Raw genomic sequence first — 72,089 nt, 5'->3', positions numbered from 1 at the left:
ACTGATGCGATGGATCGATAGCATTACCCCAATTATGGATGGTATGGCGAGACCATGGTGATGTGACCGGTGAATGAAACAACCCAACCCGATTGTGGTACGGAGGAAAAGTGTCATGTTCAAGAGCGACTTGCTACCATCAAAGTTTTCTTTAGTTTCTCCCAATTTTCCCCAGTCATTGCTGACCAGTACCTCTTTATTTTTGTCAATCTTGAGGAGGATAACATATGCTTGTTCTATAACCTGCCCTTCGGGCAAGCCCATCGCTATGTTTTAACGAGCCTAGCGATAGTGAAACTCGTTCTCGTCTAAAGACAAGTTTGTCGCTATTTAGTGATTTTAACGAGTCTAACGACAAAGATAACTCGGTCCTTTTCATTTTTAGAGAGTTTGAAAAGGTACATAAAGTTAACTCCAAAAGTCCTTTTTCGTCATCTAATCCCTTAAGTCCAAAAAAGTATAAAACAATACAGAAAGGATGAGTTTTCGATAGTTTTAACGAGCCGAACACACAAGCGCTCGATCTTTTTGTGCAATAATCCCTCAGGTCCAAAAAGATTAAAATCTAGAGGAGGGATAGCACTTCCTGTCCCTTTAACGAGCTGGAAGGCCAAGGACTCGGCAATCTTTTCATATTTTACGAGTCAACTGAAAAGAGCTTAAAGAAGACTCGTCTTTTGAGGAACGAGTGATAAACAGGGTTAGCAGCTGATTCCAGGTACAGGTTGGAATTTTCCAATCACGGCAGTGTCACAAGGATGGCTAGGTGAAATCACTCTTCGCAGCTGTTCCTCAAAATGGGTAAACAATCATATGGAGGTGAACGATCGGCCAAATGGAAAAGTGGAGGTGACGGTGCAAACACGACCAAGGCTTTAATGGCTGATAAATTACATTCACAGTGGTTATTTACCGGAATAGTTCATTTTTTAACGAGCTTAAACGCGGGTTGAAACATTTCCTCGAATCTGTTTATTTTTTAACGAGCATGAAATATGGACTAAAACTGCTCGGATCTGTTTATTTTTTAACGAGCATGAACTATGGACTAAAACTGCTCGAATCTTGCGTTTATTTTTTAACGAGCATGAACTTTATGCTAAAACTGCTTGAAATATACCAGTCATATGATAAGAGTGTCTCATTGAAGATGTTATTTTTTATGGAGCTTCATCTCACGTAAGCTTTGCTCCGGATCCTTTCGTTATGCAAGTTCGGAAACGACTAATCCTACGAGTTTAAAGGGTTAGACCTACAGGTTTAAAGGGAGGACCTAAAAATTTAAAAAATAAATAGCCGCCCCTTGCTTGCACTCCAAACGTTTTGCATGCCCCCAGGCATAAAGTACGATTTCAAGGTTACCTCTACTTCATTTCCGTCAAAACATTTGTTTCACCGAGAGAGGCCTACCTCTTTCAGGTTACCCAAAGATTGTCTCGTTAATCTTTCAAACAAAACACTTCCTCGGCAATGTCTACCGAAATAGACAGAGGTGAGTGACGATGCCCGCCAACTCACATAACTTTGACAAAAGAATCTTATTCTAGAACAACCCCTCTTCCATGCCGGACGGTGTACGGACTAGTCATATTCTCCCGCGGAAACCTACCCTATACCCAAAGTTTTCCTACCGAAGCAGACCAGGACGCATGCCCCCTGGGTTCCAGTCATATCCTCCCGGATTACTCGCGCTCATCAGGAGGACGGACTGTGGGTTGAGACAGTTCTTGCGTGAACAGACCATTTAGGGATGGTATATGACTATTTGTGATGCGTGATCCGAGAAATGAAAGTTGGTCCACGAGCTTGACCACTCTTCCTTCATGCGGAAAACACATTACTCTAAAGAGTGAGGAGACGAGGGCCTCCATGCAATATATATAGTCTCGTCCAAGGAGTAGGTTATAATCCAAGGGTCCTTGAACGACCATCACGTTCATTTGAACGGTCTTCCCTTTCAATGTGATTGGCACATTGGGGAGGATCCCTAAAGGGTGACTGGTTCCTTTATCAAAGCCTGATAGATTTCTCATTTCAGGCAAAAGCGCAGGCGAACCAAGCGCTTTCCAAGCAATAGAGGAAAGGATACTCACAGATGCCCCTTCATCAATGATAGTGCCAGCCATTACCATTCCGTATATTTGGACAATAATTCTGAATGGTGTACTAGCTGGCAACCGGGGTCTGCCTAGTTGGTTCCAGTCGAACGAGACAACTAGGTTGCTTGGTGGTGGGCCCGAATAGACGGCTGGATATCTCTCTGACGAACTTCCTTCCTGCGATAAAGGAATGGTGGCATTGCCCCCTTGTTCATCAGATTCAGTGTTGATGAAGAGAATTTGGACGGTGTCATCTTTATTCTCCTCTGTGATGGTATCATTCGAAGATAGAGCCTCTGAAGGAAAAACCGGGTCAACTGCCATTTCAACCTTTAGACTTTCGTCAGGTATGGATTCAGACGGTTCATCTTCAATGACAGGTGCTTTGGCTGACCACCTGGGCGGGTCAGCCGGGTTCTCAACTAGCGAAGGACTTGGCAGGAGTCTTTGATATCCAGGAGGAAGTTGCGCTCGTAAAATCGGGTGATCTTCCAGGACTCTTTTTGCCTCGTCTAAGAAGGGACAACAGTGGATGGCATGATCGCCTTCACACAGTCCGCAGGGAAATTTAGCTTTCCCCCTCTGTCCTGGGGCTTCACTCCCACTAGTTGACGGTGAGCAGTCAACATGGCTATCAGAGGTCGACGCTACCGAATTGTGCAAATGGGGAGACCAGTCCCTTAGTATCTGAGGGATCCAGGGACAATCTCTGTGTTAGTGGTCTCCCTTGCATATGACACATGGCGATTTAGGCCTAGTGAGTGCTGTGTGTGCATTTTTGTCAGATGACACTTGTTTGCCCCCAGTCGCCTTTGGCTCCTTCTTCTTCTTCTCTTTCTTCTTCTTCTCCTTCTTCTCCTTAGGAACTCAGTTTTTTGTTCTACCAGTTCTGTCAAGCGAAGAGGAAGGAGGAGAGGAAGAATTATATGAACTCGAAGGCTAGTGGGCAACTCTTTTCTGGTCTAACTGTTGACTCGACTGTTCAGGAACCGTGGTGTTCTGAATGACATTGGTTGAAAAGAGCCAGACTGGTAGGCTAATTGTCAGTCCTGGAAGCGACAATGTGGCCATGTGGGGCGCACCAACATCTCCCCAAGAGGAGAAGGGACTAGGATTTCCACCAAGGGGAATTCCTTGGTTGGTGTGCTCCATCTTTTCAACCTAAAGATCAACGCGGGAATAAAGGGTGATTGTTCCGTTTAAAATAAATTTTTAACGACGCTTTAGACACAACTTGCTTTTTCACTTTTAAAGAGTCGAGAAAAAGCTAAAGATGACTCTAGTCTCCTTCGATGTTTTAACGAGCCCGAAGTGACAAATGGTCGGATGGACTTTTTCTATTATAGAGTCTGAAAAAGGCCAAAAGAAACTGCTCTGGAGTTCTAGGCAGAGGGTGTGCCAAACTTTTCGCAAAACCACAGAATACTTTTTAAGGTACGGGCAGTCGATCTTCCTGAATGCTGTGTTCAGTGCATTGCGATCAGTAGGGCGGCCGACACGGCTTCCTAAGGATAAATGTTATATTCCTATAGGGGTCTCCCAATATATACGTGATGGTACGTGGGAGCACAATCCGTACTGGCGCTCTCGTCCCTCAGGACGAATCACCCACCTTCCACGAGATCGACAGTCACCAGGCTTAACGACGCCGGAACACGTCTCTAGCCTAGACCTCTATGTTGTGTGTTATGTTGCAAAGCGTTGTTAGGTTCATTCAGTTTATTTTAAGTTGATCTTTTTAGAAGTTTTCCTTTCTGGATCACCACGAGATGTATGGTACAATTCCTAAATGCAGTCTAAGATGATAAGCAAGCTTTATATCTTTTCAACTTTGAAAATCCTAGCTACTAAGGGAAAAGAAAGACACCATCTTTTCTCAAAGAGCAATCAGCACACTCTAATGCACTTCTTCCTAAATCAAGCATGCAAACTTATCAAAATGCAAATGCACAATGCAGGTGTTTGTTTTCCTCTTTCTTAGTATTGATGCCTACAAAGAAAGATTTTTGTACAACTTTGAATTTGCTTTTAAATGACAAGTGCAAACAAGTTTGCTTTTTCGAAATCAACAAGGGTAGAAGAGATTACAACACTTTGCAACTTTCGAAATGAACACTTGTTTCGACATTTAAAAGAGACAAACTCAAACCAATAAGAAAAAGCAAATGTATAATCAACTGTAAACAGCCAATGAACTCTCTCCTAAGATCACAGTCAACAGATCTGAATCAAGGGCTACAGGATGATTATTTCACTCATGCAAAGGAAAATTGTAAATGACACCACAAACACATAAAAACACTCACAGTCTTTTTATACAAAAGGAGGTAGAATTTAAGCAGAGAAAAGGAGTTATCAGACTGGTACCTATGCTGGTTACAGGCTACAAAAAACAGAGATCAAAACAGGGCAACAGAGAGCAGATAGCCCCAGTTGCACAAGGCCAAACTGGTTCAGCGCAACCTTAACACTGTGGTTTTTACATTCAGTGTAGGTAGCCTTCACGGGACCTGCGTTGAAATGCAAAATGCCTTCACAGCAGTTGCGTTGAAGGAGAAACTCTCGTTTCTCACTGGGTTCTGGGTCACAGATTGCTCAATAATCAACGGTTTCAGGCCAAATCAAAGACACAAGCAAGGTACAATCAAAGGGATGCTTTGAGGGGGTACTAAGATCTATCACAAAGGATCATCAAATCATTTGTGAGTCCATTTTTCAGATCATAGATAAAATCCAGTGAAGGATCAAGGCAGCAACTCTCTACTTTGCAACTGAGAATAGCAGAAGCAGTTCAATTGTTGCTGTTGAGTCTATGAAAGAAACAATGATAGAAACACAAATAAAATTACTAAAACAAATCTCCCCAGCAGAGTCGCCAATTTATTGTGGGGAAAAATTATTATGCAGGACGATCCTATCCACCTAAGGTGTGACAGTGCCTTAGCAACAAACAGAGACAACTATTCTAGTATTCTTCCTTTATGAATTAAGAATGAAGAGAGATAGATGGACTAACCGATGTCTTTCGTTTGTCCCTCGATCAAGTCTCTCTTCTCTTTGGGTGTTCACAGCTACTTGCCTTCTCGCTCGCCCAGCTTCAACAGGTTCCTGCAAGATCACAAAAGAACAGTTACTTGCGACAAGAGAACAGCTACTTGCGACAAGAGAAGAACACTACACAAAGACAGATATTCACATTCATAACTAATTCAGTATTAGAAATAAATCAAATACACTAATGCAATCATACATCAAAGATACATCAGTATATAGGAGAAAACCAAGATAGCTTTATTGATAAATAACAAGGTTCAGGAAGAGATACAACCCAGAGGGCTCCAATCCAGCATCTCCTTCCCAGCAGAATGGAATTCCTATCTTCACCTCCCTTCAAAGCATTAAGCACCCAATGATTCCAATCTCAAACCAATAGCAATTCTTTGCAATAACAAAATTCCAGCCTCTAGATCTCATGGAGGAGAGATCCATATATAGATGTTTTGGAGAGAGGATGAGTCAGCTTGAGATCTGACTAGTGTCCTCTCCCTCTGTCAGTTCTTGATTCCACTTGGAGGTTCTTGCTTCCACTTGGAGATTTGGAACCTCTTACTCATCACCAGTCGAATTCCCTGAGGCAAGTGTCATTTTGGAAGCTTCCTGGGTTTTGACACCTTGAGAAAGGAGCCTGCCACATGTCCACTCTCGCTCAACGCAGGTAGCCAGTGTTGGCTTTGACATTTAGCGCAGGTAGCCAGTGTTGCCATTGACATTCAGCGCAGATGGTCAGTGGAGCCATTGACATGATCCTGAATTGACTTGTTTTGAGCAGTTTCTGGTGGAGAACTTCTGTGAATTGTTGTGGTTTGTTAGCCTTGTTCCTCTAGGTGTAGGAAAAACATGTTTAGGGACTTTGGATCCCTTAGATTATGGACATTTCATGCTCAATGCTGTAAGGCACAAAAATGTCTATAACACCTATGGAGAGGAACCTCAGCCAGAACGGGTGCACTTATTCTATCACACCCTGTATGTCATTCCCAAAAATTGGTATACTGAAGCAGAGGTCTGACACGACACAAGCAAGTGGGACATCTTGCCTAAAAGGTTATTAGCAACATTCCTCTTTGAAGATCAATGGATGGACCCTGTAGATAAAGCACTCCAGCTGGTACAGGCTGCCATGTTCAAGATGCCAATAGAACCAGAAGAAACTTCACAGCCCAACTAGTCATGGCAGCTAAGGCAAGTCCTTGCACGCTATAATATCGAGGTACAAGATGATGAGGATGATCCACGAAACGTCAATATTTTGGAATCAGAGGGAAACGCGAGGTGTGCAGACCCAAAATCGAAGATCCTGATATGATGGTGTCGTTGAAAACAAAACAAGTCAATATAGGGACTGAAGAAGAGCCGAAGTATGCAACACTCAGGGACTATTAGGACGTCGCTACAGTGGAAAAGGTCCTCGAATTACTCCATGAATATCAAGACTTGTTTCCAACAAAGATCACAGAGCTAAAAGAGATCCTAGGGGACTTGGGAATGATGAAGATAACATTGAAGCCAGATGCAAAACCAGTTAAGCAATGGCCCTACCAATTGAACAGAAAATATAAAGCAAAGGTCTGTGAAGAGCTGGACAAGATGTTGTCAGAAGGAATCATTGAGCCTGTCGAGGAATCTGATTGGGTAAGTTCAATGGTTGTGCAGGAAAAGAAACAGAAGGGCAAGATTTGAATCTGCGTGGACCTCAGGAAGCTCAATGATGCCTGCGTAAACGATACTTTTCCAACACCGTTTATAGATGAGGTACTAGAAAATGTGGGGGGGGGGGCAAGAAGCCTACTCATTCACGGATGGGTTCTCGGGATATCACCAATTCAAGATTGCACTAGAAGATAGGAGTAAAATAATGTTCGCTACCGAATGGGGTTGTTTTAGTACACAATGATGCCCTTTGGTCTGAATAGTGCGTCGATGATATTTTCACAAATAGTGGTAGCAACATTCAAAGAATTTATACACAAGTTTTTATAGGTCTATTTGGATGACTAGACTGTGTTTAGACTGGTTAAGAAGCATGTAGTGAGCTTACGGTTAATGCTGGATACTTGTCACCGACATTAGATTGCGTTGAATATCAAGAAGTGCACTTTCCTTGTCCTATTCTGGAACCTGCTGCGCCATGTGGTTTGCAAGCAAGGCTTGATGGTGGACCAGGCAAAGATCATCTTCAAACTCACTCTGCAAGTGTCGCGGAGTGTCAAACAATTACGCGCCACTCTGGGTCACACAGGGTACTAACGGAAGTTCATCAAAAGTTACGCCCAGATCACGGCTCCAATGGAACTGAAGAAGGATGCTACTTATTTTTGGAATGAGGAATGAAACAAAAGCCTAGAGATGCTTAAAGAGAAAATGGTTTCAGCCCCTATATTTTTCTTTCCAAAATGGGATGTCGAGTTACATGTTCATGTTGATGCGTCATGTATCGCACTGGGGGCGGTACTTACTCAACCGAGAGTGGAGGGACTGTACCATCCAATTGAATTCGAAAGTCACCAGTTGTCAAAAGCTGAAAAAAATTACTTCGCCACTGAGCGCAAGGGATTAGCGATGGTATACACGCTTTAAAAATTCCGCCATTATCTGCTAGGAGGTCACTTTAAGATGTATGTTGATCACTCGGCGTTAAAATACCTAGTGAATAAGCCTATGTCGGGAGGCCTAATCTATTGTTGGTTATTGTTATTCCAGGAGTATGAATTTGAGGTCATCGTCAAGCTAGGACATTTGAATGCAGGCGCTGATCACCTATCCCGAATTGAGACCGACAAAGAACCCACAAATCTAGAAGATGGACTTCCGAATGCTCAGCTCTATGCGGTGCGCATAACAGATGGTCATTTTGAATATATAATCCATTTATTAACTACAGGGACTACATCGTAGGTATAATTTGCTCAACAGAAGAAGGAATTGGTGATACGTGTAACAGACTTTACCGTGATTGCAAGACATCTCTACAAAATGGGCAACGATGAGATCCTGTGTCGGTATGTCCTGGAGTTTGAGCGAGGACAGAACCTAGCCGAAACCCATGGGGGGCTGCTAGCAGACACTATGCAAGTCGTGGCACAGCCAAAAAGATACTTCGCGCAGGATTATGGTGGCTCACTCTACATCAGGATTCAAAATCTCACTACCGAGCTTGTGACATCTGTTAACGGACAGGGAAACCATCATGGAGAGATGAAATGCCACAATAACTATAGATGACAGTACAACACTTTGAGAAGTGGGAAATTGACTTCGTAGGACCTATTGAGTGATGAGGAAAAATGGGGGCACGCTATATCATCATCGCAACATATTATTTAACTCGATGGGTCGAGGCAAAACTGGTTAAAGATTGCATGGCTGCAACAACTGCAAAGTTTTTGTTTGAGAATGTACTGACAAGGTTTGGCTGTCCCAAAATCCTCATGAGTGATCGGGGAATGCATTTTCTAAATGAAACCATCAGCACACTCACTGAGGAATTCCAAATATATCATCAATAGAGTACGTCGTACCACCCAAAAGCAAATGGGACTGTGGAGGCATTCAACAAAATCTTAGAGACTGCATTGACCAAGGTTTGTAATACATGACGAAATGATTGGGACTGGTGCATCCATGTTGTGCTATGGGCATCTCGAACCACGTGCAAGAAATTAACAGGCCAGACACTTTTTCAGTTAGTCTATGGCAAGGAGGCCGTCATGCCTATGGAATATATTGTACCTAGTCTACAGATCACGGTAATCATAGGTATGGCAGATCATGGGGCTTTGGAGGAAAGGCTCGCACAGCTCGACGAAATGGAGGAGTAATGACTATTTGCTTTATTCCATCAGCAATTGCAGAAACAACGGGAAAAAGTGTGGCATGATTGCCATATCAAGGCATGCAAGTTCAAGGAGAATGATCTAGTATTGCTATACGACAGTAAATTTGAGAAGTTCCCTAGCAAACTCCAAATGCATTGGTTGGGACCCTATGTCGTCAAAGAATGTATCGATGGGGGCACAGTTCACCTGGCTAAAATTAATGGAGACCCCTTCCTGGGTCGAGTGAATGGCAGTTGCCAAAAGCTCTACACGGGAGGGTTCCTAACTAACCGTTCAAGGAGCAGTCTCACCACTCCAATCAATTAAAAGAGAGTGCAAGACGGTAAAGTAGTCTGGAGGAAGGTGCGCATACTAGGCTACATGTCAAGCTAGATCAGTGATAAGTTCGGGGTCGTGTGACCAGAAGTGTACCACTATGTGGCTACAAAGAAAGGTGACCATATCTGTCACTATTCATGACATGATGTTTGCATTATGGAAAAATGGAGTGGGCGGGAAGCAATTAAGAATAGAAGTACAAGTCAGATATGGTACGAGCTACCACAGATTTTACATGAAGACGCTAGAACAGGTGGGAATAAATGAATTTGAAATTCGCATGACTTATAAATCACCGAGGGGCATCCACCGGGTGACATTCACTACTGGAAAATATATGCTGGGTGTCGATATGGGGCTGCTAATTCTTTCTAAATGAGGAGTATGCTCGAGGGTGGTGATATGGCCACTGAAGAAGTGGGACTCTCTAAGGCGCATAGTGGTGACAACTGTTTTTATCCTGCAGATGGCATCATCAACAGTGGGGGATGTACTGGAAAAAGGGAGACACGAAGCAGAATTGGTCTGAATATCACTTCTCTGCCTAAGGGTTGGCTAGTGAACTAAACCAGAAAAGTGAAAGGATCAACCAATGGAGACCACAAGTAGATATGTAGATACTAATTCGGCTCTCCTGTCTCTTCAAAATTCGGATCTTACGGACAGTAGCAAGGGTCTTGAAAAATTGCAACACAAGCTGCAACAGATAGTGCTAAGAGAAGATACAAAGGTTAGAAGCGACTGCGGTGGTACCAAGGGGTCCCATAGGTGGCTTCTCCACTCATGCTAAAATCTTGTCTGGGCATGTTCTGTGTTAACCGAGTAGAGCAGAATGAACATTATCGGTTGTAGGAAGTAGGAGAAACAGCGAAGCCAGAGTCAGACGAAGCATTGCAGTAGACAATAAAGGAGCAGCGGGACGACAAGCATCACTCAAAGGGAGGCGAACCGTGAAGCCAAAGTAGAGCATCTCGCTGCGCTAGTGAGTGACTCTGGATGATTCATGATGATTGTGTTGGGGGAATGTTGGGTAGCGGAGGTCCTGCATAATGGTTTTGAGACAGAAAGCCTAGAAATTAGGAGTAAATTATTGTAAAAACTCTTAAGTATGCGGAGCGCGAAATGTAAAAGGTCAAGTCAAAGGGTTGTCCGCCCAAGAAATAATGTAAACTAATAGGGAGTAAGTCGGTCTGCGGAGCATAGTTAGTTATAAATAGAGCGCGGCTCTATGGGGGGAAAGGTAGTTCTTGGTGGAGTAGGATTTTGGGGATCTGAAATGTAATGGGTGTCTGAGAAGAGCATTGGATAGCGTCTATAAGTCCAAGTCGGGGGTTTGGGTAGAGGATAGAGGCTTTGCAGTTATGTGTGCAAGGGCCTAGAAGAGTCCGCGGTTGTGTGCACGGACCCCTATGGCTGAGTGCGTAGGGTGCATCTGGATGTAAGGGTGACAAGTGGAGATAAAGATAAGTTCTTCTGAGTTTTGTATTAATTCTATCACAGCTCTATCCCATTATGGTGAATGAAACTGTTTTGATCTACGCACATATGCTTATTGAATACTTGTGAATTGGGTTTAATCTTAATGTACGAACCGAATGAAAGTAATAAATGTTTTCTTAAAGGCATCTCTAAGTAGATCTGAGTAATAATACTTAATCAAATAAATAAGATCTGTAATCAACACGGTAAAGGGAAGCTAAGGTTATCTAGATCTAAGTGGATACAGTGCAGCATGATGTTATAGGATGGTGTGCAAACCTCTCGAACCACATCTAGACATCACAACGGTGTGGAAACCTGGCTCCAGCATCCTCCCTTGCTACCTCGGGTGAGACCTCAGTTTGCACTTTGCAGACTGTTACCAAAAGGGCTAGTAGGTGTAGGATTTGCTTGGCTAAATAATTCTTTTTAACCTGGGTCAGGCCCATATAAGCCAACAACTCCCTCGAAGCCGACTTCAAATCAGTTCCTGCTAAAAGAAGAGGCAAACACAATCACTATATACAACCTTGAAAACCAATATATGTATATATAAAGAACAGATAATTATATACATCTAAGCTACTCATATAAACAGGTATCGAATAAACAACCTAATGAACTATAGTATTGACACCATATAGTAGGGAACACAATCGTAGTTCTGTATTAATAATGGAAGAGTGATTACAACCATCTATTATATCAGTGTTCCTTTGCCCCTTCCAGTTCTCTCTCTCTCCCCATTCTTGCCAACTTCTTAAGATATGAGATAGTTCTCAATAGCTAAGTATGCTATCCTTTCAAATGTTATGACCCCTTTCACAATGACCCTCTCATTTCTTATGTAGCAATCAAGTTAGGGTTGCCAAGCTCCTCAGAGAGTTCACTAGGGAAAAAGAAATGAACTTGCCTTGCTTTTCAACTCTTTCCCATTTACCTCCTTCGTTCAGATTAAAATTTTTCCAAATAGGTCGATTTTGGATGTTTCCTTACTTTTCTTGAGCATTTCTAGGAACAAATATCTAGATATTTGTGATTCAATTCATTCCTTTGACCTTTGTAATTGCATCTAGTTTCACTAACGATGTCCCCTACCTAACAACTTGAGTTAGTGGGGTCACTAATGCACCCTTAGGCTTGGTAACAAGATTTATAAAGCAGGTTTTCAGTGTGCAACCAACGTTATTGTGGAATCAAGGCCTGTAATTGTGGTCTTTGCTTCAGTCATCATGTCTTTACCCTCTGAGTCGATGAGGAGGTCATTTTGTTGTATAACAGTTTTCATTTACCATCTTCACAAATTGCTCATTCAAGGTAAGCTGATTGGCCATCTCTTCCTCCCTTTTTGTTTCCTACTCCAAGGCTTTTTTTATGCCTCTAGTCCTTGGCCTTCTTCTTAGAATGTGTTCATCAAGTGGATCACCATACTTTCCATATGCTTGATCAAGTAAGGCCTTTTCCTTTTCAGCCTCTCTCTTTGCCTTTCTAAGCTGAATCTCTAGGACCTCATTTTTGACCTCAAATTGCCTATTTTCCTGCTCATAGTAGGAAATGATACATTTGGCCCTTTACAAGTTGAACTCAAGCTCTCTTATGAGTGAATTCTTCTCCTTAATGACAATAGGTGTGCTTTTACTGTCATCATGTTCATCGAATTCAACTAATTAAAAATCATGCTCTCTCTCATGGAGGTCTTCCTCTTGCTGTTGGACCTTTGCCTCTACAACTTTTTTCTTACCCTTATGTACCTGCTTTGTCGATGAAGAAGGAAAGGCCCCTCCAAAAATTAATTGGGAAAACACTTTCCTATGCTCTCTTTGATAGGTATGTGCCAAGGTATGTAAACCAGCCCTTTTGGGCTTGTGTTATAGCTCCAAATCTCACTCTTATGGTTTGTGATGCTGCACTTATGGCCTAGGGCAACCCCTCCTTCCAGACCTGGTCCAAAAATTTAAAAAACAGTGTTTTATTCCCTATACGCGACTTTGCCCTGTGTTAAACGCGTGTACACGCGGGTATGTCATACCCAACCCGCGTGTATCTATTAAAACACTTAAAAAATATATAATTTCCTCTTTTTCGGGCGGTGATCGCGGGTTTACCTGCTGGATCACCTGTTAGTGCCCGTGGCCCAACTGTTCCCAACCAACTCCTAACTAAAAAACTACTTTGGAGAGGGTATAAAAAGACATCAAAGGGAAGGCCAAAGGGGAGAGAGAAAGAAGAAGGGAACTCCAAGAAGGGTTTGCACCCTAACGGTCTTCTCGGACGTAGGACCTTAGGTATGTACCCTAAACATTAGGATTTGCTTAAAAGTAAAAAAGATGGCTGTGTGTGTGTGTTTCTTTGTATAAGCAATTTTCAGTCTGGTAGAGTCTCAGCCCAAAGGACTCTAGGGGTACTTTCCCTTCAACCAGCTTGCTGCTCTCACCATGCTCAATATGCTGCTACTCAGTTCCTTTATCTCTATGAGGTAAATGAATAGGCTGATGAAAAGGTGATGATGGAGGTGATTGTGTGGCTAACTCATGAGATGAAGATGAATGATGTATAGGCTGAGGTGGAGGAATGGAGGTGTCTGGATGAGAGGATGAAGGGGCTTCTTGTTCATCCTGACTAAGTGGGACTGTGAAAATCTCATTGGATATGAAAGTGTCCCATGCAATGTTAAGCTAATCAAGGCAGTGTAGGACTATCATCTTGATGAGAGAATGGTGAAATATTCTATGCATTTTATGATCACAATCTTTCCTTCACAAAATGTATGACATATTATCAATATCCCAGTAAATATAGTAGGGCAGATTGAGCATTCTGACTCTTGTGAAATGCATGAGTAGCGGAATATGATAGGAGTAGAGCCTAGAAAACCTGCCCTCACATGTGAAGTACTTCATGATGATTTTCATCATAGGAACATATATGTCCAATAGGTAAGAGAAAGTAAAAATCCTCCTTCTTTCATTCTTGTGTCTGGGTTTAAGATATGGCTCATAGTAGTAGTAATCCAAATCTACCTATTTAAACCATTTTTCCCCAACATCTGGGATCCAAGTAGCAGCTAATATGATATCAGAAGATATGGGAAAGGTGACACTGACAAGGGTTGTGTGGTTGTCATGGAGGTTGATGATGAACTGTCTGGTCAATTCATAATGATATTGTGTGCTTTCCACCTTCTCACAAAACTCAAAACAGCCCATATGTTTGAAGCTTGTGACAATGATGGGAGATGCCATGAGTTCTCTGGTGTTTGTTGGATCATACCTGACAATTCTTCCTCCTTTCTTATATTTCCTCCTCTGTTGTGTTTCTTCTTCACTCTAACTTTGGTGTTATTCTTCTGCCATGATTTGTTGCTATCAAAACCCTAGGGAAATGCTAGAATGGAATATGGGTATGGGAAAAGTGGAATGATGTGAGGAGAGGTGATGAGGAGGAGATGGGGATGTGTGGAATGATGGAGGTGATAGGGGAGAGTTGCTAAGTGAAGGGGGAATAATGATGAAAGCTAGGAAATGTGTTTTGAGATGGTGGGAATGTATGACTAGGGTTTGATATTAGGAATAACAACAAACAACATAAAACCTATGTAGGTTAATAATGGAGAGAAGAAGTGAGTAAATTTTCCACCAACCAGATTTGTTGAAGTATATGATGACTAGCTTGGAAATTTGGTGAGGATGGAGGGTTTCTAGCACGTTTTAGCTCCTTCAAGGTGAATGCACAGTGACCTGGTCAAACACGCAATGACCTCTATAGGAGTGTAGCACCATCTTAAATAACACTGGGGTCTCTGGAAAACACGCAACGACCTTTACAGGAGCATAGCGACCAGGCTAAACTTGCAGCGACCCTGCTAAACACGTCCACTTGCTCTGTTTTACCCAACCTCACCTTAAAATCACTAATTTTCTTTTGCTAAGGAGTTGTGAGAGTGCTAGAGTGAAAATGAGGCTTTCATGAGTGTATTGAGAGGCTTTATACTTGAATTGACTTTAAATTATGATTTTTCATACCCACTTTCTAAAGTTCTTTGTCATTTTCCAAATTCTCACTTTAATACCTTTTTTTGACTTTCTGACCCTTTTTTGCTCTTGACAGGTGGATGATGCTTTCATTGAACTGATTTCTTCAATGGTTTCATTTCTTGCAGCAATGAGACATGCTTGGGTAGCATTGGGAACAATTATTACATATAATGACTTAAATTACATCAAAAAATATAATAAAACTAAAATACTCTCATTACATCAGTGACAAAATATATTTATAAAATCATTATGACTTACTGACAATCACTCTTATTTATTGGTCATCCTCATACCATTGCTGCCCTTTATTTACATCTAAAATCATGCTTTTGACCTTGGAAATGAACCCTAAGACCTAATGGAAATACCTTGGAAATGAACCCTAAAATCTAATGGAAAGGCAACTATCTTGACACTTATAGTAACATATTTGAAACCTCAACTGAATGAGAAGAAGAATATTTCCAAATCGCAATTAAACAACAATTGAACAACAAATGATGCAAGAGGTCAATTAAACAACAGTTGAATAGAAATTGAACAACAATTGAATAGTTATTGAAAAAAAATGAACAACATCAATGGACCATTTTAACATGACCTAATCGAATCATTAAAAATTCAGTATGAAACTCCTAAAATGAAAATTCAAGGAGCAGATTTGATCGCTGATGGAAGTATGCATATACTGACACTAGCATGCCTACTGAAGAAAGGAGTACCATACTTGTGGGATGATTAAGCCCAATGATTATTTGATGCCTTGAAAGAGACACTTATATCCGCTCCACTCCTTAGTGCTCCCAACTATTCATGTGAATTTCTCCTATACCTGGAAGCCTAACCATCCTCCATTATCATGGTGTTAGTTCACACCCACGATGATCTTCGTGAGCATGTGATCTATTATCTCTTGAAAGGCATCGCTCGGCCCAAACTTCTATATTGACATGTGGAAAAGTTGTCCTTGATAGTTATCTTTGTTGTCAATTGTTTTTGATACTATATACTATTGCGATAGACTATCTTCACTGTGTTGGAGAACCCCATGAGACAAATTTTCTCTCGTCAAGTCATCGGAGTAAAATAATCCAAATGGATTGTTATCCTCCATCAATTTGATTTGGTTATCGCCACTGCCAAGGCGAAAAAATCCTTAGTCTTCATAGAACTATTGTCAGATGTCGATAGTCGATCCAAATGAGATATCCCATGATACTCTTCCAGATGAATTTGTCTATCTAATTGACTGAACTAACCCTTGGTATGATGAAATTCTTGTTTACCTCCAAGCACAACGATTCCACCCTGAACTATAGCCAGGTGACCATCGTTGCGTCCACCACCAAGCTTGACACTATTTAGTGTTGAACGATACTTTATATTGTTGTGGCACTGATACAATTATTCGATGTTTCCTCACTCATGAAGAAGCTGAACACATTTTAAATGATCGCCATGTTGGAGCCTGTGGCAGTCATATTTTTGCCATGGCTACTTCCCAGAAAATTCGATGCACATGATACTACTCGCTGAACTTGTTTAAATATTATATCAAGGCAATCCAATGGTGTCACCCTTGTCAAATATTTACAAAGAAAATGCGAGCATCGCCAACCCTCTACACCTAGTTATCTCTATTGTCCCCTTTTCCAAATGGGGCATTGACTTTGTAACATGCAACCCCACTTCCTCTGATGGAAATACCTACATTATTGTCACTGTGAGGTACTTTACGAAATGGGCCAAAGCCATTCCCACTTTCTGGGCTGATGGAGAAACCACGACATTATTCCTATTCAATCAAGTGATAAGTCATTTTGGCATGCCTCGCACGATTGTGATAAACCATGGTTCTCACTTTTAGAACCACATGATGTATGAATTAACATCATTGCTCAGTTTTAGGCAAGAGCATTCTTCCTCCTGCTATGTCCCCCAGGCTAATGGCCAAGTGGAAGCCATTAACAATGTCCTAAAAACTATGATCTGTCAGTTAGTAGGAAATCACAAAACCCATTGGTACCATATGTTATATCCAACATTTTGGGAATACCAAAATTTAGTCAATACTGCAACAGGATTTACCCCATTCCAACTCGTGTATGGCCTGGAATAAGTGCTACCTATCGAGTGCCAAATTCCTTCACTAGAACTCGTTGTTGAAATCTTATCTCACACCAATACTAAAGAAGAGCACTAACTATCTCTCAATTAGCTGTATGAGACTCATGAAGATGTTACAATAGCCCTTGAAGCCCACAAGAAACAAGTCAAAGCCCAATATGACAAAAATTTCAAGCCTCATTTGTACCAAGAGGGTGATCTTGTTCTACTCTATTATCAAAATCACAACTTCTTGGGGGCAGGCATGATTCAACCATTGTGGATCGGTCAATATGTAGTCACCAATTACCTCTCAAAAGGTACCTATGAACTACAAAAGTGTGAAATAATCCTGCTCAAGGAGCCCCGAAATGGGCTCTATCTGAAAAAGTATTATGCCTAGTATTACACTAGGCATGTGCTTTGTAATTTTGTGTGTTTATAAGTTTTGATTCTTTTGTCTTGATTGGATTTTTTGTCTTTTTACAAGTATTTGTATGATACATGTCTCTTGTTGCACAGATGTCTTCATCACCCTTATGATACATAGGATATGCGGATGGTGCCTATTGTCACACATGACACATTGCATCAGCTACTTAGGTCATTTAGACACCCGAGTCAGAACTACTTTATTTTGGGGGAGTTTTTCTTAGCACTTCCACCAACAATATTGCTGAGTATATGTATGTAATTACACTCCTCACTGAAGCATCATCTCGGGACATCTCGAATCTAGTGGTCAAGTTAGACTCTCAGCTAGTCATATGCAATTGACAAATCATTATCACATTCACAATCCAATCTTGTTACATCATTATTTAAGGGTATGACTCTTGGAGCGTTAATTTTAATTTATTAGATATGAACACATTCCTCGAGAATTTAATACAATCATTGAATCATTAGAAAATTATGTATTAGATTGGCAGTTGTCTCATTTATTATACATACATGCTGTTATCCACCTAATTTTGTCTCTTTTTTCCATTTTTCCCTTTCTAAATCATAACCATTTACCATTGTTTTACCTCTTTTATACACCCTCATCTTGCACCAGTCCAAGCACGGTGACATATTTCGTATAAAATTTATTTTTCATACATTTAATTTAACTTAGCATTTATTAATCATTTATTACATTATTTGTTACTTTTAATCACACTTTGTAACTTATCGATATCTCCAATGTTTATTTTGTAGTTAGAGTACTTACTGTGATCGCTGATCCTAGTGCAGGATTAGGTCTTGCACCATTGCCAGCACAACAAATCCTTGCAGTAGATCTGAACCTCCTTGATCACTGCCTCATTTTGAGCAGCTTCAACCATGATAGCAAGATCGATCCAAAGGCAGCCGAGATCGAATCTGTGAAGGACGAAAGCTGGAGATTGGCTACGACCAGTTTTGCTAACTATCTAATTTTGAAGGCTGAAAAGCTAAATTCTGCGTTTGGTTATGTAATTGGTTGAATGATCTATTTTGTCCTTTGGCCAAAGATCTATATAATGTAGAATGTAAATAGGACAAGGGGAAGTTTTTGATAGTAGAAGAGAACAGAGACATAACCAGAGAGGTAGTAACAGGTTGTTGTATTTTGTTATCACCAGAATCTAGGTTGGACGATGCATTAATGTATGTACTTGCCTCAGTGAATTAATAAATGGGAGCTCTGCCACATGTTTCACAAATTAAATTTCTGTATTTGAGTTGATGAACTGATTAAGGTAATGAGAAGCATTTTTATTTAAAGGGGAAACACGATGGTTGGCTAGGGCCCATCCAACCCAGCACGTTTAACCCAATTCCCATTTTCCTGTAATTTGTGTTTACATTGTCAACTGTGATTTAATTTTAAGTACATGCATTCCTGTCTGAGTGAAAGTGGATCCATTGTGTGAAGTAGATAAATTCCCTTTCCTGCACTTGATTTCAGATTAGTTTTCCTCCGCCTGGTCCAAGCAGGAGAAACAACCCTGCACCAGTGTATGTTGTTGTGATATCTCATTTTATGCAATTTTGTTTGATTGGGTTTCCCTGCCCGGTCCAAGTAGGAGAAATGAACATGCACCAGTGCATGTTGGTGTGATGCAGCAAGCCTTCTTAGTCTTCTTCTCACAATTTTGTTTCTTTCATTAAATGTTCATGATAGGATGAATGTATATTGATTGTTTCTTTATTCTTGCACTTTGTTAAGATCAGAAAAATTCACTTTTTATGTCTGCAATTTGATTTAACAGTATAATAGAACTTGCAATAATTAAGCACTCATTTTAAGAATTAAATGCTAAGTGCAAGAAGCTCTAATCCGGTGCAAGAACTAGTTTCTTGCCATGTGATATGATTGCTTTGAACCTGGAAAAGTTCAAGCCCTTGCAGGAAGTAAAAATCCTTTAGTAAAGACACCATTTATATCTTCTACATAAATCTTTGTTCCTGCACTAGTTGAAGCAGACTATGATAGTACAGGATAGATTAGTGCAAGAAGGAAATCTCTAAAGGAGCAGGTTTAAGGGCCCATCTGATGAGACTGCTATGTATCTCTACTAAAGAAAAACACACACTCAATAGTTAAACAATAATTAGCTAGAGTGATTTCCCTTTATGTAATTCCCTCTTCCAAATGCATTCTTCCTTGCTCCAGTCTTAGATTAGTTTGATGGTTCAAGTCTCCTTTTTCTCCTTTTAATTTGATTATGTAATCTTTCCTTTAAAGAAAGTAGATTTATATTAGGAAGATTCATACCATCTTTGGCATTGTCAGTGCTTCGTCTCTAAGTTTACGGATCCCCTGGGTTGACAAATTAAGGGTTGAAGAGTTTTCTTAAGTTTAATTCATGTACCCAACACAAGCATGAAAGTAAAATTTCACACTATTAAAAATTTGCAAAAACATGAAAAAATACATTTACATCATAAAGTGCAAATCTCTCTCTCTCTCTCTCTCTCTCTCTCTCTCTCTCTCTCTCTCTATATATATATATATATATATATATATATATATATATATATATATATATATATATATATAAATAGAATCCAATCTTTTACATCAAAAATACCCAAAACATTGGCGTTTTAAGCACAAAATGGCTTTACTAAGCCTCACTATGACACCCACTGGCTATATCATGTGTGGTGCAGGTAAATTCTTAGTGCGGACAAAAACAATTCCTCTAGCCTGAGAGAGCAGGTCTAGCCACAAACAAAAACTCTATGGAAAATCTCCTGAAGCTAGAATCAATTAAGAGGGCCTACCTCTTAGAACACTATTCCACTTGGTGATGATCCTACTTCGTCACTACAACTATCTTTCATTTCCTTCCTTCAAATACCTGAAACAAGCAAAAATATAACAACAAGAAACATGATAGCATACAATATTGTATTCAACCTACTTAATAGGTCAACGAAAATTAATCCATAAAGATGTAAAATAACACTTCATGTAGGAAATCAATCAATAATTGTATTCATATAAATCAGAAAGAGATTACAACCAATGCCTTGATGTTGCTAGTGTCCTCTGACGTATATGGGTTCCCACACTTCATCTAGCATCTCATGGATAGCCCCAACAATGGAATTTTTAAGGCCTCTTCCCTTTAGTCTCAAACTAAATGAAAACACACTATTCTCCCTCAAACATACACTAGAAAGCTACAAGCTATAGATGTCTTGCTGATCATTCAAACTCAATTCAAAATTAGTTTAGATTGGGAAAATAGAGGTTTATATAGCTTGGATGGATGGGAGATGGTTCCTCTCATCATGAGAGAAGGTCTTATCTCTTGATTTTATTCCATCCCAATAGGGGAAAGGATCCCAAACTGACTTCTTCGGCTCCATCCAACTCAACCATCTACAAGACTTCCGTTACAAAGCTTCTAGAGCTGGAAGCTTTGACTCCATATTTAAAAAACTTGCCAAAAGAAGATCAACGTGATTGGAAAAGGGCTTAGTCACTCCCTATGGCACTGGTGCTAGTGTTAGTCTCTACAAATCAGCGTGAGGAGGAAACTCGTTAGTAGTGATGGTCTTGTAGATGTAGGTTTTAACCTGTACAAAAATTACCTGCATACGAATTCTAAAACATAGAAAATAAACAATGTGAGAGCATAACACATAAAACACATATACACAGATATTTTCCCCTGGATCCCAAAACCAGGACTACCAACTTGATTTTTCATTATGTTCCTTTCAATGTTACAATACATATTTATACATGTCGAAGCATCCAATACCATGGACCGAAAACCATCGCGTCCAAAACCATGGACCAAAAACCATCATCCAATATCATGTGAGAAAATCATGCAGAAAACCATAGGTGGGTCCACCCAAACCCCCTATGACCTCCTAGCTACACAATCAGCGCAATGAAGTAGGGGCTCTGCCCCCCCTCTAACCCCCTGGTTAACTATGTGTGCTAGTCTTTGAAACAATATAAGAAAACCCAAAATTCTCTGACTTGTTGTTTTCTTTCCACAGGGGGCCACAAGAGAGCTTAGTCATTTATCCATCCCTACAACACCCATTATTTCTCTACACCAAGAGAACTTCTCAGAGCTCACAGATTTTGTTAATGAATATATAGTATTCTTCAAAGTGTCCACCTTTAGCAGTAACACCTTTTTGTCTTCCATGATATCCCTCACAAAGTGATACTTAAAATCAATGTGCTTTGTATTTGAATCATATGCAGGGTTCTTTGCCAAGAAAATTGCACTTTTGCTATCACAGTATATCCTTATAGCTCCTTGTCCTAACCCCATACTTGAACACAATATTTGCAACCAAACTGCTTCCTTTCTTGCATGAGTGTATGCCATGTATTCTACCTTTGTATTTGATAGTGCCACTACAGGTTTTTTCTTACTCATCCAACGGACTGTACCTCCAAATATGTTAAACACATACCCACTTGTAGATATTCTGTAATCCAGATCTCTAGCCCAATCTGCGTCAACAAAGACATGAATATCCAAAACTCTGTCTAATCCTACTCTTCCTTGGTAGCACAAACCATAATCACTAGTGCCATGCAAATACTTGAAAACCTGTTTCACTATTTTCCAATGGTCCTTTCATGGTTTTTGACATAAACCTGCTCAATGCTCCCACTTCATGTGCAATGTTTGGTCTAGTATAGACCATTGCATACATCAGGCTACCAACTACACTTGCATATGGAACACGGGACATGTTCTCTTCCTCTTCTTGTGTCTTGGGACACTATTCAGCATATAACTTTACACCTACATGAATAGGAACCTTCATCGATTTACTATCCTGCATATTAAACCTCTGCAGTATTGTCTCAACATACTTCCTCTGGTTTAACCAGAGCTTCCTCTTTCCTTGGTGATTGTTTTAACCCATACAAAGACTTCTTTAACTTGCATACCAGTTCTTTCTTACCTTTAACAACAAAACCTTTAGGTTGCTTCACGTAGATCTCCTCCTCCAGATCCCTGTGAAGAAATGTTGTCTTCACATCCATCTGTTCTACCTCAAAATCAAAAGAAGTAGCAACATATAAGAGTAATCTAATAGAAGTTACCTTGGCAATATGAGAAAATATATCACCAAAATCAGTTCCCGGCACCTAGGAATAACCTTTTGCTAGCAATCGAGCATTGTATTTCTCCACCTTTCCTTCTGCATTTGTCTTCTTCTTGAACACCCATTTTCTGTGAATGGGTTTCCTTCCAGCTGGCAACTGCACCAGATCCCAAGCCTCATTTTTGTACAAAGATGTCATTTCATCAACCATGGCTTTTTTCGAGAGTTTTCCATCCTCTAAATCTATTGCTTTTTTCATGGTTATGGGATCATTATCAGTAATAGATAAAGAAAAATTTGAACATAAATCAGATGGAATATACCTTTCTCACTACCTTATTTCTCGAACTGATCTTCTCACACCCAGTGTTTGTATCTCTTCATCTTCTGATTCCTCATCTATTGTAGAGTATGAGTCTTCCTCCTTTAGCTCAAACTCTATCTTCTCAAGTTCCTTTGGTTGGACTTCATGTTTAATAACATCTTTCACCTCTCTGAACACCACATCTTGGCTGTACACAACCTTCCTTATTACTGGGTTCCAAAGCTTATAACCCTTTAAACCATACTTATACCCAATAAACATGCACATTTCAAATTTACTATCCAAATTTGTTCTCTTCTCCTTTGGAACATGTACATATGCATAACATCCAAATACCCTCAAATGTGAAAGAGAGGGTTTCTTACCAGTCCATACCTCTTGTCGAGTCTGGTCCTCTAAATTATGCTGATGAAGGTGACCTGTTGACCAGGTAGCATGCAGTCTCGACCGCCTCTACCTAGAATTCGTGTCCTAACCCAACACCACTATGAATGCTTCTTGCCCTTTCCATCAACATCTTGTTCATTCTTTCCGCAACTCCATTTTGCTGAGGTGTATATGGAGTAGTATTCTACAGTGCTATACCACACTTCTTACAGAATTATTCAAATCCCTTAGTGCAAAACTCTCCACCGTTATATGTCCTCGGCACCTTTATCTTCTTCTCTGTCTAGTTTTCTCCCAGAGCCTTAAATTTTCTAAATCTATCAAAGACTTCAGATTTCTTCTTAAGGAAATATATCCATGTATTCCTTGAGAATTCATCTATAAATTATAAATAGTACACAAACTAACCGAGTGATGGAACCTTCACAGGTCTAAACACATCATTGTGCACAAGCTCTAATATTTGTTTTGCCCTCTTACCACCAGAGGGGAAACTCACCTGATTCTGCTTACCATATACACAATTTTCACAAAAATCAAAATCCAAAGAGCTAGTACTCATACCTTCTACCATACCTTTACCATGAAGTATTCGAAGGTCCTTCTCTCTAATATGTCCAAGCCTTTGATACCACAACATGGTCTTCTCTCCATAGACCACTAGATTTTCTGCTCCACTTTCAAGAACCACATAAATGTTGCACCCATCAACAATTGTGCTACCCTGCACCTTCTACAGAGTTCCAATCCAAAATCCCCACATCAGTACCAGTTCTCCCTGAACCATCTTGCAGGTATCCTTCTCGAACACTATTTTTACACCTGCATCATCCAACTTGCTTACATAAATCATATTTCTAGCCATTGTAGGAATATGAAAATCACCTGGAAGTGTTCTAACCCTTCCACCTTGTAACTTCAACTTTAATTTTCCATGAACAATGATTCTAGCCTTCCTATCATCCCCTAAGAAGACATCACCACCATCATATTTCTCATACTCGCATAACCACTCTTTATGGGGAGTGAAGTGAAAGGATGCCCCTGAGTCAATCAACCATGCCTCATGATCTACATGTGTACTTGAAGAAGCCAAGTACACATCTGTTATAGACATTTTTGTGCCTCGCATCATGGAGCATGAAATGTCAATAATCACAGGGATCCTCAGTCCCTAAACATGTTGTTCTTACCCCTACAAGAACAAGGTCATCAAACAACAGCACTTCCAATCAGTTCTCCACCTGAAAACACTTCAAAACAGGCTTATTTTGGATCATGTCAGCTGCTTAATTGAGCTTCTGCGCTGTAATGCAACTATCCCACTCTGTACCTGCGTTGGAAGTCAAAAGTAATGAAGGCTACCTGCGCTGGGCGAGATTGGCCAAGTGGCACAGTCATCCTGCAAGGTGTCAACTGCCCAGGAAGCTTCCAAACTGACACTTGGTTCATCAGATTCGCCTTGTGATGAGTAAGAGGTACTGGATCACCATGTGTAACCAAGGATCTCCAAGTGGACTCAAGAACTGAAGATTAACTGAAGAGGGAGAGGACACTAGTCAGCTCTATGCCAGCCTCAAGCTGACTCATCCTCTCTTCTTCTCTCCTATATATAGAGCTCTTCTATGAGGTCTAAGGAGGCTGGAATTTTGTGTAAAGCAAGGAGGTGCTGTTGGATTACAGTTAGAGCTATTGGGTGATTGTTTTACTAGAGGTGAAGAGGAGAGTTCTTGCTGCTGGGGAGGTGCTGTTGGATTGGAGCCATCATTGGTTGTAACCTTCTCAGAACCCTGTTACTTCTATCAATAAAGTTTTGCATGTTCTCCTATATACTTGTATTGCATTGATGTATTGTATTTACATGTATATTTGATTCACTCTAATCCATGCATCAGTTATGAGTACATGTATCTTGTAGTTTCCTCTCTTGTTTTGTGCAGGGCTTGTGTGTAGCTGGACTGGCAAAGAGAGCAAGGAGCTGGGAACAAGAGACAAAGAGAGAGGATCAAGATCGACTAAGCGAAGGATACCAGGTTGGTTGATCATTTCTTCCCTCTCTCTGTACTTTCATAAAGGAAAACATCAAAGCTTTACTTTCAGTTGTTGCTAAAGACTGTCACCTTTAGAGTAGGGATAGGGTCATCCGCATCGGATACTTTTCCCCACAACAAACTGGCGACTCCACTGGGGAACCTAGTATCTTGTTGGTTTTTGTAGTATTTTGCTATTCATTTCTTGAAGAAAAGAGTACCAAATCGAAAAGCTTTTGACTATATCAAAAGCGAAGTAGAGGGACTGTTACTCTTGCTCATTTGCTGAGCAAATTCAAGATTTGAAGAGCCTATCTACAAAAGACTCTTTACTCTTTGTGATAGATCTTCATACTCTTGATCATCCCTTAGCCTGTACTTGACCTATAGCTTTTTATTTCATCAAAAACAGTGCATTTTTGAGCTTTTTATGACCCGGAAAACTTTGTAGACGAAACTCTCGTGAGTCAGTGCAGGCTGTCCACAGGCAGTCTGCATTACAGCGCAGGTACTCCCTTCGGGAACTGCGCTGAGAGTGAAATTGGCAGACTAGAACCTGCGCTGGTCCAGTTAGCCCTTGTCTTGCTCAGTTTTCCTATTGTGTCTTGGCCCTGTTTGCACTTGTTTTTGGCTGATTGCTTGCTGGTTATTGTACTTACTGTAAACCACTTCTCCTTGACATTATTCTGCCTCAGTTGTGTGATGAAACTGTGAATGTTCTTTCAGTATTTCTTGTTTCAGTTACAGTTTCCCATTGTGAAAAGCGAACCAGTATAGCTTTGGCCTCTTAGATCCTGAACTGTAAAAGTGTCTTTGTGATCTTAAGAGCTAGTTTTATTACTGTTCATGGCTGTTTGAGTTTGTTTGTTTTTCACTTTATGGTTTGAATTCATATATTTTTAGTGTTGAAACAAGTACCTGTAAAGCGTTTTTCATTTTAGAAAAATTGGTTTGTTTACACTTCAAATTGAATTCGAAAGTCATACAACAGTTTCCCTTTTGTCTACATCAACATTAAAGGGAAAGAAAAGAAATACATGCATCTTGCATTTGCATTTTGATAATTTTGGGTGTCTGATCTAGGAGAAAGTGCATTAGTTTGTGCTTGATGCTCTGTGTGGAAAGATATTGTTTTTCTCTCCCCTCGGTAGTTAGGATTTTCAAAGCTAAAAGGATTGTGAAAGCTTGCTTATCATTTTAGCTGCATTTAGGAATTTGTACCAATACATCTCGTGGTGATCCTGAAAGACAAACTGATAAACAAGATCAACTTAAAATATATTGAATGAATCTAAAAACGCATTGTAACATAACGCTCACAGTAGAGGTCTAGGTAGAGACGTGTTCCGGCGTCGTTAAACGTAGTGACTGTCGATCTCTACGAAGGTGGGTGATTCCTCCTGAGAGTCGGTGGCACTAATACGGACTTGAGCTCCCGCGTACCGTCGCGTATATTGGGAGACCCCTATAGGCTTTTATCCTTTATCCTTAGGAAGCCGTGTCGACCGCCCTACTGATCGCGATGCAGTGAACACAGCATTCACGAAGATCGACCACCCGTACCGTAAAACGTATTCTGTGGTTTCGCGAAAGGTTTGGCACACCCTCTGCCTAGATCTCCAGAGCAGTTTCTTTTGGCCCTTTTCAAACTCTATAACTGAAAAGGTCCAACCGAGCATTTGTCACTTCGGGCTCGTTAATACATCGAAGGCGACTAGAGTCATCTTTAGCTTTTTCTTGACTCTTAAAACATGAAAAAGCAAAGTTGTGTCTAAAAGCGTCTAATAAAATTCATTCAATACGGAAACATAATTCCCCTTTTTGTATTTTAGTTGATCAAGTAATCCGCAACCGTGGAGGAAAGTCAATTAAAACCCCGTCGTTCAGGGAGGCTTGCGAGTCAACCGCCTTTGTCTCCGGAACCGAGAGTAGTACGGACGAAGCGAACTCGCTTGACCAGGTCAAAATCTCCTTTTAAGGTTAGAACGGAAGTTCCAACAACATCTGAGATTCTGGTCACTCCCAATATTTCTGGAATCCCTGCCTCTATTGGAGAAGTTCAACAGCAACAGAAGGACAGTGGTACTGATCCTAGTCTGAAGACAAGTACTTGCATAACTGAACCAGTTCCATCTGAAACCGGTCCATAGAGTCTTGTTGTTCAAACGACTGTCGCTGTCGAAGCAACCCCTTCTTCGGCACCAGAAATCTTTTACGGACCTGACGGTCTTCCTCTTCCTCCTGGTCTGATTGCAATAGAGGAAATCGTAGAGGACCAGCAAGCAAATACTCCAATTCATTTTGGAGTAGGTACCCTCTTTTTCCTTCTGCATCAGAAGTTTGTCTATCGCCACCGGAAGTTCCTGAAGAATCGTTAGGAAGTTTATTGGATAGACTTAAAATGTCTGAACAACCATCGACATCTAGGACTGTGCCAAATGACACAGCAATAGCAGAAGCTCCTGCTGTCACTCCAACGATGTTTGCCGGCATACCAGTCGTCCCGACTAGCTCTCATCAGCTAGAAGGAGTCCACCCAGGGACTATTATGACAACTTGGTCTATTCCAGTTTGTTCTTCCGGTATAATACCCGGTAATTCTTATGTTGAAACTAGACAAATTGATCCCTTTGGGAATCAGTTTGGGCCATCCAGTCCTCAAAGGCCATCTACACCCTTGAGCTTCGGATTGTTACCGTATGGGGGGCAATATGCCCTTTCACTTCCCCTTCCGGGGGGATACCCATACGGCAGTTTTCAACCACTTTCAAGTTTAACTGAGGTAACGACGAGTGGTTGGGTACCTATGTTACCCCAACAACCAAGAGTTGTATATTCCATGCAACAATGTGTACCTATGTCCAGTATCCCGACGACGCCAGCAATTGTAACCGTGTCGCAAGTTCAATCGATGCCTGTTGTATGTCAACCCCAAGTTGTAATGCAACAGCCTATTGACCCTGCAACACAGCCACAATCGCCAACTGTCGGGATGACACAGATACAAACGGGAACTATAACCCCGCATCTTGGTCCGTCGGTTAGTGTCGCACAGCAAAACATGGCTTCACAACCATGGATGGTGCAATACCAACAACCTCAGTTTCAACAGGTGTACCAAGGGTCTGAGCAACAGATCTTTGCAAATAGTGGGCAACCCTATATTCAGAACGGGTTAAACCAACCACTTTACAGTGGCCAAGCCCACCAACCATATCAGTCATATCAACATCAGTTGCATTATGCTGGTGTGCAAAGACCTACTGCTCAGGCGATTCCATCATATCCTGGGTACGCCTCGCCAAACCTGAATCAGCAGTTGCCATTCGTGGCGACCTTAGAATTACCAGATTTACATCGATTGACGAACGATCCAATCGCCTATGCCCATTGGTGGCCAGCGATTCCTCACAAACTTCCTTCGGACATTCCTAAATTCAATGGAAATCCGGGCGAAGACCCGTCGAATCATGTGATGACATTCCATCTGTGGTGTTCGTCGAATACCTTGAATGATGATTCGATAAGGCTTCGTCTTTTCCAGAGGACATTGACTGGTCCGGCGGCCAAATGGTATATTGAATTACCTAGAGCCTCTTTCGACAATTTTAGTTCCCTAGCCACGACTTTCTTAACACACTTTCAGTTACCTATAAGGTACGAAACTGGAACAGAAATCTTGACCAATTTCAAGCAGACAACAGCCACACATATATCTGATCATATACATGAGTGGCGTCGTCGTCGCAGAATGGTAAAGACCTATGTTCCAGATCAGCTATTAGCTGAGTGGTTTATAAAGTCGCTTCTGCCGGCAATAACAGAAGATGTGGCCAAGGGAGGCGTCGTAACAGAGGAGCAAGTTATTGCTCGTGCTCAATATTTGGACTTAGTGTATACTCAGTCGGGCACGCTCTATGATAAGATACCTGACGCCCCCAGACCGGAATTTTCAATCCCTCCTCCTCCCGGATCGAACAGTGACTCTCATGCCGGTGATGGCGTGATTGGAACTGCAAACGCTAAGTCGACAAGGGATTCGAATAAGAAAGCCCGTAAGACTTCGAATCAAAAAGAAAATCAGGAGATTCTTGCTTTGGAGGTAAATGCTGTATCTACGGATAAAGACAAAAACTCCAATCAACCAGGAAGCAAGAAGAAACAAAACAAAGGGAAGAAGAAGAAACAAGGTGGATCATCCCCTCAAAAAACTTCTTCAAACCCTCCTGGGCAAAAGAAACAATTTCCTCCATGTCAAATATGTGATGAAAATCATTCAACAAAGAACTGTCCGTTCAAAGCTGAGTTAAAGAGGTTCCTAAAAAGTTCCCAAACTTCAGCTGTGTTGACTGATCCGTTTCCCACCCCAGGTCAGAATATGGTTGATAGTGGAAATGCTTCCCCGTCTCAAGTGCTTATGCTGTCGGTTTCTAAGCAAAGTGATGTTTTGATCTCGACTAGGAATAAAGATTATGGGAATCCGCAGGTGTCGAACGACAAAGGGAAAGATCAACCCAGTAGTTCGACAACGACTTCGGCAGAAGTTGTACCCCCCCTCACGCATGAATTAACAATAAAGCCGCCTAAGGGAGTAGTCCACAAATCGACATTCAACCCTCGCGCCATAGCGGCGCAACACTATAATATAGTGGAGGATTTGGCCCAATCGCCATCTGCTATGTCGACTCTTGAGGTACTACAAAATTGCCCATCCCAAAGACAGGCATTGTTATCTGCAATTGGTGGAGTGGATCCTAAAGATTCCAGTCTTGTATCCTTTGATCACAAAGGATATGATCCTCAGTTACCAGCGCAATTAGCTTTCCTTATTCAAGTGAAAGCACTCAACAAAACTGTTCATAGAACGATTATTGATGAGGGCGCGTCGACATGTATCATGTCGATGAGTTGCTGGAAAACTCTTGGATCTCCAACCTTGTCGCGATCTTCGATGACATTGAAAGCATTTGACGGTAGATCGTACACTCCGTACGGTATCCTAAATAACTTTAAGGTTGAACTAGGAGGGAAAACAGTGGAAATTGATGTCGAAGTCATTGATGGCAATCTTGACTATAACATCCTACTGGGAAGACCATGGATATATGCCATGGCAGCTGTAGTGTCGACATACTTTAGGAAGATCGCATTCCCATTTGAAGGGGGAATTACGATCGTCGACCAACAAAATTTCCTCCCTAATGGTTCACAAGTTACTGGAAGCATTCCCCTGATCCATGGGAGCGACCATTCGATAAAAGATATAGGAGTAGGCTTGCTAAAAGATCCCACAATGATGGGAACTTTCGCATTGCCACCTCCTTTCCATGAAGGGAATATCCCGTTTGTAGCAACATGCAACATGATATCTTCATCGAAAGTCGCAGAAGACAAAGTCGTCATGGATCATCAAGTGGTTTTGCCTCCTAGCCCCATTGAAATATTGTAGCAATCAATGTTTCAGGCATGGGAGGCGAGCCCAAATGAACGCTCGTCAAGCGTTTGGGTAGATAGGTCCGAAGAATATGGTACCCCATTAGATCCATGGTCAAAAGTTCATGGGACTGACGAAGGAATCTTACAATCAATGATGATTGAGGGGGCACCATGGAATGATCACCACCATCGTTCCCTTCTTCCAGAGTGTGAAGAAGAAACTCATCACGACCTATACCACCCTTCAGTGTTTGAATTCCTAACAAATACTGTAAATACGGTGGATTCAGAGAGAAACCTATCCAATATTGAAGAGACAGTAGCCATAAACATCTCGACGAAATCTGATGTTGTTGAGAATATTCATGTCGGCAAAAGTTGTTCCCCTTCAGAACTGGAAATATATAGTGCTCTCTTTCGCGAATTTAGAGATGTCTTTGCATGGTCATATGATGAAATGCCAGGCATTGATTCGAGCATAGTTGAACATGAGATTAAAATGTATCCTGATGTCAAACCAGTAAGACAACGGCTTCGGCAGGTACATCCGAAGAAAGCCGCTGCCATTAAGGCAGAAGTTGAAAAACTTCTCCACGCTGGATTCATCTACCCGGTTCCTCTAACCGATTGGGTATCGAATATTGTCCCTGTTATGAAAAAACAAGGGACGATAAGAGTGTGCGTCGACTATAGGGATGTAAACAAAGCTTGTCCAAAGGACAACTACCCTACACCCTTCATCGACCAGATAATTGATGAATGCGCCGGATGTGAAATCTTTTCCTTTATGGATGGATTTTCCGGGTATAATCAAATAAATATCCGCCCACAGGACCAGTCTAAGACTGCATTCATCTGTCCGTGGGGCACATTCGCTTATCGAAAATTACCCTTTGGTTTAAAGAACGCAGGGGCGACGTTTCAGAGGGAAATGAATTATGCCTTTCATGACATCAAGAACATTGTTCAACCTTATCTCGACGATCTTCCGGCTCATTCGCGAAAGCGGACTGATCATCCGCGGCATTTGAGAGCAATATTTCTACGTTGCCGACATTATAAGATAAGACTCAATCCGCACAAGTGTGTGTTTTGCATCGGTTCTGGTCGTTTACTTGGCTTTGTTGTCTCTAAGGATGGGATTCGTCTCGACCCCTGTAAGGTTCAGGCAATCATTAATTTGCCTCCACCTTCAAATTTGCTTCAGATTCAGAAACTCCAAGGGAAAGCAAACTTTCTGAGGAGGTTCATTCCAAATTACGCAGAACTTGCCAAAGGTTATACTCGTCTTTTGAAAAAGGATGTACCTTTTGTCTGGGACCAGGTTGCGCAAGCTTCCTTTGACGCTCTGAAAGATTGTCTAGTAAGAGCATCATTAATGTACGCCCCGGACTATCAAAGAGATTTTAACCTGTATCTAGCTGCAGCAGATACGACCATTGCGATGGTCTTAGTGCAAGAAGTCGATGGAATCGAACATCCTATATATTATTTAAGTAAAAACTTAAATGATACAGAAAGTAAATATTCCTATGTTGAAAAACTAGCGCTTGCTGCTGTTCAAGCGATTCAAAGGTTTCGACATTATGTCCTCTTTAGGAAAACTACCGTTTTGTCAGATTGCAATCCCATGACATATATACTGTCGCGACAGTTGCTTGGGGGCAAATATTCAAAATGGATAGCCATCCTTCAAGAGTTTGATTTAGATTTTGTAAAATCCAAATCGAAGAAAGCTCTAGTTTTCGCGGAATTATTGTGCGATCTCCCATCGTCGTCCAACGATGAAACATCAGAAGAGTCAATCGTGGATGAAAATTTGTTTCTGATATCAGTAAGCGATGAGTGGTATGGAGACATCATTTTTTATCTCCAAACCCAAAAATTTAGGCCTAATACCTCACACTCGGAACGGAAACGTATACGATACCAATCTAAAGACTACATGATCGTCGGTGATACACTTTACCGTCGTGGCGTCGATACGGTTCTGAGGAGGTGCCTTACCCATGAGGAGGCCGAAAAAGCCCTGAATGATTGTCACTCAGGCGCGTGCGGGGGGCATCAATCTGGATATGCAACAGTACAAAGAATCTTACGAGCAGGATATTTCTGGCCAACTATGTTTAAAGATTGCATAATAGCTGTCAGAAGTTGCCATGCATGTCAGATCTTTGATAGCAAAACCAGAAGACCGCCCGCACCCTTATAGCCAATAGTTGCTGTTGGGCCCTTCGCCAAGTGGGGCATCGATTTCATGCAATGTAACCCCACCTCGACCGGGGGGCATGGGTATATTATAGTCGCTGTTGACTATTTTACCAAATGGGCCGAGGCGATGCCTACATTGGATAACACTGGTGAAACAGCTGCCCTTTTCTTTTTCAATCATGTAGTCGCCAGGTTCGGCGTTCCGCAAGCTATAGTGACAGATCATGGATCGCATTTTCGCAATCACATGATGATTGAATTAGCTGCCAAACTAGGGCTATCGCACGACAGCTCTACCCCGTATTATCCACAAGCCAACGGACAAGTTGAGGCAATCAACAAAGTCCTGAAGCGTATGTTGCAAAGGATGATCGGGGTTCACAAGAGAAGATGGCATCTAATCCTGTACTCAGCATTATGGGCTTACCGAACCTCGGTAAAGAACGCCACTGGGTTCACACCATTCCAATTGGTGTATGGCCTAGAGGCAGTATTACCGATCCAGTGCGAAATTTTGTCTCTTAAACTCGCAATTGACCTCCTCCCCGGAACCTCAGAAGAAGAGGCTCGTTTCCTGGAATTGATCCAGTTGGATGAAAACCGTCGTGATGCCGCTTTGGCAAACGGGGCTCATAAGAAACGAGTCAAAGCACAGTTTGACAAGAATGTCAAACCACGCAACTTCTCTGAAGGTGACTTGGTTTTGCTTTACGACCAAGAATCCGATAAATTAGGAGCAGGAAAATTTCAGTCCTTATGGATGGGTCCCTATATTGTTAAAAGGGTGTTAGCAAAAGGAGCCTACGAGTTAATGGATTATGACGGAATACCACTGGCGCAACCCCGTAACGGGTTGTACCTCAAGCGTTACTATGCCTAAATAGTAACCTGAGTGCTTTTGTTGTATTTTGTTTTCGCTAAAATGTTTGTTTCGGTAGTAATCCACCCTTCTCGTTTGTTGTAGATGTCGAATTATTCTGATACATATGTGGGATATGCCGACGGAGCGAGTCGTAGTACGCGGAATTTGTCCTCCGCTGCCTGGGCCATTTTTGATCCAAGCGGCAAGTTAGTGAGTTTCAGAGGCGTGTGTATTGGACGGTCAACAAACAATATCGCTGAGTATAGTGCGTTGATCGAACTCCTCTCTGATACCATCGCTCATGGTATACGCCGACTAATTGTTAGGCTAGACTCACAACTTGTGATACTACAACTCACTGGTATATATTCAGTCCGCAATCCAGCTATTTATCGTATGTTTCTAAGAGTTAAGATTTTGGAAAGAGAGTTTGATTCAATTCAATACCAACATATTTCCAAAAACTTGAACACATTAACAGATTCATTGGCAAACTATGTATTAGATAGACATTTACAACATATATAAAAGAGATGCATCGGTGCTATGTAAGTGGATCACCAATAAACTGAAATAAACTCCGAAAATCAAAATATATAAAGCTGTTTATAGTTTGTACATAATGTGCTGTAATCAAAACAAAATTGGTCATATGACCTAGAACTCAAAAGATGCTAGGGGGCACCCTAGCCTAGTGGTGCTCATGAAAGTACGTCACGGTCTGTGCGATCATGCGCAAGAGACGAGTCCATCGTCTAGGCACGCCAATGGTGTGCCGCTGCAACTGTAAAGGTAACTCGTCAATCTGTACATCCGGAAGACCACAAGTAAGGCTCTCAACCTGCTCCTGCACAGCTGCAAGTATCTCAGTATCACCAAGGTCGCGAATAATAACTCTCCTAGCAGGCTCTGCTGCTGGGGCAGCAACTGGCGATCGTGGACGAGCTACTGGACGAACAGGACCAACATCTGCATGCACCCAAGAGTTTGATCAGTTTTGAACAGTAAACATCATGAATGAAAACAATAAACAGTGATATGGTCAGAGATTTTACCAATAGCACCCCATTGCTCGCCATCCGGAAGCACCAAGTCCGGATCACCTCGGTAGTCCATACCCACATATGGATACTCAGAAAATGCCATCTCCTGACGCTCGAACCACCTAAAGAAGGACTCAGTGAATGTAATATGAGGTTGACCAGCATGCCAGGACATATGGTCAACCCACCTCTGCATGCGTGGCTCGGTCGGAGAAGGTACATCAAGCAAGATGTACTGAGGTTGCATCAATGGGATTTTCTCCAAGACAAAGGCAGTCAGAATAGAACCAAATCCAAAGTTCTTCAGCCCCCCGTCCTTTACCTTGGTCAATTGACTTTTCATCTGGATAAGTACTGCATCACACCAGTTAAACACTTTCGGTTGGAGACACTCCAAGGCGTGCTGCATATAAGATCTGTTGGCAACATGTAAAGCTGCGCTACCGGCCATCCTACCAATAGTAAACAGAATAGACCTGAGAGACCTGTCAGTGATGTCACGGATGTTGATCTTGCCGTCTTTGCTCGGCTGTGAACCTTCCCGGCAATACTGACGGATATAGTCTCTGGTGGAAGTAGTCCCTCGAGCCGTACCTGACAAAGAAATGGGGGCACCCCGCCTTGACAACCCAGTCAAGAAGTACATGTCCTCTATGGTCAAAGGGAAGGACTTCCCCCTAATCTGAAATACTTGGTTAACAGGATCCCAAGCATCAAGCAGATACTGCAGTAAAGAAATCTGTGCTCTCATGCTAGAGATACGGAAGAAATTCAGCAGGCCACAGTTCCGAAGCGCGTTCACCGTGACTGGGTCATGGAGTGCAACCATGTCCTCTGCTTCATGTTCTCGTTCTCGCCATGTAAGGGACATTTTGTTCAAAGTTCCCTGCAAGCAAACAAGAGAAGGAGTAAGTTCCTGATTTTGATGAAAATCTGGCGAAAAATCATCAAAAAACTCATGCAAAATCAGCTTTTTTAGGCCCAGCGCAGGCAGAGAGTCTTCCCCCTGCTCTGGAACTCAGTCTGCCTTAAGGCTGCCTGAAATACAGCGTAGATTTCGAAAGGGGAACCTGCGTTGATGCCAGGGCGCCCTAATGAAACCCCTGAGGCCCAGAAACTCTGAAAAACATGCATGAAACTGAAAAAGGAAACCATGAAAGTGAAGGGCTAAGGTTTAGCTCCTACTTGGTCCAAACGGCGCCGAAAATCGTCCACAGAATCTCCCGGAATCAGCTGGTGAAAATCAAGGAAGAAGAGGCACCTCCAGAGCTCCAACAAGCAAAATGCAAATGAAATGGTAAATGAGAGGTAAAAAACCCTTTTATGACTTTTTCACAGTTTAAAGTTAAATATTAGGGTTATAATCTCGTTTTCATACAAATATTGTCCATTTCTAACAAAATTTGTTGCAGCAATTGAAAATGAAGTACTACATTTGAAAAGAGAAAAGCTAGTAAAAAATTGAAATTTGACCATGAATCGAGCAGTTTTACCACGGAATTTATGCTCGTTAAAAAATAGAAAAGTGTGAGCAGAATTTTTCCACCAAAGTTCAAGCTCGCTAAAAAATGAACCTATCTCGGTAAATAACCATTGCGATCGTAAATTTATAAGCCTTAAAAGCCTTGGTCGTGTTTTCATCCATCACCTCCATTTCATTTGGCCGATCGTTCACCCCCACATGTGTGTTTACCTATTTTGAGGAACAGCTGCGAAGAGTGATTTCACCTAGCCATCCTTGTGACACTACCGTGATTGGAAAATTCCAATTTGTACCCGGAATCAGTTGCTATCCCTGTTTATCACTCGTTCCTCAAAAGACGAGTCTTCTTTGAGCTCTTTTCACTGACTCGTAAAATATGAAAAGTTTGCCGAGTTTTTGGCCTTCTAGCTCGTTAAACGACCGAAAGCTATCCCTCCTCTAGATTTTAATCTTTTTGGACCTGAGGGATTATTGCACAAAAAGATCGAGCGCTTGTCTTGTTCGGCTCGTAAAAGTACCGAACAGCCATCCCTTCTGTATTGTTTTATACTTTTTCGGACTTAAGGGATTAGATGACGAAAAAGGAATCATGGAGTTAACTTTCTGTACCTTTTCAGACTCTCTAAAAATGAAAAGGACCGAGTTTTCCTTGTCGTTAGACTCGTTAAAATGATTAAATAGCGACAAACTTGTCTTTAGACGAGAACGAGTTTCCCTATCGCTAGGCTCATTAAATCATAGCGATGGGCTTGCCCGAAGGGCAGGTTATAGAACAAGCATATGTTATCCTCCTCAAGCTTGACAAAAATAAAGAGGTACTGGTCAGAAATGACTGGGGAAAAATTGGGAGAACATCAAAATTTAATGGTAGCAAGTCACTCTTGAACATGACACTTTTCCTCCGTATCACATCGGGTTGGGTTGTTTCATTCACCGGTCTCATCACCATGGTCCTCGCCACACCATCCACGTTTGGGGTAATGCTACCGATCCATCGCATCAGTGTCGTTATATGTTCAAGAGGGGTCATTCTGAAAGTGTCAACCGTGTCCCATCCACTGCCATACATTATCCTTCATCCATTCATGATCGCCACCCTGAATCATATGTCACAGTTTGTTTTCACCTCCACTAAAGTCATTAGCTCCGTTCCGTGTCATTGATGTGGGATTCATTAAGGCCCTCCTTTGACGGATCGCTTCTTGTCGACTTCAGCTCATTATCCAAGAAGTTGATCTAGGAACACCCCCCATCAGTACTTTGAAGCTTGCATGCCTCAATGGCAAGTTTCTCACTTCCGGCGATAGGTATACATCAATGACCTTCGACCAGAAGATTTTGCATGGCGTTCGACGCCAAGTCCTTTATTCACGCCACGTGAATTGTACTGCAGTACCTTGAGGGTCATCGTCATTATTGGTGATTCCTCTCGCGCTTGTTAACGGTTTTCATTATTGACCGGTAATCAAGCGATGTCTTTCCATGTTCGACTTCAGCGCAATTCTCACATGGATCGACTTGTACTTAGAGTGAAGATTGAACGAATTTGAAGACCCCGGATCTAGTTTCATCCATCCGGGCTGCGATATATATTCAGGAAATATAAAAGCATTTTCCATGTACATCTTTACAGCAGATGATCATCCTACTCAAAGGATGATAATTTCAGCAGAAAATTATCAGTCTATCTTCAGACAATCGTCTGTCATATGTACCAAAATGTATTTATAAAAAGCTGAGCATGGGAATGCTCGCCTCAGCTAGATCATGAGAATAATAATGAATGAAAAATAATGTATTGTATTGTATTGTATTACAGGGCACTCTCCTCAGCATTGGAACGAACTTCGGATCCTCTAGATAAAGCATTTCACCCGATAAACGGCCTCATACTTTAGGGGGCAACTGTTATAGACATTTTTGTGCCTCACATCATGGAGCATGAAATGTCAATAATCACAGGGATCCTCAGTCCCTAAACATGTTGTTCTTACCCCTAAAAGAACAAGGTCATCAAACAACAGCACTTCCAATCAGTTCTCCACCTGAAAACACTTCAAAACAGGCTTATTTTGGATCATGTCAGCTGCTTAACTGAGCTTCTGCGCTGTAATGCAACTGTCCCACTCTGTACCTGCGCTGGAAGTCAAAAGTAATGAAGGCTACCTGCGCTGGGCGAGATTGGCCAAGTGGCACAGTCATCCTGCAAGGTGTCAACTGCCCAGGAAGCTTCCAAACTGACACTTGGTTCATCAGATTCGCCTTGTGATGAGTAAGAGGTACTGGATCACCATGTGTAACCAAGGATCTCCAAGTGGACTCAAGAACTGAAGATTAACTGAAGAGGGAGAGGACACTAGTCAGCTCTATGCCAGCCTCAAGCTGACTCATCCTCTCTTCTTCTCTCCTATATATAGAGCTCTTCTATGAGGTCTAAGGAGGCTGGAATTTTGTGTAAAGCAAGGAGGTGCTATTGGATTACAGTTAGAGCTATTGGGTGATTGTTTTACTAGAGGTGAAGAGGAGAGTTCTTGCTGTTGGGGAGGTGCTGCTGGATTGGAGCCATCATTGGTTGTAACCTTCTCAGAACCCTGTTACTTCTATCAATAAAGTTTTGCATGTTCTCCTATATACTTGTATTGCATTGATGTATTGTATTTACATGTATATTTGATTCACTCTAATCCATGCATCAGTTATGAGTACATGTATCTTGTAGTTTCCTCTCTTGTTTTGTGCAGGGCTTGTGTGTAGCTGGACCGGCAAAGAGAGCAAGGAGCTGGGAACAAGAGACAAAGAGAGAGGATCAAGATCGACTAAGCGAAGGATACCAGGTTGGTTGATCATTTCTTCCCTCTCTCTGTACTTTCATAAAGGAAAACATCAAAGCTTTACTTTCAGTTGTTGCTAAAGACTGTCACCTTTAGAGTAGGGATAGGGTCATCCGCATCGGATACTTTTCCCCACAACAACATCCCCACCTTCATCTAAGGTGGTTTTCACTTCTATAGAAGGAGAATCATCAGATCCCATTCCTTTATCAAGAGCTTTAGATTTATAGTCCCTTTTGTAGTGCCCTTCTTTTCGCATTTCCAGTACACCACCTTTATAGGTTTTCTAAGAGATTTATATCTTCCTCTAGTTTTAGATCTCCCACTCGATGAATTATTTTTGTTTGTGTTTTGGGACTGTCCTCATACAAATAAGGCATCACCGTTCTGGCTCTCCATATTTTTCCCTCTCATCTTATCAATCAACAAGGATGAGACTAGTTCATCAAACTTCAAGGCAGTTGCATTGCTACCTATTGCAATAACCAGACTATCCCACGAATCTGGTAGAGAAGACAACAAACGGAGGCACTTATCTTCATCTGAAATTTTAATATCAACAGATGCTAACAAACTTACCATAGTATTAAATGCATTCATATGCTCTGTCACCGAGTCTCCATCTTTCATTCTCAGGTTATACAACTTTTTCCATAGGAATAATTTATTCACTAGAGACTTAGATTGGTACAAAGTCCCTAACTTGTCCCACAAAGCCTTCAATATAGCTTCCCCTGATACATTCAGTGATACTGAATCTGAGATAAATAATCATATTGTGATCTTTGCCTTCTAATCCAACTTCTTCCATTCTTCATTGGACACTCCTCTTGGTTTAGTACTCGGATCTACCGTAATCCACTGATATTTATCCACCAATAGATCCTCCATCTTGAGTTTCCACAACTCAAAAATCTGACCATTAAATTTCTTGAACTCTATCTTTCCACTGCTTTCCATCTTCATTCACCACCAGAATCTATCTCATAGATATCCCACTAAACAGGGTCTACCACAGGCCCAAGCGAAACCCCTCAGCAACAAAGGCGTCCCTTTGAAGCAAAAAACAGCTCTGATACCAAATGTAGGTTTTAACCCCATATAGAAATTACCTGCATATGAATTCTAAAACACAGAAAAAAAACAATGTGAGAGCATAACACATACAGAGAGTTTTTCCCCTGGATCCCAAAACTAGGACTACCAGCTTGATTTTTCATTATGTTCCTTTCAATGTTACAATAAATATTTATACATGCCGAAGCATCCAATACCATGGACCGAAAACCATATCATCCAAAACCATGGACCAAAAACCATCGCGTCCAAAACCATGTGTGAAAATCATGCAGAAAACCATATGTGGGTCCGCCTAACCTAACATAGGGTCCAAAACCAAAATTTTCTGAGGCACTACTCCAGACCCCATAGAGAAGGGTTACCTACACCCCTCAAATCCCCTATGACCTTCCCACTATGAAATCAGCATAATGAAGGGGGGGCTCCACCCCCCCTCTAACCCCTTGGTTAAATACGTGCGCTAGTCATGGAAATAATATAACACAATCCAACAATAAATTGGGGTAAAATATTCTTGGCAAATGATGAAAAGGGAAATTATTCTACTCATGAAGAGGGACATACTGGGATTTTCTTCCTTATGGGAAAGCATGTGGGGTTCAATGTAGAGGTTCTCCAGGAGTGTGGATGAGGAGTACATGGAAAATGAAAAAATTCTTTGTAACAGATGTCCCCTAAAGCATGAAGGTCGAACTAGAGTGAGAGGTGAAATGCTTTACAAGTGGATGCAGGGAACCGAAGTCCATCGTTGGAGAACCTACAAGCAAGCATATATACATATACATCATCGAAAACTCTAAAAAATGATATATGAATCATGGTATGGACACATCCATCCAAAGAATGATCATGTAAATGGATCCAAGGCATGGGCGCAACCATCCAATAATGAGAAGAAACACATATAACAACTCATGGTATGGTCGCAACCTTCCACCTAAAAGAGACATGTATATCAATATGATCATGTCACATTGCCTCGCAACTTAGACTGGTGTAATTAGAGCCCAGGGTCTTGCACTCCAAATGACCCAGTCAAAGTACAAATCCTAGCATGTGAATGAATGTGTTGAAGTCGAACATGCTAGAAATTCTCTTGATTATGGTCAATGATGTGAAATGTTAACAAGGGCGAGAGAAATCACTAATAATGACAATGACTCTCAAGGTACTAGCAGTATAGTTCATTGAATGTGAATAAAGGAATGGAATTCAAACACACATGAAATCACCTGATCAAAAGTCAATGGCATGAACTTGTCATCGAGGGCAAAGAACTTGCCATTAGGGCATGCAAGATATAAGGTACTGGAAGGGTGTCTCTCAGCCAACTTCCTAGATAATGAACTTAAGTCAATAGGAAGTGACCGTGTTAAAGGAGGGCCATGATGTATCCCGCGTCATCAACATGAGACAAAGGGATGGAAACAATTTTAGATGATGCAGAGAATTAGGAGTAAGTGTAACTGTGGAAGGACTAAGTTTGGAACATATCAACAACATGACTCTGGAGTTTGGCAGCTTTAGATCCATAGGATTGGTGGTCAGAATGACGTGGTAGAGATCAAATGGAAGGAAAAAATGAGCGGCCCAACCTAGGAAGGTCAATGATGAAAAGGAGGATATCCCAACCCGATGCGAAGTAGAAAGTGTCATGTTCAAGAGTGAGCTGTCAACTTAACTGATAGGATTTCCAATTTTGCCCCATCATTTCTGGCAAGTACCACAATTATTTTTTATCGCAAGCTTGAAGGGACAGCATGTGCTTGCATTGTAAGTTCATCATTCAGACAAATTCAACCTAGTAAGCTTAATGAGCCCTAGGAAGGAGAAGCTCATGTCTCTCATGGTGACGAATCTAATGTCCTTTAATATTTTAACGATTCTGACAAAGGGATAGCTCAATATCTTTTTCATGTTTAGAGAGTTTGAAAAAGACATAGAAAAGAAAAATCCACATGGTACCTTCTTTTACATTTGTGTCTCTTGAGCCCGAAAAGGTAGAAAACGATACTTGAGAGAACCGCTTGACCATTTCAGTCAAGGAATAACTTTTTCATAAATAGTTTATCCCAACCCAAAAAAGGGGTAAACATATACTAGGTAAGTGACATTTTTCAGCCTTTAACAAGGTCAAAACAATAAGATCTTGGAAATCTTTTCTTGTTTAGAGAGTCAGAAAGAGATTGAAAGAGAATCCCCCATTTTTATTCTCTTTGATGAGTCAAAAATTAAAAATACTTAGTGATCTTTTCATTTGAGTTTTACGTTTTATGAATTGTATGCTATATTTCCTTTCTTACTATGGTACAGATGTCTTGTGTTTTTATTTTCACATGTTTCATAAATGCCTATCCAAAACATAGTTAGCTAATGTATCTGTTAGTGTATTCATGTGCCTAGGAATATGATGAAATTTAATGTAATCAAAATTTCTCTCCAATAGATTAATACGTTGATACATTATCAATATTTTAGGGTTTCTGATGGAATATTTCCAGTTGAGTTAAAGGACAACAAACTATGAATTAAGGTTGACAAGCAATTCTCAAATGTCAAGATCGCTAGATTCTGAAAACAATTCGATAACTGCGCTATACTCAATGACGTTATTAGTTGTTCGACCTAGAAAAATACCTTGAAGATCAATCAACTCACCATGGGGTTCATAAATGGCCCATACCGCAGATGATAGATTCCAGTTACTATGGTAAGCACCACCAATAAAACCAATGTGAGGAGACACTGACATCTACAAAGTAAGCAAAACAAAATAAGTAGGAAAGCTACTTCCAAAACAACACACCAAACCACACTACACAAAAATGAATAAGACACTATTATACAAATGTAGCCATGAAAAATGACCTAAGCATAGTAATTTTTGAGATAAAGCCCATTACAGGGCTTGTCTAAGGGATTTCCCTCATAGTCAATAAGTTCATAGGCCCCTTTCTGTAACACACATTTAACAATGTAGGGTCCATGCCACATGGGTTTGAACTTGCCTACCCTCGCCTTATCATTAGCCTAATTATATAGAAGAACGAAATCACCTTCAGAAAAATCTCGAGGAAAGATAGACTGATCATAATAGGAGTTGACTCGCTTTTTTTGTGCTTTGATAACCAAAGCTGCAAGACATTGAGTCTCATCTAGTCATTCTAAATATAAGAGGCATTCTTCTTAAGGTGAGGTCTTGGGGAGAAGTTTGATAGCCAACTTGAGGGATGGAATTTCACACTCAATCATTAGCCATCATGTAATCTCAACCATAGAAGTCAGATCAGCCATCATGTAATCTCAAACATGGGAGCGATACTCAGTGACAATGGCCCGAGGCACTCCTAACCTAGAAATAACATGATTGAATAGAAATTGAGTCGTTGTTTTACCATCCACAGAGTATGTAGGCATCTCTTCAGCCCATTTGGTAAAGTAATCCACAACAATGATAATATGCCCATGCCCCTCGACCACGAGGGTTACCGTTCATATAGTCGATGCCCCATTTGGAAAAAGAGCCAACAGTAATAACGGGATGTAGGTGAGCGGGCGGGGAGCACATTTTATGCTGATAAATTTGGCACTCATGGTACTTGATTTTACACAAAATATTGTCACCATGACATTTTTCAATAAGTGTGAGTCTATCACCACTCATACTTTCCTCCTTTGCAAGTCTTAAACCTTAGCTCTTCATGTCAAGCCTTGAAAAATGAGAGAAAGCCCTTAAAAATCTATAAAACTCTGTTTCCACACTTTCTCTTAGCATTACCTGCAGTCCCGCACCTATCGGTCATGCCCCCTACGTACCTGACCGCTCTATCTTTGTGTAATGGGTGCAGACCCCTGTAAAAGTAAAAAAGGCGCAAGTGCATTCTTTAAAACTCACTTTGGGTTATTTCTCGAAGCTTCTAGAGGGAATCTTGAGGTGGCAAGTTCACTCCTTTAAGATTCATGCATTCCATACCTTAAGGAGCTAACCCCTTGATGTGAGGAGATTATCCCTTTAAAGGAGGACTCTATCCCTTCATACGTGGACCTGTAACTTCCTCCCTCTGCACTATAAAATGAGGCATTGGGCTAGTTATTGGGGAGGTTGAAAGCTAAATATTTTTGAGGTGAAATGTTGTTGGAATTTAGTCTTTCTAATTGAGCTTGAGAGGAGAGATTACATACCTTTTTTGATCTCATTGGGAAGAGTGTGATGCTTGTCAAAGTAGAGGAGATTCTTGCTTGGACCCTGGGAGGAGCTTGTACAACATCAAGGCACCAAAGGTTGTAAAGTTATTCTTTGTTTAAAGTTAATAAAATCAAGTTTATTTTTCTCAATAAGCTCTCTTTTATGTTTTATTTCATGGATTCCTTGATCACCATGATGAATATGATTTATTATATTTTCTATGCAGGTGTTATTGATGTGTGCTTGTTTGTGTTTGCAGGTTCTTGAAAGGAAATTCTTTTGGATGATCAGAGTGTGGCTACCACAAGCTAGCATTGGACTTAAGGTAGGGTCTTAAACACCTCTTGGCTTTTATTTATAAATCGCAATATTAAGAGAAAGGTAGATTTTCTTGTTCTGCTTATCGCTAGATATTAGTTGATACTAGGGATATCAGTCGTGTTCGCAAGAATGATTTATCCGGCCGACACTTGCAAATATCAAGGATGAAATCCTTGAACATGGAGGGCCAAAAATAACAAGTGCGAAGGATTTTTTCAACAGTAGCATATCGAGAGAGGTGACCGCCACATGCACCAGAATGGTAGTCATTCAATACTCTCTTAGCATCCTCAAGAGTGAGACAGTGACAAAGAATTGAATTGACACCAATGAGGTATAAAGTATCTCCAATGATATAGTAGGGCTGAGATTGATGTCGAATGCGTCGGAAATCATCCTTGGTCAAGGGAGATTGGAAGGTGGATTTCTAGAGATATACCATGATATCATATTACCAGGGTTCGAGAGTGCTAATTAAGAAAAGAGTGTCATCCGAAAGCTGCTTGTCAGCACTAGCAGGAAGAGAAGCATAGGGAAGGGAGAAAATAAACTCAAAAAAGACTAGTGATTTCTTAGATTTGGCAGTAGTGAACACCAAATCAAATTCTTCGAGGATGATAATCCACTTCGAATACTTTCCCCCAATCAACTGATGAGTCAAGATGTAGGTCGTGGGGTTTCATTCTGAAATCCCAGTGCTAGTGTGGAGTAGAATGTAATGCCGAAATCACTGAAAAACATGTACGATAGCCAAAGCCAACTTCTTGACATGATCATAACACATTTTGGTGTCAAGGAGGTTGTGACTGAGGTAATAAATAACATGCTCATTGCCTTTGTCATCATTTTGTACCAGCACCATAGCGATGGTACTAGAGGCTCCAGCTAGATAAAGGAAGTAATCGTGATTATGGTTTAGGGCGTGCAAAAAGGAATTGATGAGGACAACCTTTACGTCATCGAAAGACTTTTGGGTAGCCTCATCCCAAACAAATGGGGTTTCTTGCTTGAGAAACCATGTGAACCCTAAAGCTAGCTCAACATAGTTTAGTACGAAACGACGAAGGAAATTTTCTTTTCCCTGTAGACTCTGTAGTTGATGCAATGAAGATGGAGGGGGTAAATTAACTATGGCCTTGACTTTAAGAGGATCAAGGCAAATTCCTTCTTCCAAAACAATAAAGCCAAGGGGTCATACGGATTTGATGCATAAGACACATTTATGCAGATCCAACCGAATGTTATAGTGTTTACAAGGAAGAAAAAAATTCCGGACATGATCAGGGTGATCATGGCATTTACGAGAATGAGCGGGGAGACCATCCAAGTAAGGTTGAATGATGTTTTGAATGTCGTGGAATGCATAAGACATCTCTTTCTGAAATGTGGCCCAAACATTTTTAAGGCCAAAAGGGAGAATTTTATACGCAAAGGTCCCCCACAAATAGAAAAAGGTTGTATTATCTTGATCAGTCGACTTAATGTTTATCTTTTTGTAACCAGAAAAACAATCCATAAAGGAAAATAATTCACTCCTAGCACATTCATCAATAATTTTATCAATGAAGGGAGTTGGGTAATTATCCTTAGGAGAGGCACATAATAGAAAACACACTCAAATGCAACAAAACAAGCAATCGATGACCCTTTCACTATTTCATTTTTTGAAAACAAAATGATGAAAAACTCTTTCCAATTCCTATCTTTCCTATGAAACGCACTTCAAGTAGTCCTTTCACTAGTAAAGAGAATTCATTTCTTTTCTGATGCAAATGATGTTGCAAATCTAGTCTTCAATGATACTAACTAATGTAACATATTGATTTAGCAAACTATAATTATGTATTTTTCAATGAAATGAGAAAACGAATCTTTCACCAACACTTCAATGAAAATTTTCCAATACCATCAACCGCAAACAAATGCAAAGAAAAATAGAGAATTCCTTTCAAACTAATGATGCAAATACTCAACCAAAAACAAGATGAGAAGTTTGATATATGCTCGAAAAGAGACGCTCAATCAACAAATTAAACTTTTCAAACTTGTTAAATGGAAATCAAAGCGAAAAAAGGACTAACAAACACAATACAAGGGGCAACTTGACTATCAATTTGACTTGCTGAGCACAAAAATAGGTGAATGAATGATGACCTAGATGCCCTGGGGTTATGCACCATCCAAGAACTCAAGAAACCAAGTGAAAAAATGCAAATCAAACAAGTGTATAAACTAAGATAAAAGATATTTCCAGTCAGGGAGACCACAGTCAAAACAAGCTGAGAGACAAAAATCAAAAGGGAAAGGCACATTGGCTATAATCTAGGGGAAACCCTGATCTTCACCTACAAGCATCGGCATCACTGCCTAACTGACAAAAAGCACCGGCAGGGGGTTGACGTGAATGTTTTTAAGAAACTCACGTTGATCGGCGCAATAGTCAAAAAATTAAATGCACTGACCAAGGATTTAAGGAAAAAAATAAAAAAAATTCAAAGGATAAAACTAGACTTGCCACTATAAATTTCAAGCCCGGAGCTGTAAACCAAGCAAAGAAGAGAACACTAAAGGGAAATGGTGATACTAGAAAATTTCACACAAAACCATAGAATGAAAATCAATGAAACAGAAGGATTGGTTCCCTAGTATGGTTGCCAACTTGTGGTGCAGGTAAATTCCTAGTGTGGACACAAACAATTCCTCTAGCTTGAGAGAGCGAGCCTAGCCACAAACAAAAAATCTATGGAAAATCTCCTTAAGCTATAAACAATTAAGAGTGCCTACCTCTTAGAACGCTATTCCGCCTGGTGATGATCCTACTTCCTCACTCCAGCTATCTTTCATTTCCTTCATTCGAATACCTGAAACAAGCAAACAAACAACAACAATAAACATGATAGCATACAATATTGTATTCAACCTACTTAACAGGTCAAGGAACATTAAGCCATAAAGATTTAAAATAACACTTCATGTAGGAAATCAATCAATAGTTGCATTCATATAAATTAGAAATAGATTACAACCAATGCCTTGATGTTGTTGGTCTCCTCCAATGTATCCAGGTTCCCACACTTCTACTAGCATCTCATGGATAGCCCCAACAATGGAAGTTTTAAGGCCTCTTCCCTTTAGTATCAAACCAAACCAAAACACACTATTCTCCCTCAAACAAACACTATAATTCTACAAGCTATAGATGTCTTACTGATCATTCAAACTCACTCCAAAACTAGTTTAGCTTGGGAAAAGAGAGGTTTATATAGCTTGGATGGATGGGAGATGGTTCGTCTCATCATGGGAGAAGGTCTTATCTCTTGATTTTGTTCCATCCCAATATGGGAAAGGAGCCAAAAATGACTTCTTCGGCTCCATCCTGCCCAACCGTCTACCATACATCTGTTACGAAGCTTCTAGAGCTAGAATCTTCGACTCCATATTTAAAAAACTTGCGAAAAGATGATCGACACGACTGGGAAAGGACTTAGTTGCTCTGTATGGCACTAGTGCTAGTGATAATCTCTGTAAATTGACGTGAGGAGGAAATTGGTTAGTCACATCGGTCTTGTAAACTGGTGTAAAAGGAATATGCTTGCGAAATGATGCCAAGGGGAATTATTCTGCTCATGAAAAGGGACATACTTGGAGTTTCTTCATGACGGGAAAGTATGCAGGGTTCACTGTAGAGGTCCTCGATGATCGTGGACGAGGAGTACAGGGACAGTAAAAAAATGTTGTGTAACACTATGCTACTCCTAAGACTACTACTCATGAAAAATTAGAACAACTCTAGCTAACCTCCTAATAGGAACAAAAAATCACTTAAGCACACCCATTGTGTGTTGCTGCATATGAGATGGTATCTCCCTCATGGGAAGAGGTGACACACCCATGCTCATACCTTTGAGGTTCCTAAGGACCTTGCAGAGACTTTGCGTGTCATCTCCCTCTTCAGCAATTGTCAGACCCGCTAGAGCCCCAAGAAGGTGGTCCCCTCACCTCACTTGGCAAGGCATGCTCACAGGACATACTGCTGCCACATCTGTGTCAAGAAAATATTTCATGTTAGTACTTGTCCACCCATAAAACAAAAATAATTACATAACTTTGAAAAGTTAAAAAATATGTTGTGTACTCTAATGAAAACTTCTTACTTTGTAGCCACCACTGAGTGTCAAGTGGCAACATCAAATCTAGATCTCTCATGAAATCCATGCTTATGTAGGAATAATTAATGAGCACCAATATTGCAGCAAGAATATTGCAACTCATGCAGCTATTGACTTTACTTCATCAACCTGGGGTTCGTACAAACTTGTAGGTGATAGTGTTTTATACTCAAATACATGTAATGGTCTACTCTTGTCACTGTTCAACTGGGGCAATAGACCAATAGGGTTTCCCAAACCAGTCTTCTATTGACTAGAAGAAGTGTGACTAGCAACTGGAGAAGGGAAATTTATCCTTAATGAAAGAAAAGGAATGTTGCCTATGTTATGTAAAGAAAGACTCAATCGGAAGATGCTTGTAAAGTGACATGAAATCCTTTTGCTACTCATTGACACATTTTGCTTGCAAAATAAACCTAGCTTAACCCTATTTATAACATGTGACGATGTAAACTAACTAAGCATGGTATCTAATATAGGGAGTATTATAACTGTTGCATGTGCTAATTAAGAAATGAAAAAAATATTTTTCTTTATGTTTTCATTTTATGAATGCAAATGCTGATCTTCACTTGTTCTTTCGCGGGGGAGACGGGTATGGAGGAAGATGTTTAGAATGGTATTGAAGGTATGAAGGTCCAGTGGAAGCCTAATCCCAACTTAAATTACGATTTTGTTGAATTCAGGCTCAAAATAGGCTACTACTAGGTTTACAATAGTGTTACTACACAATGTCATACTTCTACTATAGGATCCCTTGTTTTAATATATGAAAGAGGCCAAAAGCAGAGGAAACGATATAGAAGGTAGAATGAAGTGTGGGAAAGGTAGATAATGGGAGAATAAGCCATGGAGGGCATGAACATTATCCAAGGCTCAATCAAGTGCTTCAATATGGTTAGATTTTCTCAATGGAAAGGGAAATTTTGATTATAAAACCAGAATTTGGATTTACGTTCTAGTGGATTTTCAAAACATGGGTCGATAAGGTTTGGATGAGATAAATGAGATGAGGTCTCCCTGCAATTTAGAAGCTCCTGAAACAACATACATTCTTGTCTACATCTATGTACAAATTCATCTATACATGGGAAATATTAATTAAATGGAAGTGTTAGTGTCAGCCTTTGAAGCCTTCCATTAGTGATCAAATATGCTCTTACAAAGTGGTCTCAAGGTGTCAAAGTCAAATTTTGTCATTTCAGTGAACCTTCAAGTAAAATTTGGTTAGTAGGTGTTAGGTCTAGGGTTTTTTTCACTCCTTCCAAAGTTTTCCAATTGTCTCATCATTTAGCTGAGTGTACCATCATTCAAAGAGTTATCATCATTTGAGGTTCCAATGGGTCATTTTACACCTTGTTCATGCTTTAGTTGTACTTGGGTAAGGCCCATTACCCTCTCCTAGGGTTTTCAAGGTAACTTTTCTTGGATGGTGAAATGATCAACAAAAATTGTGTCTTGATGTTGATACACCTCCCCCCATCCTTAATATACCTTCTTAAATGCTTCCCATCACTCATAACCCTCAAATTCATCATTTTCCCACAAACCCTAGTTTGTTGCTACAATTTGACAATTTTCTAGGCTAGGCCTATGTTTTTCCCTTTTGAACCCCTTCCCCTCACTAAATCTTTGAAATTCCACTTTCCCCTGCTTCCTAACATCCCTCCCTACTTCCAAAATGTTTCTCAAGAATTTAGAAACCCCTCATCCCCTTCATTTCCCTTCATTTCTACAAATCCCCGGTTCCACATATCAGGATAGGTTTTCTTCAAACTATGTTTCTGAGAAAGAAAAGATTAATTTGACAAAATTGAGAGAGGTTTTTTTCCATCATTGACCCAAGAATAAAAACCTCTTTCATTCATGGTTTGAGAGAAATGTTGAAAACAACATTGGCCTTAGGGGGATTGATGCACGTCTCGAGTGACCTTGGGAAAATCAATATTTGAGGTAGCTCGGATGTTCAAACGATTTTCTTGATGATTTAAATAATATCTAGATAGAGAGAGATTTCAAATGAGCTATCATGAGCTCAATTTTAAGTTGAGGAAGACTTTAAAAAGTTGACTACAATAGCACTCTGCATTTAGGTAGCCTCATTTTGCACATTTTTACCAGTCTTGGGAGATTTGACGTTTGATAGGGAAAATGAATTCCAAATTGAAGCATTCAAGTTGTGTTGGAAATTAGGCTCAATAAGATTTCCAATGAGCTATCACACACCTAATTTGGACACCATTAAGGCCTTCAAAAGTCATCTGCAAAAAGGTGTTGCGCATCAGGGAGGCGCTGCGCATCAAAGGGTTGACACTGTGCATCAGAGGAGTGCTACGCATCAGACAATTTTTGCCAGTGTTAAATTACACGAGCACTGCACATCAGGAGGGTGTTGTGCATTAGGCCCAGTGCACTACGCATCAGTCCAGAAGTTTCTACAACATTCCAAATCGCTCAATAACCCTCAAAAACATTGCATTTCTCTTCTACACGTAAGTCCTCATTGCATTTGAGTTGAATTTGATCTCTTACATGTTTTCTTCATGAGTTTGGCATTATGAAAATCAAACCCTAGCTTGTCTTCATCATTTTCCATTTCATTGTACAACTTTCACTCCATAAACCAAAACCAAACATCATTTTCCCTTTTTCTATCTTACATTGCCCTAAATCACCTCATTAAATCCATTTTCACTATCCCACTACCCTAAGACAACTCATTCCCTTGATCAAACCCCAAATCCCTCACAAAACCATAATTTCCCATAAACTCTCCCTTCATTCCCCAACTCCATTTTACACTTGTAAAATATTTTCATACTCATCTCCCTTGTCCTCCCTCATTACCATTTTCCACCATATTATCATCACATCACTTCCCTAAGACAAGCACCATGACAAGAAGCAGTGAATCAAGCTATGAAAGAGAAACCCTTAATGATAGTTCCATAAAGATACTTAAGGAGAAAAAAGGAGCATGATAAGCTAAAGATATTGGCTGAGGCTTCAATATCCCAACAAAGAAATCAATGAGGGACCCTCTTGCCAAATTTGAAGAAATTTTGGGAATTTTTTGTCATTTTACATTTTTGTAATTAGAAACATAGGAATTTTCAGCTGTTGTATCAGTGTTTTGCAAAATGGCTTGAACTTTAGGATTCCTCATGGAAAAATAATGAAACATAGAAAGTTTCATCAGATTTGGAGGAAATCTGGGTCACCTAAAGGGCAAAAAACACCTAAAAAATGCCCTCTCTGCCACTTTTTGGACCCACAGGAACCAGTCTTGGGAGAATCCACATTTTAGGGGGCAAATGACCTCTAAATGAGAAAATTCAAAGTGTTCCAGAAACTAGACAGGTTGGGCTTTCCATCAAGCTATCTTGGACCTGATTTAGATGAGTGAAAGGTCTCCAAACATAGCCTTGAAGTGGTGTTGCGCATCAGGAAATTTTTTGCCAATTTTGCTTTAAAACTCAGAATTTCGCCTAATTTTCTACCAATTTGACTTTTTCTTCCCTCTTTGGTAAATTAATGATGTAATATGATGTAACTTGATGTAATATGATGTAAAAATGATAAAAAATGAGTTAAGGAGGTATATACATCAGTTAGAGGTGGTTTGAGGTTGAATGAATCAGTTTCCATAGTTTTAGAGGCAAGCTGTTACACTGCCTATTTTTGAGTTCCTAGTTTAGATCTTGTTGAAACAGCTCCTTGACTCATGGATTCGACCCTTGATGGCTAGCATAGGTGGTTTGATGCCTATATATTTTACTTTCTTAGTCATTTGTCAAGGTTGGACTCTGGTGGATGCATTTTGCTACTTTGTACATCACTTCTGCAGTTTGGCAAGGAAATAAACTAGGGTTTTGCAACATTTTGTGGGATTCTTGTGGTAATGTGAATTAGCATTGTTTTCTTCTCTGTAATTCAGTTTATCTTATGTTTAGGTGTGTCATCATCTCTCTTATTCTACAAAACTAAATGAATCAAATGTAAAAGGTAGAATCCATTGGTGTTTCAGTGCTCTGCCTTGGGGTTTATTTAGTTTTACATGTTTTCTATTGTTTGAGGAGAACTCATGACATTTGCATGCCCTCTCAAAATCCTCACTAGTCTTTAGAATCACCATTACACTCATTTCAAAGTGATAAAACACTTGGAGTAGCATGATTCAGATTATCCATAGTATCATGTTCATTCTGTCGACGTTTCAAACCCCAATGAAACCTCTGCAAATCTATGTTGATTTCCGGACCCAGAGCTGCCTTCTCCATCTGACCCAACAACCAACCATTAAAATCAAACAAAATCCTCTGAGAAAACATACCTAGCCCTAAATTAGTATTGATATTAGTCATCTCAAGCCTTACTTGCCATATTTTCTTTGATATTGACAAGGAGAGATCCCTCTCCCGACCTCGTAGGGCTAGCTACTAGGTTAAGCATGGTTTGATGTTACCCTTGTCATCGGGAAATCTAGTGTCTATGCAGAGCTTCTAGTCCCACTAAGGCTGGTAGCTACCTTAGAAACAAATAATCTAAAACCACTTTCGTTTTCCTTCATGAAAAATAGATAAGGGGGGAATAAAGGAGACCAACCTCTGTCTTGCGCTTGGTTCCTTGCTTGATTCCTCTCCCTTCTGATAGATCTTTGCCACTCGCCTCCTTGTCTACCCAGCTTCAAAGAGCACGTGTAGAATCAAAGCAGCATAACACTATGTAAGAACATAGATCTATTATTGTTAGAAAATTATATATTACGGAGCAATGGAACACATAAAATATTGCAGAGATATAAACACAGAAAACGCACAAAACAAGAGAGACACAGATATACGTGGTTCACCCAGTTTGGGCTACGTCCACCCCGAATAGCCAGTCCTTCCTTTCTATTATCCAGCAAAATGAAGAGATACAACCTACAACAAAACCGCTGTAATATCCTCTGTTTTCTCTCACAGTCTCACCTCTATGTTTCTCGCTCACCGAATACACATCTATCTCACAGCCTCAAATACAATGCCCTCATATAAAGAGAGGGGTTGCCTTATAGGGCAAAAAACCCTAAACTAAACATAAGTTCTACCGTCAGATCATCCGCCTAATGAACGGCCTAGATTGACTAGAAATTACTATACTTTTACAAGGCAATTTTACAGCTGTTTTTAGCTTCGGGGGTGCTGCCCCCGAAACCCCCTGCCAGGGGGGGGCTCCCAAAAGTCGCTGCCGCCCCCCCTGGACCCCCCACGTCAGCGATTATTTTACGGGCGGTGTCGCCGCCTTTTGAACTGGGGTTCAATATGCCGGTACTATAGAAGATAATCAGGCTCCACACCCAACAATCTCCCACTTGGAGACTGATTGTAGCAACTCCACCGCTGCTCCATTTGCTAGACAATGACTCCTCTTTGGACCTGGCTGTTTCTCATCTTCATCGTCATCCTTGAAGACCAACTGAAACTGAGCATATTCTCAGTTTCTCCCTGGTTACAACTTTTGTTAGCATATCTGCAGGGTTCTGGCTAGTGTGTATCTTTTCCAGCTTCAACTCTCCATCTTCCAACACTGATCGTATGAAATGGTACTTGAGCTGTATTTGTTTTGTCCTGGAATGAAATGCTGAGTTCTTTGCAAGATGAATGGCACTTTGACTATCACTGTATAACGTGCCCATATCATGCTCCTTACCCAATTCACCCATAAACCTTTGTAACCAAATCATTTCTTTACTAGCCTCTGTAGTAGCAACATACTCTGCTTCTGTTGTTGAGAGTGCAACGACACTTTGGATTTTTGAAACCCAACTGACAGTTGTTCCTCCGACAGTAAATACATATCCTGTAGTGCTCCTCCTATTATCTTTGTCACCTGCCATATCTGCATCAACATATCCTTGTAGGGATATGTTTGAACCACCAAAGCATAATGCCTGATTTGTGGTACCTCTCAAATATCTAAGAATCCATTTCACTGCCATCCAATGTTCCTTTCCTGGATTGTTCATGTACCTGCTTACAACTCCCACTGCATGTGAAATATCAGGCCTTGTGCAGACCATTGCATACATTAAACTTCCAACTACTGATGCATATGGAACTTTAGACATATAATCCATGTCTTCTTGGGTCTTTGGGCACATTTCTTTGCTAAGTTTGAAATGGCTAGCAAAAGGTGTACTAACCGGTTTTGCATTTTGCATGTTAAATCTTTACAACACCTTTTGTATGTACTCATTCTGAGACAATGTTAATTTTCTATTTTTCCTGTCTCTAGTTATTCTCATACCAAGGATTTGTTTTGCAGCACCCAAATCCTTCATTGCAAATGAATTTGCCAATTTTCTTTTGAGCACATTTATTTCCTGCATGTTAGATCCTGCAACAAGCATGTCATCTACATACAATAAAAATATAATATAGCTACCATCATTTTGCTTTTTCAGATAAACACAATGATCAGAGTGACATCTAGTATAACCTTGTTCAGACATAAACTTGTCAAATTTTAGATACCACTGCCTTGGAGCCTGTTTTAAACCATACAAGCTCTTCTTCAACCTGCACACAAGTTTCTCCTTCCCTTTCACCTCATATCCTTGTGGCTGCTGCATATATATCTCTTCCTCCAAATCCCCATGGAGAAAGGCTGTCTTTACATCTAACTGCTCAAGATTCAAATCTTCAGCTGCTACAAGACTTAAAATAGTTCTGATTGAAGTCATTTTAACAACAGGAGAAAATATTTCATCAAAATCAATACCTTTCTTCTGTGCAAACCCCTTCACCACAAGTCTAGCTTTGTACCTTTTCTTTCCTCCATCTTCTTCCTTCAGCTTGTAAACCCATTTATTCTTCAATGTAGTTTTTCCTGCAGGCAACCTGACTAAATCCCAAGTCTGGTTATGCATTAAGGAGTCCATCTCTTCTTCCATGGCTACCTCCCACTTCTTCTTGCTTTCAACCTGCATTGCTTCTTCATAACATTCAGGTTCACCGGAATCAGTCAACAATAAATAATATAATGAAGGAGAGTATCGTTCAGGAGGTCTACTTGTCCTGGTAGATCTTCTAACACCACTTTCAGGTGTTTGGGGTGCCTGTTGTTGTTGTGATGGTTGCTGTTGTTGTGGTTGTTGATTATTATTATTTTCAGGCACCTTTACTTTTTCAGTAATTTCATCAAGAACTGCGTATTCCTTGTTTTCTTTTTCTTGTTTCTTTTCCTGCAACTGATTCTTATACAAGACCTTTTCATTGAATATTACATCTCTCCTCCTAATGATTTTGTGATTTTCATAATCATATAAGCGATAACCAAAAATCATTAACACTATATCCAATAAAGGTACATTTCTTTGACTTTGCCTCAAGCTTTGTTCTATTTTCTTTATCAATATGGACAAAGGCCTCACAACCAAAAGGTTTTAAAATAGAGTAGTTTACCTTTTTCCCTGTCCATGCTTCCTCTGGAACACCACCATCCAAGGAACTTGAAGGTCCTCTGTTTATTAAATAAACAGCAGTATCTACAACATCTGCCCAAAACTGTAAAGGCAATCCTGCATGCAATCTCATGCACCTTGCACGCTCCATGATTGTTTTGTTCATCCTTTCTGACACACCATTTTCTTGTGGTGTTCTTGGAACTGTCTTCTCTCTGCGAATTCCATGCTCTGAACAGTACCTATCAAACTCTTTGCTGCAATATTCACCTCCATTGTCTGATCTAAGACACTTCAATTTCTTTCCTGTCTCAATCTCAACCAAAGCTTTCCATTTCTTGAAAGTATCAAATACATCAGATTTATTCTTAATACAATAAATCCAAGTTTTTCTAGTTGCATCATCAATAAAAGTAACATAATAACGAGAGCCACCGAGAGATGATACCTGAGCAGGTCGCCATACGTCTGTATGCACAAGCTCTAATTTTTCGTTCTTCTTTTCTTTCCCAACTTTGAGAAATTTGACTCTCTTCTGTTTTCCATAAATGCAGTTCTCACAGAAATCCAAATCAACATTCTTCAAACCTGGCAACAAATTCCTTGAGTGAAGAATCTTCATCCCTTTTTCACTCATGTGTCCGAGCCTATGATGCCATAATGCTGCATCTGCTCCTCTGGAAGTTAAAGCATTAACAGACTTAGAAATATCATTGCATAAATACAATGTACCAACCTTTTCACCTTTTGCTATTACCAGGGCTCCTTTAGTGACCTTCCAAGCTTTATCTGTGAAAGTTGTCACACAACCTTCACTGCCTAACTACCCTGTTGAAATCAGATTTTTCTTTAGATCTGGAACATGCCTTACCTCCTTTAGTAGCCATTGGTTTCCATTCTGCTGTTTTACAAGAACCTTACCCATTCCAACAATTTTACAGGGTTTATCATCACCTAGACGAACTTGTCCAAAATCTCCTTCAACATAGTCATGAAAGTATTTCTTATCAGGTGTGGCATGGAATGAAGCCCCTGAATCTACCACCCAGGAATCAGTAATATTTTCGAAAGAAAGAATCAAAGCATCTTCTAACACCTCACCTGTCACATTTGCTTCATGGTTGTTTTCTTGATGTGCATCTCCTTCTTTTCCCTTCCGAGATCTACAGTCTTTCTTGAGGTGTCCTTTCTTTCCACATTTCCAGCACACTATCCCCGATCTGGACTTGGATCTGCCTTTCCTTGATTTACTGCGATATCCTGAGCTCTTTCCTCTTTCCGTTTTTCTTCCTCTAGACTCTGCACTCAAAGCATTTCTCGATGTCTCACCGGAGCTTTTCCGTCACATTTCATCGCTAAGGATAGCACCGAAAACATCATCAAACTTTAAAGTACTAGATCCAGAAACAGAGTTACTGATGGCCATTACCAAACCATTCCAACTTTCTGGTAACGAGCACAAGAATAACAGAGCTCTAATTTCATCATCAAAGTTTACCCCTACAGAACTTAACTGACTTGTAACTGTATTAAAATCATTTAAATGGTCTGCAACAGATCCACCTTCTGACATCTTCATATTAAATAACCGTTTCATAAGAAATACCTTGTTCGAGGCCGAGGGTTTTTCATATAGTTTCGACAACGCCTCCATCAAACCTGCTGTCGTGGTTTCCTTCGAAATGTTGAAAGCGACTGACGCAGCAAGGCACAACCGTATTGTTCCGAGTGCCTTTCTATCGAGAAGGTTCCATTCTTCGTCTTTCATACCCGTCGGCATCTTTGTTTTTCCGCCCAATGGTAGGTATAGATCTTTCTGATACAGATAATCTTCCATCTGAATCTTCCACAGCGAGAAGTTTTGGCCGTTAAATTTCTTGACCCTAAACTTACCATCTTCCGCCATTGCTCCCACTCGAACCAGGAACCCTTCTTTCCTGCGATTTTATCAGCCAAATAGACCTTCGGCTCTGATACCAGTTGTTAGAAAATTATATATTACGGAGCAATGGAACACATAAAATATTGCAGAAATATAAACACAGAAAACACACAAAACAAGAGAGACACAGATATACGTGGTTCACCCAGTTTGGGCTACGTCCACCCCAAACAGCCAGCCTTCCTTTCTATTATCCAGCAAAATGAAGAGATACAACCTACAGCAAAACCACTGTAATATCCTCTGTTTTCTCTCACAGTCTCACCTCTATGTTTCTCGCTCACCGAATACACATCTATCTCACAGCCTCAAATAAAATGCCCTCATATAAAGAGAGGGGTTGCCTTCTAGGGCAAAAAACTCTAAACTAAACATAATTTCTACCGTCAGATCATCCGCCTAATGAACGGCCCAGATTGACTAGAAATTACTATATTTTTACAAGGCAATTTTACGGCTGTTTTTAGCTTCGGGGGCGCTGCCCCCGAAACCCCCCGCCAGGGGGGGGGGGGGGGCGGCAGCGATTATTTTACGGGCAGCGTTGCCACCCCATTTTGAACTGGGGTCCAATATGCCGGTACTATAGAAGATAATCAGGCTCCACACCCAACAATTATCATAAACAATATATGACCAGATATATATTGACCACACAAATCCATATATCATCAATCATACAAGAATGTGGAGGAAAACTTGAATAGCTTTATTAATAATCAAGAATGGAAAGAGGATTACAACCAATTGTTCTAACCCAACATCATCCTCTCAGCAAGAAATTCCTTCTTCACCTCATGAAAAGCTTAGATCACCCAACACTATGATGTTGCACCATGAAACCAGCAACACTTCCTTACAAGATACAAAATTGCAGCCTCTGGATCTCTTGGATGAGGGATCCATATATAGATGTTTGCAAGGGGTGTGAGTCAGCTTTTGAGATTTTCTTAGTGTCCTCTCTCTGATAGTTCTTGATTCCACTTGGAGATTGATGATCTCTTACTCATCCCTGGGCAAATGCAGAGAGGAAAGTGTCACAGGAGAAGCTTCTGGAAGATTCCATGATCCTCTACCTTGCAGATTGACCCTGCCATTTTTCCACTCTCACCCATCACACCCCATAGAAGGGCTTTTCAGTATGCATCACACCTCCCATGTGTATTTAGGTGGGATGCAGTGCACTTTGACCATGGAGCAGGTGAGATGGTCGAGGTTTGACCAGTTCTGAGTAGTTTTTCATGGAGAACTTCTGGGAGAATATGTAATTAGTTGACCTTGTTCTTTTATAGGTTGGAACAACACTTTTAGGGACTTAAGAGCCCTTGGTTTATGGACATTTATGATTGGGGTTGCAGTGCCCAAAAATGTCTATAACAGTTGCCCCCTAAAGCATGAGGTCATTAATCTGTTGATGTCGGGTGAAATGCTTTATCATGAGGATCTGAAGTTTTTTCAAGTTGGAAGGTGACCTGTAATAAGATACAATACAATAAATTATCTTCATAATATTTTCATGATCTAGCTGAGGCGGGCATTCCCATGCTCAGCTTTATAAATTCATTTTCATGTACATAAGACAGACAATCGTTTGAGTGTAGACTAATGATTTTGGTAGAGCCATCATCCCTTGGATTGGATGATTATCTGTGCAGTAATGATGTACATTTGATGTCTTTATTTTCCTGAATATATATCGCAGCCCGGATGGATGAAACTAGATCTGGGGTCTTCAATCTCATTCGATCTTCACTCAAAGTACAGGTCGATCCATGTGAGAGATATTCTCGAGTCGAACATGGAAAGACATCGCCTGATTACCAGCCAATGATTTAAGCTGTTAACAAGCGCAAGAGGAATCACCAATAATGATGATGACCCTCAAGGTACTATAGTACAATTTACGTGGTGTGAATAAGGGACTTGGCATTGAACACCAAAAAAAATCTTTTTGTCGAAGACCATTGATGTAAACCTGTCACCGGAGGTGAGAAACTTGCCATTTAGTCATGAAAGTGTCAAAGTACTGAAAGGGTTGTTCCTAGATCGACTTCTTGGATAATGATCTGATGTCGACAAGAAGCGATCCGTCATAGGAGGGCCTTAGTGAATCCCACATCAATGACACGGAACGGAGCAAATTATTTTAATGGAGGTGAAAACAATCTGATTATATAAGGTTCGGGGTGGCGATCATGAAAGAATGGAGCGTAAATGTATTGCAGTGGGTGAGACACAGGTGAATTCTCTGAGCGACTTCTCTTGAACATAGTAGTGACACTGACATGATGGATTGTTAGCGTTAACCCAAAATATGGATGGTGTGATGGACCCATGGTGATATGACCAGTGAACGGAACAACCCAACCCGACTGAGATGTGGAGAAAAAGTGTCATTTTCAAGAGCGACTTGCTACTAATAAAGTTTCTTCAAGTTTTCTTCCCAATTTTTCCCCAGTCATTGCTGACCAGTACCTCTTTATTTTTCTCAAGCTTGAGGAGGATAACATATTCTTGTTCTATAATTTTCCCTTCGAGCAAACCCATCGCTATGTTTTAACGATCCTAGCGATAGTGAAACTCATTCTTGTATGTATGGACAAGTTTGTCGCTATTCGGTTTTAACGAGTTTAACGACAAGGATAACTCGCTCCTTTTCAATTTTAGAGAGTCTGAAAAAGGGATGTAAAGAAAACTCCAATAATAATTTTTCGTCATATAATACCTTGAGTCCGAAAAAGTATAAAACAATACAAAAGGGATGAATTTTTGGTACTTTTAACAAGCCTAACAAAACAAGCGCTCGATTTTTTTGTGTAATAATCCCTCAAGTCCAAAAAGATTAAAATCTGAAGGAGGGATAGCACTTCCAGTCACTTTAATGAGCTGGAGAGGCAAATCGCTCGACAATCTTTTCATATTTTATGAGTCAATTGAAAAGAGCTTAAAGGAGACTCGTTCTCTAAGGAACGAGTGATAAATTTGGGTAGCAGCTAATTCCAGGTAAGGTTTGGAATTTTTTGATCATGGCAGTGTCAAAAGGATGGCTAACAGGATCACTCTTCACAGCTGTTCCTCAAAAAGGGTAAACAATCAAATGGAGGTGAATGATCGGCCAATAGAGAGTGGAGGTGATGACAAGAACACGACCAAGGTTTCAAAGGCTGATGATAATACATTCACGATGGTTATTTACCGGAAATTGGTTCATTTTTTAATGAGCTTAAACTCTGGGGAACATTTGCTCATTGCTTATGTTTATTTTTTAACGAGCTTGAATTCCGCATTAAAACTGCTCAATCCAGTCGTATAATAAGGATGTCTCATATAAAAAATGACATTTTTTCAAAGCTTTGCCCCACATCCTTTCTTTATGCAAGTTAGGAAATGACCAATCCTACGAGTTTAAAGGGTTAGAGGACCTACAAATTTAAAAAATAAATGGTCGCTCTTCGCTTGCATGCCCCCAGGTATAGTGAAGTAGAGTTTCCAGGTTACCTCTCAATTTTCAGACAAAACATTTGTTTTATCGGGAAAGGCCTACCTTAACAGAGGTATCTTATTCTGGCCTAACCCAATTTTCCTAAATGGACGGGTGTCAACCTGTCATATATCCTTTGCGGAAACCTACCCTATACCCAAGGTTTTCTTGTCAAAATAGGCCAGGGTACATGCCCCATGGGTTTCAATCATATCCCCCAAATCACTTGCGCTCATCAGGAGGACGGACTGGAGATTGATGAGACATTCCTTGCATGAAAAGACCATTTGGGGATGGTATATGACTATTTCCTACGTGTGAACTAGGGAATAAAAGCTGGTCTATGAGCTTGACCACTCTTCCTTCATGCGGAAAACACATTACTCTAAAGAGTGAGGAGACAATGGCTCCCATGCACTAAATATAGTCATGTTCAAGGAGTAGATTATAATCCAGGGGTCCTTGGACTACCATTACGTTCATGTGAATGGTTTTCCTTCTCAATGTTATCAGCACATTGGGAAGGATCCCTAACAGTCAACTGGTTCCTTTGTCAATGCCTATTAGATTTCTCATTTCAGGCAAAAGCGATGGCTAACCAAGCACTTTCCAAGTAGTCGAGGAAAGGATACTCACAGAAGCCCCTTCATCTATGATGGTACCGGCCATGACCATTCTGTATATTTAAGCAATGATTCGAAATGGTACACTGGCCGATAAGCAGGGTCTTCCTAGTAGATTCCAATCAAAGGAAACAACTAGGTTGCTTGGAGGTGGGACTGAATAGACGGCTAGATATGACTCTGACGAACTTCCTGCCTGTGGTAAAGGAATGGGTAGACTGCCCCCATGTTCATCGAAGTCTGTGCTTATGAAGAGAATTTGGACGGTGTCATTTTTGTTCTCTCTGGTGACTGTATCATCTGAAGATGGATCCTCTGAGGGCAATACTGGGTCAACTGCCGCCTCGACCTTTTGACTTTCGTTTGGTGTGGATTCAGATGGTTTATCTTCAATGATAGATGCTTCGGCCGACCATAATGGTGTGTCAGCCAGATTTTCAACTAGTGACAGACTCGACAAGAGTTTCTTATATCCAGGAGGAAGTCGTAATGGTGAAACCGGACAGTCGTCCTTTTAGCCTCGTCTAAGAAGGGACAATGATGGACAGCGTGATTGCCTTCACATAGTTTACAAGGAAATTTACATTTTCCTTTTTTTCCAAGGGCTTCACTTTCACTAGTCGACAGTGTATTTTCAACGTGATCATCAGAGGTTGATGACACCGGATTGTGCAAACGAGGATACCAGTCCCTTAAGATCTGAGGGATGCAAGGACAATCTCGATGATAGTGGTCTCCTTTGCAAATGACACATGGCAATTTAGGCCCGGATGGTGCAGTGTGTGGATTTTCGCTAGACGATGCTTGGTTGCCCCTTTTCGCATTTGGCTCCTTCTTCTTCTCTTTCTTCTTCTTCTCCCTCCTCTTCTTGGTTACTTGATTTTTGGCTTTACTAGCTTCATTAAGCGAAGAGGATGGAGGAGAGGAAGAATTGGATGAAATAGAAGGTTGGGGGGTAACTCTGGTATCGTTTAGTTGCTGACTTGATTGTTCAGGAATCACGATGTTCTGAAAAACAGAGGTTTAGAAGAGCCATACGAGCAAGCCGATTGTCAATCCTGGAAGCGAAAATGTGGCCATATGGGGTGCACCAACATCTCCCCAAGAGGAGGAAGGACTAGGATTTCCCCCAAGGGGAACTCCTTGGTTGGTGGACTCCATTTTTCTCAACCTAATACCAACGTAGCAAAGGTGATATTTATTCCGATTAAAATAAATGTTAGATGCTTTGACACAACTTGTTTTTTCAATTTTTAAGAGTCAAGAAAAAACAAAAGATGACTCTAGTCCCCTTAGATTTTTAATGAGCCTGAAGTGACAAGTGCTCAGATGGAAATTTTCCTTTCAGGAGTCTGAAAAGGAATGAAAGAGACTGCTCTAGAAATCTAGACAGAGGGATTACCAAACCAATCGCAAAACTGCAGAATACCTTTTACGGTACGACAGTCAATCTTCCCGAACACTGTGTTCAGTGCATTGCGATCGATAGGGAAACAGACACGGCTTCCTATGGATAAAGGATAAACCATATTGTGGTCTCCCAATATATACTCAATAGTACGTGGGAGTACAAGTCCGTACTGGCACTTATCATCTCAAAGTGGAGGAATCACCCAACCATCAATGAAAACAACAGTTACCAGGCTTTACGACGCCGGAATACGTCACTAGCCTAGACTTCCAAATGTTATGCGTTAGGATCCAAAGCGTTTTTAGATTCATTAAATTTATTTTATAGTTGATCTTGCTTAAGAAATTTGCCTTTCAAGTTCACCAAGTGATGTAGATGTACAACTCCTAAAACAAAATATAAGATGATAAACAATCGTTTAATCTTCTTTTTTCAATGAAAATCCTAGCTATTAAGGAAAGAGAGATGATATTCTTTCAACATAGAGTAGAGAGCACACACTCTATGCACTACCCCAAATCAAACCAAAAAACAGTCTAAATGCAAATGCACATGCATGTATTTGTTTTCAACCTTCTTAATGTGTGAATGATAAAAAGAAAGCTAAGTGCAAATCTGAATTATTTTTCAAAGCGACATTACTAAAACGTTTCTTTTCAAGACAAAATGAAGGCAATGACGACACTTTGCGATTTGGAATTGAAAACTTTCTTTCGACACTTGAAAAACTACTAATTCAAATCAAATACAAGAGTAATAGTGTAATCGACTATCAAGAACAATTGGATTCTCTTCTATGACTGAAAATGACACTTGCAACACTTTCAAATCAAGAAACGACAATTCAATTACACTACTTCTTTGTAAAAGAGAACTGAAAATGGCTCAAAATACATAAAAACATTTACATTTCTTTGCACAATGGAGGCGGAATAATGGAAAGGAAGGGGGTTTTAACAGAGGTATACTGACTACAAACAACAAAACTCCTGAATAGAGATGAAAAGAGTGAACACAAAAACCAAAATCTAAGAGCATAAGATGCCTTGTCTGATCAGCGCACCTGTAACACAGGGAAAAAGAGATGCAGCACACCTACTACACTCGGGAAGTGTGATGCATCTAGAATCCAAAGAAGAGACAGTACGATGGTCCAGGGACGAGACTTCAACTGGGTTCCGGGTCACGGTTTGCAGCTCAGTTCATGGATTTAGGCCGAGCAAGTGGTAATCAGTAAATCAATCACACGGGTAGATCTAAGGAGGTTACTAGAGCCACCACAAGGGAAATTAGAGAGCTTGTAAATTGATTTTTCAGTTCATAAACAAAACCCGGAGATAGACTGAAGCAACATTGATCTACTTTACACTTTCATAGCAAATGCAGTTCGAAGGCTAGCTGGCTTGACTTCAGGCTCCATCTGTAAGTTTATAAAGTAAACAAATGTAGATAAACAAACAATCTATTCACTCCCCAGTGGGGTTGCGATTTCGTTATCGGGAAATCTAGTGTTTATATAGAGCTGCTAGTCCCACTTAGGCTGGTAGCTACATTAGAAACAAACAAACTAAAACCACTTTCATTTTCCTTCATGAAAAATAGATAAGAGGGGAATAAATGAGACCAACCTTTGTCTTGCACTTGGTTCCTTGCTTGATTCCTCTCCCTTCTGATAGATCTTTGCCACTCGCTTCCTCGTCTACCCAGCTTCAAAGAGCACTTATAGAATCAAAGTGGAATAACACTATCCAAGAACATCGATCTATTATCATAAAAAATATAAGACCAGATATATATTAACCACACAAATCCATATATCATCAATCATACAAGAATGTGGAGGAAAACTTGAATAGCTTTATTAATAATCAAGAATAGAAAAGAGGATTACAACCAATTGTTCTGACCCAACATCATCATCTTAGCAAGAAAGCCCTTCTTCACCTCATGTAAAGCTTAGATCACCCAACACTATGATGTTGCACCAAGAAACCAACAACACTTCCTTACAAGATACAAAATTCCAGCCTCTGGATTGTGGGATGAGGGATCCATATATAGATGTTTGCAAGGGCGGTGAGTCAGCTTTTGAGATTTGATTAGTGTCCTCTATCTGATAGTTCTTTATTCCACTTGGAGATTAATGATCTCTTACTCATCCCTGGGCGAATGCACAGAGGCAAGTGTCACAGGAGAAGCTTCTGGAAGATTCCATGATCCTCCACCTTGCAGATTGACCCTGCCATTTGTCCAATCTCACTCATCGCACCCCATAGAAGGGCTTTTCAGTATTCATTGCACCTCCCATGTGTATTTAGGTGGGATGCATCGCACTTTGACCATGGAGCAGGTGAGATGGTCCAGTTTTGACTAGTTGTGAGTAGTTTTTCATGGAGAACTTCTGGGAGAAGATGTAATGAGTTGACCTTGTTCTTTTAGAGGTTGGAACAACACTTTTAGGGACTTAAGAGCCCTTGGTTTATGGACATTTATGATTGGGGTTGCAGTGCCCAAATATTTCTATAACACCCTAGATCTGCCTTTCTCACCCTGAGGTTGATTTAGGTGCTAACATAGTGGCGACTCCACTAGGGACGTAGTTTTGTGTTCCTTAGAAAAATGTAGCAAGTTTAGATTTGATTGTTGATGGTGGACAAAAATCAGACACCGAAAGGTTGAAATCATTCACCTGGTGATTCCAAATCAGTTTCGAGATCAGATCCAAGGATTCCACTGGAGGATGAACCCGACTAGTAGAAACGTGAAGGGACAATATTGAAAGATCAAGTATTCAAGTTGGAATTTCATCCAAGACATTATGTTCTTTGTTCTAAATTATTTCTTCTATTTTCCCAAGAATGTCAAGAAGGCTTTGCAAAGTATATTTTATTTGAGAAAATATCCTCGGACTGCATTTGATTCCTTCCCTTTGAAGATTGTGAATACCAAATATTTGCATGCCTTTGAGCTTGATCAAGACCCTTCTTCTGAATCTTGTGATGAGCATCTTCAAACTAATGAGCCTCAAGAGACCAAGACTGATTCTACACCTTCTGTACATATTCGTATACCTTGTAAAATTCCAGATTGATACAAGCCTCTGATTTTACCTCCTATATCCCATGCTTTCCCTAAAAATCATGACCTATATCTACCAAGATTTGATGATGAATGTGACAACATCACTGCTGAGAGACATGTACTGAATTTTGATTCTTTTCTTGACCTTTTTGAAGTTGATGAAGAGGATGTCAATATTAGGCTTTTTTCTCTTTCTTTGCCTAGGGGGTTGGAGCTCCCTTCTAGTAGTAGCTAGAAAATTAGTGATGGTTGGAGCCTTCAGTAGGTCGACTCCTACGTACTAGTAAACATATCAACTAGTACAAGAGCTAGGGGGTTGTAGCTCCCTTCCATTAGAAGCTGGAGAATGAGAGAAGGTTGTAGCCTTCTGCAGGTGGGTGCCTGCACACTGGTAGAGTTTGTGCCAATACAATATTGTAAACAGGTTTTTCTTATATTAAAATAAGACAACAACAGATGATTTTTGTCTCGCATTAGGTTTCCACCTTATATCTTCGTGTTCATGTGTGTTGATTATGTGTGATGGTCTGTTCTATTTTTATTGCACCTGGTTACTATTTATATGGCTAATGAAGTACTGATGCACTGATTAAAGATCAGCATATAATGAATTAACTAAATCATAAGTTTGTTGGATATACACTAGTTGCCTTAAACATAGTTGCGTGTACACGCAAGTTTCCTTAACTGAAGGAGCGTATATAAATCTGATTATGGAAATGAAAAGTTATTGACATGCTAATATTGATTCACCACCCCCTCTCAATATTATTTCCAACATCATTTAGGTTTGCCTTGACTAGAGTGGTCCTGTATAGTATGAGTGTAGTAGGACTTTACCTCTTTAATGACACTAGTCTCGATTTTACAATATTGGGTAGTTAACTCACAACTGCATAACCCAAGACCCTAGCCTAGACTAATATGTGTGTATACTCAAAAAATAGTTTTTGATTGATTTTATTATGAGATAAATTTTAAATTTACTTTGTTAATGGCTACGGAAGGGGTGTTTATGTATGGAGTTTTGTGGGACTCTGAAACAAACCATGTAGAAAATTCTTTTTCAATTTGAGTTCAATGAATGAGTTATTTATACAAGGAGAGAATCATTTATACATCAATCATTCACCATGCATCCAGTGCAGTAAACATAAGAATAACTTGAAAACATGTAACACTCTCTAACAAGTAACCCAATAAATGTAGAATCTAACCAACTAAATAGTAAAACTTTAACATTTTTTTATTTTTATTTTTCCTAAAAACATAAGAACTTTAACTACTTTTCTAAAAATAAAAAATGCTTAGGAAACAAGCAACCAAATAAAAGTGCACAACTACAAATCCTTGATCAAACTATAGGCAGCTTCCCCAACCTAGGAGTTCATAGAACTGGTTGTTGATCAAGATATGGCTAGCTAACACACTTTATAAGAGGGTAAAGAGAGTTAGTGACTACACTAACACTCTGTCTACAATCCATCAGAGCATTATAACTCTTTAGTTGCACTAATGGGGTGTGTTAGGGGGCATAAGCTCAAAAACAAGACTTCCAAGATCATAACAAAAGCTCAACACAATGAGGAGGGCGTTGAAGAGTCTTGGATGGTAAAAAAGGGAACCAAGAAGTGCAGGAGAGACTAGAAGAAAGAGAGATCCAGGAACTTGGTAGGATAAAACTGGGAAATAAGTATAGTCCTTAGTGGAGTCGCCAATTCTACTATAGGGATTAATGCACAAGTGGTTGTGGCTAGAATACCCTCAAGGATCTTCTTGGGATCCTTGGTATAAAGATCAGATTAACTGCAACTGGCACAAATAAGCATATACATATCCATATTAATGAATGATATTCAAAGTAGGAAGGAAGAGATTAAGTGTGATCTTGATGCATTTTTTCTGGAGAACCCAATGTAGCGGAGCATAAAACCTCTTTGCTAGCTCCTAGATCAACACTTGCATATAGAAAAGATAAGTAATACTACAACATATAAACTTTGATAATCAAGAAAATAATATATAAGTATATCAAATAATGTGCATCTAAGCTACTCTTAAATTATTTGCATCAACATGTAACAGAACACAACATAAACACCATAGAGTATAAAACACAACTGTGGTCTATATTATTAATAAGAAAAGATGATTACAACCATCTGGTGAATCAAAATTCCATTAATCCCCAAGCTCCTCTCTCTCTTTCTCTTCTTAACCTCTTGGTAAACCACTATGTCCCATACAAAGTTTCGACAATAAGTTGGCAATCCTTCATCCTTCTAGCCTCCTTCACAATGCCTCAAGCCTCCAATATATACAATGAGAGGCTAATCCTTGCTAACTCTCTCATGATCTCCCTTTGGAAAAATCTAGGATGTTTCCTTTCTTTATTTCTATTTCCCTTTCTATTCGACTTTGTTAGAAATAACAATATCCTCAAACAGGTCTAAGATGGATGTTTCCCACTTTTCATGCTGACATATGAGTAAAAAGTGGTATATTGTTCAGTCAAAGCACTCATTTGACCTATGGAACCTCATAAAAGTTGACTAATGGTGCCCCTAAGGAAGCACACAGAGTTACCCTAGGGACTAACACCCTTGGCTCATTCATGGGGAGTGTTATAACTCATCATGCTAGTTCATGGGGAGCATTACCCCTATGAACTTGGTCATACCTTCAGTCAAACTATCTTCCTCCTCTAAGCTAATGAGGAGGTCATTTTCCTGTATAACACATGTACATCGAAATCAATGCATCTAGTGCAAGAGATCAAATACGATTAGAAATCAATCTCTACATTGAAACCATTGCATCTTGTCCAAGCAATAAAATAGGAGTACAAATAAACATCTACACTGAAATTAATGCACTTAGTGTAAGGTATTAAATAAGATTAGAGATCAACACCTACACTAAGATCAACGAATCTAGTGTGTTATCACTCAGAATTTTTCCCTAGAAGTTATCAGAAGACAGAAAAGACTGAGGTAAACATAAACCAATATTTTAAGTATAAGCTCTTTCCAACCTATGACTTAGAGAGGGCTCTCTCTATTTAATTTAGCTTTGTTTGTTGGGATTTTGGGCTAGTTCTTAAGCTTTAGGAGGGATTTATTGAAGGTCGAATGGTGGACTCCTTAAAACATATGGATATAACAAAGCCTCTAGACCATTGGGCTATGGAGTCAAATAAGGATACCAAAAGTGGGATTAACTCATTAAACAGAGTGTTCGAAGGGAAAGTTAGCAGAGTGAAGTGCCGATCTTTGGGCCAAATGGGTGAAATGATATTAACCAGGGTGAGACAACACTTAAGAATTCTCAGACCTGGATTAAAATGAGGAGCATAGGATAATCATGAGAAAAGGGAAATCAAGGATACTTCACTATAGATTCAAGGGAAAACTACCTAAACTAAGGAGCAATCAAGAATTCCTTAACTTTGACAATTAACATAAAACATTAAAATGCATAACATTTAAAACAGAGTGCAGTGAAGCAAATTCTGAGATATCAAAATTCATATTATAGCATTAATATTTCAGATACATGAAAGTTTATGGAAAAACACTTAAAGGAAAGGTAACAACACAAAAGAGAATATTTGTCTGTACTTCGCATTACACATGAATCTAGTGAAATGTCTTGACTTTGTTCATTAATCTAGCTTGTTGGTCCAATAGTGATACAATAGCTTACAATCTTTGACCAAGAAAATCTATAGAAATGTCTAAGAATCCACACTACATACTTTGAATTATGAAGTACTTATACAAAAATTATTACAAAATATCTCAAAACAAACTTGAGATTTATTCTAGGAAATACCACTATCTTCTTGCTAGAAGATAGAGACACCTACTGAGTTGTTTCATGTTGTCCCTTTTTATTTAGTACTGCTACCTTTTATGGTTCGATTTGTAGCCCTTTGTGCTGGCTTGCAGCTGTGGTGTTTCACGCTGGAACCTTCTTCAACTTTTATCTTTCAACTGATACTCTTTGACCCTGATACTCTTTTACCATGCTGCCCTGTTTTCACTTGTTTACCTGACTGATCTCATTTTGACTGTGCAGTAACTTTTTGCTGTCAACTTATCAAAGTAAATCCATCATTGTCTCCCACCATTCTGCATTAGGTAATTTTACATTCATCATTCTCCTATAGATTTCATCAACTTCAGTATACTTGGAAAAATTGGGCTTGGTGAGGAGTAAGTGTTTTATCTCATGCTCAAGAAAAAGCAAGTTCTCAAAGGTGTTGTACAAAATTTTGCCTGTTGGCAGTGCTTTTAGGGATGAGTGTCAGCTTGTTCCTTAGCCAACTGTCTAAGTCTATTGCCATAGTCCAACTGTGTCGTGAGTTTTTCATTGATAACCATAGGACTGGGCATACCTTTCTCCCTCAAAATTTGGAATTTAGCCATGAACTTGCCAATGGCTACCTGCATGTTGTGGTACTTTTCTTCTAAGTTAAGCATAAGGTTCCTCTTATAAAGGACTTTCCTTATTTCAAAAATGGTTTTAGTTAATTCTTCTATGTTCATCTCCTGGAGTTCATATCTGTTCTTACTGTTGAGGAAATGGATGAGTCTGTTGGCATCCTCAGGCTTATCTTCCAATTCCTCCTTTACTTTCTGGATAGCTTCTGTGGCTATCTTTACTAATTATGTCTGCTCAAAAATAACTTGAATTGATGACGAAATATCATTGATAGAGTCAATGATATTGGCCCACAACATTTTCTTGGCTTACCCAAGGGGCTTTTCCAATGTTAAGTCTTTTTCTAAGACTTTGATTTTTTCACTCATTCTTTGGGCCTTTTGTGCTTCATCCTTATGCTTAATCTAGGAAAGTTTAGTTAGTTTCTAAACTTGCCACCCTTTCCCTTAGATTTTTTATTTATGTAGCCTGGATAGACATCTCTTCCATGGCTTAAACCAATTTTGCTGCTTTCTCTCCTGATGTACCTACTGCTATTGTAGATTCTACTATTACTGGCAGTGATGTGACAGGTGGAACTGTTGGTGCCAGTGAAGTTGCCAATGTAGAGGGGACTGCTATGGATACTGTAGGGATGACATCTGTAGGAGTTGTTGCCAAGTTGCTTTGCTTCAATTGAATTATGGCATCCAACTCCTTTTCTGTCTCCTTTAATTGATTGTTCAGCTTTAGGACCAATTCCATCAACTCGTCATGTTTGGTTTGGCTCTCTAAGACTTCTAGAGTTTGAGGAT

Source organism: Pinus tabuliformis, chromosome Q (genome assembly GCF_031772625.1).
Source record: "Pinus tabuliformis cultivar Carrire ecotype Pingquan chromosome Q, CPIR1, whole genome shotgun sequence".
NCBI lineage: Eukaryota > Viridiplantae > Streptophyta > Pinopsida > Pinales > Pinaceae > Pinus > Pinus tabuliformis.
This window is presented reverse-complemented; position numbering follows the sequence as displayed.